The sequence below is a fragment of the Podarcis liolepis genome, assembly GCF_965112155.1.
Source record: "Podarcis liolepis genome assembly, chromosome: 4".
Classification (NCBI taxonomy): domain Eukaryota; kingdom Metazoa; phylum Chordata; class Lepidosauria; order Squamata; family Lacertidae; genus Podarcis; species Podarcis liolepis.
In genome coordinates this window covers 33393511-33454458 of record NC_139558.1, presented here as the reverse complement: position 1 = coordinate 33454458, position 60948 = coordinate 33393511, and the positions used below count along the sequence as shown (strand labels likewise).

The following is a 60948-nucleotide window of genomic DNA, read 5'->3' as shown; positions in this document are numbered from 1 at the left end:
ATTGAAATTAATGAAAATAAAATTCCATTAATTCCAATAGGTCTACTCTGATGAAAACTTAGTTGAATACCACCCACTGGAACATAGGTAAAGGTAAAGGTATCCCTGCCCGTACGGGCCAGTCGTGACCAACTCTGGGGTTGCGTGCTCATCTCGCTTAAGAGGCCGGGAGCCAGCGCTGTCTGAAGACACTTCCGGGTCATGTGGCCAGCGTGACGAAGCTGCTCTGGCGAGCCAGCACCAGCACAGCACACGGAAACGCTGTTTACCTTCCCGCTAGAAAGTGGTACCTATTTATCTACTTGCACTTAAGGGTGCTTTCGAACTGCTAGGTGGGCAGGAGCTGGGACCAAACGGCAGGAGCTCGCCCCGCTGCAGGGATTCGAACCGCCGACCATACGATCGGCAAGTCCTAGGCACTGAGGTTTTACCCACAGTGCCACCCGCGTCCCTCACTGGAACATACTTCTGACTAAATATGCATGCTGCACTTTTAATTATGAGAAATGAATTTATAAATTACATCACATTCTATCTTTCTTTTCTTTTTTTACAGTTCACAGCCTGTTACAGGTTACTGGAAACAAAACTTGCCCCTAGAAGCAATAAAAGGACATGCCTGAAGAAAATGAACACACTCTTATGCAATGGCTGTGAAATTGACAGGCAATAGGGCAAGACGAGAGGAAATCACCATTCCTCTGCTTAACAGCTTCATTGTTATGTATTAGCATAGAAAGGGGTGTAAGGAATGGCAGCAATATGGAGGAGAGAGAAAAAGAAGAATGTGGGGGAACTTATTTCACATGGCTGAGTTGTCTTATAGTGCTGTCTGTCAGTAAAGGCTTGCAAATATTGTATGACTTGCTGACTTCTGCTGCACAGTAGAAAAATGACAAGGAAACTACAGAGGACTATCAGCAGTGCAGAAAAGCTAAAAAAAAAAACCCTGCATTTTGTTTAAAACCAAAGTGAATAGTAAATTTAGGGGCAATGAACAGAGAAAGAGTACCAGGAATATGGGATGAGCATCAGAATAATGCAGCATGGTTGTTCTCATTACTATACATTCCCAGAAAGTGGTGGTCGTTGGTGGTGCAGTCTTGTCCCCTTTCCCCGTGCTTCATGGCTATCTATCTGCCTTATTATTCAAAGGGTCACTTTGTACAATTAAAATTTCATTCACTGCCTTTTTAAACCAAACAAAAAACAACCACAGGGGGAGGGGGGATTATGGATTCATGATGTTACAGGCACCAGCCAATCAGCACTGTGCACAACCAGTTTCTGCTGCAAAACTGAGAAACTGGTTTCTTTTCAGCTCAGTTCTGGAATGAATGTTATATGTCTGAACAAAAGTCCAGAGGGCACTTCCACAGCAACCCTACTTACTGCTCCAATTTTGCCTATCTGTAATTCTCTGAGGGAGAGATAGTCCTCCCTCAGGCCCTTCCAACAACCAAATAATATCATAAGTAGAACTATATGGAGATTTGTGATAAAGAAGTATACAAGTAGCTCATTCACACATGCCACATTCAGCAAGTACTATATAGATGGTTCTATATAGTATCTAGTGTCTTCAAAATGAGTAGAATAAATTTATGTGAAAGTGGATAAATTATATTCACTGGGAGGCTGCTATGATTTCAAAGCAGAAATGGTGCAAGTAGCTTTCTTATTTATATGTATGCATCTGTTTGATCAGTCCACTAAGTTATTCGTTTACAGAAGACCTCCTTGGTGCCAAATACATTGTGAAAGGTATCAATCACAAATGCAGTCAGATATGCACACACTCTGCCATCAAGGAGGTCTGATCATGACTCATAAGAAACCCGTAACCAATACAAAATGAACAACAACAAAAAGGAAGTGAAGAACTGTTTCTAAAAATATCATAAAACATAAGAATTTCCTATTTACATGACAATTGCTTCAGTTAAAAATGCTACAAATGCCATTGATTTGGGTCCATATAAAAATAGCCTTGTTTACATATTTTCATGTGCATATCTCTTCTCTGATGCAATATTCTGAGCTGAATGAAGATGATCAAAGTGCCCCCTTAATTCTTTTTCTCTTCCTGTGGTTTTTCACCCTCGTCACCTGACAGTGTACCACTTCCATACTTCTTCACTTTTGTCTCCACTTTTACAAGTCTCTGCTTGACTTTGGCTTGAGACGCAGTGTACTCTCCGTGGAGTCTAGCAAACCTGGTCTGGAGAATATCTAGGGCAGCTTCCAGCTTTTCTATTTTCTCCTCCAGGTCTTTGGGATCTGCTCCTGCTTTAGCTGCTTCCTCATCAATCAAATTGTCTTTCATCAAAATCTGCCGTCCTTTTTCTTCTAGTGCCTTTTTGGCATCAGGGTACTCAGTGAGAGCTTCCATCAGGTCATCTTTAGATAAGCAGAACAGGTCAGAATAGCCTATACTTCTGATGTTGGCTGTCCTCCTATTGCCAGATTTGCTGCCTTTGATATTTAAGATGCTGATTTCTCCAAAGTAGCTGCCATCACTTAGGACCACAAACTGGGTCACACCATCATCCGCCACGACAGCCAGCTTCCCTTCTTTAATAATATACATGTCCCTTCCGATATCCCCTTTCTTGCAGATATAATCTCCAGGACTGAAGACCGTGGGTCTTAGCTTCAACACCAGCTCAATAAGGAGTCCAGCTTCACAGTCTTGGAAGATGCGTACCTTCCTAAGTGTGTCTAAGTGGACATTGATGGCAATTTCAGCCTTCAGTTTATCAGGGAGGTACTTCAGAACTTCTTTCTCTTCCACCGTTTTCTTGTTGGTCCACAGGTAATCAAACCATTTAATAACCCTGTTTTCCAAGTCTTTGGTGACTTTTCGGAACTGCAAGTACTGTTTGATAGAATCAACCTTCGCCTGGAACTCTGCCCTAGAGGCATTCATGTTAGAGATCATAGAGCCTACGTTACCGACAATGGTAGCAAAGATGAGCACACCAACCAGGAAGTCCATGACCACAAACAGATACTCTACATCTTTCACAGGAGGTGGAGTCTCTCCAATGGTTGTCAATGTCAATGTTGACCAATATAAACTGTAAATGTATTTCCTGGACAGACGTCCATGTTCTGGATGGGATATATTGGGATAGACCCAGGTGTCTGTTCCAAATCCAATCTGCTTGGAAATAGCAAAAAATATGCATGCATTCCAGTGGATAATGATAAGAATGTACAAGACAAGGTTCCCAATTCGAAACATGTTTGGGTAGTTTGTTCTCGTTTCTGTACGGTCAAAAAACTCAAATAGCCTAGCAATTCTCAGCAGCCGATTAAAGCGCAGCTCAGGATAGTTAACCCCAAATTTAAAATAGCCCAGGTCTGTTGGGATAAGAGAGAGCAAGTCCAGCTTGAACTGCGTAGTAGATTGATAATTCAGTCTTAACTTTTTTTCATCGCGAACTAGTAGTCCTTGTTCCAGGAAACCTGAAAAAGCAAAAGGACAGAGAAGGCAAGAGATTGCTTAATCAGAACTGTCTACCCAGGAAAGCTGCTCATGGGTTTTCAAATATATTTATTGTCAATATTTTAACTGTTTTGTGACCATCTATAGCAAAATATTGTTTTGCCATCAATATTTATTGAAATAAATAAAATACAGTTGTACCTCAGCTCCTGAACGCCTTGGGAGTCGAACATTCCATCTCCCGAACAATCGAAAACCGGAAGTGAATGTTCTGGTTTTTGAATGTTCTTTTGGAAGCAGATCGTCCGGCGGGGCTTCCGTGGCTTCCGATTGGCTGCAGGAGCTTCGTGCAGCCAATCAGAAGCCGCGCTTTGGAAGTCAAACATTTCGAAAGTCGAACAGACTTCTGGAACAGATTCTGTTCAACTTCTGAGGTACAACCAGGCATTGCCACATTCATTTTATTTATTAAATTTCTATCCTGCTCTCCTTCCCCAAAGAGCCCAGGGTGGTAAACACAAAAATGGTAAGACATGGCATTACTCATCATATATAGGTAAGGTAAAGGGACCCCTGACCATTAGGTCCAGTCGTGGCCAACTCTGGGGTTGCGGTGCTCATCTCACTTTATTGGCCAAGGGAGCCAGCATACAGCTTCCGGGTCATGTGACCAGTATGACTAAGCTGCTTCTGGAGAACCAGAGCAGCGCACGGAAACGCCGTTTACCTTCCCGCCGGAGCGGTACCTATTTATCTACTTGCACTTTGACGTGCTTTCAAACTGCTAGATTGGCAGGAGCAGGGACCAAGCAACGGGAGCTCACCCTGTCACAGGGATTCGAACCGCCGACCTTCTGATCGGCAAGCCCTAGGCTCTGTGGTTTAACCCACAGCGCCACCTGCGTCCCACTCATCATATAGTGCTCATCTTAACATCAGCGGGCAGAATCCCACATTGCATGAGCAGATTTCTGCTCACCCAACAGAACTTCACCTTTCTCTCCTACCCCCTGCCTTCCTTTGCACCCCCGAAATCTGAAGGGTCCCTCAGCTGTACAGAGCAGGTTTTGAGAGTGCACAGGGGGCTGCAGCAGGATGCTCAAGTCCTTTCTGCTCACACCTAGGCTTCATTTTGGCAGTAAAAGCAAAGCAAGGGTTCTTGATTGGCCCAAGATGACAAAAATAAACAAGAAGCAGATCTGGGAACATAACTGAGCCAAAGCCAGCATGAATCCCACCCCCCTAATTTAACTGAGTCCAGATTCACGCAGACAGACAGAATCTGCTGCCATTCATGGTGTGATTCCGTGGTTGGAAACTGCTCAAACAACTCACCTGTTCTGTACCTGACAAATGTGTCCAGGACATAGATGACATCAGAAGAATAGTCCAAGATCAGCCAAAGTGTAATGTGTTCCAGTTGAAGCTCATCGAAACAGGCTCTAAACAAACAGAAAGGAATGGAAGATTTGCTTAGAGCTAACACCTGATTCAAGGCAGGTTGCACTGGGGCGGAGCAAACCACATGTTCAACTTTACTTTAAAACATCTCCTGCTTTCATCTCCCATTTATCCTCTGAGGTTGTAATTCTCCCTGTGCTTATCTTCCTGATACTGGTAAGGAAAGTGGAGAGCAGAAATCAATTTAGCGGAACTGAACTGAGCAAATAATCCAAGAAAAGCTGTGCAAGGGCGCAGCCTATTCAAAATATAATTCATGATCTGTGAACTGCAGGTCTACTCAGCCCACCAGATGGCGGTGACAGGTTGTTACAAGTGGCAAGAGATTGCTGTAAATGAGATGAGGGTGGTGTGGGGAGGGCGGCAGTTCCTGCTTCAGAAAGAGCTGCGTATAGATGAAAGTATAGAATTGTAGGGCTAATATAAACCACTTTAATAGACTTGCTGATAGACAGGCAGACAGCTGGATCTAATGAGTAAGAGATCGCTAGGCCGGCATTCCAGATTTCAGAGCGAGTTGAAAGTGAATGGCACGCAAAAAAAGAGGGGAAATATTAATAAAACATGAATATATTTAAAATTAGCCTGAAAGGTTATATTAAGCAAAACGAGGTTGTAGCATCTTGCGTTAAATCGAGAGAGAGAAAAGGCGGGAATGAGCTACAGTGACATTCAAAGCAAGCTAGATACAGTAGGCATATGATTTCAAATATAGTCAGCAGATTTGAAAACTGCTACCATTTTGATCTGCGCAACTGTCTCAGAAGAAAGAACGCCGATAAATAAATAAATAAGCACTATAAAAATGATAATGGGGGGGAAACCAAACACCGGGACAAGAGTAGGAAAAGGGAAATCAACCAACGTTGCATTCGGATACAAATATTTGTTGTGTTTTTTAAAAAGATCTAACATGCGCAGGAGTAAAGACAAAGGACCAAAACAGGCAGTGACAACCGAAGTACCCACCAGCGAATAATCCTCACCTACACACTATCAAACACCAGTTATAGAATACAGGTGTTGCAATGATGGTCAACCACCTATAGTACAGATCGCTTGAAGGGTCCATCACAAAGACCTCTTTCTTCTTCCTGAAAAGAAGGGGAAAGTGGGGGGGGTTATTGTTTTGTTGTTTTCATTTTAATGCTTTACTTGTTGTTGTTCTAACTTGTATTTTATCTGTGAACCGCCCTGAGATCTTGCAATGAGGGGGTGGTATATAATTTAATAAATGAAATAATAGCAATAAGAATATGCAGATGTGAGCACATGAAATTCCATTGATCACAGGTGCTTCTTGTGTCCCAGAGAGATCCCGCTTCCAGTATGCTGAAGACTGCAATTTCGTAAAGAAATACATTATAGCCAGCATTCACCCATCTGGTATGGCCCAACATGGCACCCACGTATATATTCATAAATTAGAATCAGCAAGTTTATCTTAGGGTCGCCATATTTCAAGAGGTACAAAATCCGGACACACAAAGTTGTTGAGTTTTTTTCAGGGTAATTGCCTGATAGCACCGCCGCTGAGCCTGAATCGCCCATGCCATATCCTGGACCACCCCTGCCAGAGCCAGAACCAGACCCAGAACCGCCCATGCACAATTTTTTAAAAAAATTAACCCCAAATCCAGGACATATGCTTTAAAATGTAAAATTTCTCCCTGGGTAGGACCCCCAAAAGAGGACATGTCTGAGAATTCTCAGGTGTATAACTGATCCGACCATCAGTCAGTGCTTGTCATCAGCTAAAGTGGTCTCATCCTATGCTTCAATTGAGGATGCTTCATTCACAGCATCTTAAGGCTTGAACTGGACAGGGTATCGAACAGATGGCCCATACAGATGTGAAAGACTTTGCTCACCAAACTATCAGCATTACATTTACAACCTTTCTTTTTTTATAATAATATTTATTAGTTTTCCAACAAATTGAACACAATACATTTACAACCTTGCCAGTAAATGCTGAATAGGGCCGAAGCGAGACATCTTGTTTTTAACCAGCTTTCACTACCTGCACAATCACTACTATCACAGTAAGGCAGCAGGTACTATTACTACAAGTTTACAGCACGCAAAGTACACAACTACCACTATTGTTGCTTTGTTTTCTCACATCAGTAGTGTAGTTGAGATGCAATCTTTGCAACACACTTCATGGAATCAATTATCTACTTTGCCTTTTGAGCGTTCTATTTCTTTCCAACCTTCCTCGACATGGTGTTGCAAGGAAGTTGATTCTCATCGGTGGGCACAAGCTTAGGTAGTGACCCAAAGCGCAAATTCCATGACCATGTCTGAGTAAAGCTGCATAGGATTGATCTGCAAGGCTGCCATGCTAGGCACACTTCCTTCCAAGGCAGTCTTGTTGAAGTCAGTGGGATCCATTTATCTCCAAGAATGCATGCACAGCCTTGGGCTTCATAGAAGCGCAAATAGGTTTAGCGGCTATATCAATGGCACCCCATCTGTTCACGCTAGCAGTACACATGACCTTAGTATTGGAAGCTTCAGCTATCAAACCTGAATGTGCCAAATCCTCCGGCCACTGTGGCCAGTTGTGTGCAAGAAATTCAAAGGGTGGGGTTAGCAGGAGCTTCCTTCCTGTAGTACAACCTTTGCCAACTTGGTACCCTCCCAGCAGGGGAGGATGGAAGTTGTAGCCCAATTCATTTGGAGTACAGCAGCCTACCAAAGACTGCTGCAATTCATGCCTCTCTCACCTGCACAGCTTGTTTTGCTGCCCTAACTGGCCAATGTGCCAAGGAACCAGCAAGTGGGGAGAGGAGGGAAAGTGGGGTCAACACTTTCTTAAACTGCTCTAAGGGGACAACCAGAAAACACAGGCTTTGCCAAGCCTGACTTGCATATCCTTTATATGTTTACATATGTTTACATATTTTTGTGAATTCATCTTACAGCAGTGCTGTTACTTTCTGTTTAAAAAGGTCTGTGGCCATGTGGACGGGGTCAGTCACAGGAGTTTTGCCCTAACACTCAGAGCTGCAAGCCTTTATACAAGAAGGCAACATGGTGTGGAAAATGCACAGGGGACCAGCTCACATCATGCTGCTGTCACCTGTAAATGATGGCTGCACCAAATGTCACCAAATGATGGCTGCAATGTTTCTGCGTAGGTGCCAGTGTTATCCCATGTTTGCGCAACGTTTTGGGAGAGGTGGCCCTAATTCTCAGTAAGTTGCGGAAGGTCCCTGAGTGGCTGCAGCATTCTAGAATGCGCCGCTTGAAAATTCCAGAGCCAAAGCCGATTGTAGGTTTCGACACGACAGTCACTCAAGAGCTAAACGACTCAGGAGCAGTTAGTTGATTATACCATTCAATTCTGTACAGAGCAGGAAGTGTGTTGTAAAGATGCAGTCCTCCTAATTTATACTTACTCTTCTTCCTTCTTTTTATCATCCTTTTTATCATCTTTTTTGTCATCCTTTTTCTCCTCTTTCTTTTCCTCCTTTTTCTCCTCTTTCTTTTCCTCCTTTTTCTCCTCCTTAACATCTTTCTTTTCTTCCTTCTTTCTGCATAACACAGTGTGCAACAGACTTAGCAAAACGTGGTTGGCTCATCAGCAGCTGGAGAGCTAGCAAGCAGGGAGCAGGTTCAGGAAGACTAGAGGAGGCCAGTCTAAAGTTTACCCGAATGGGTACTTGCGTGGTTTAATACAAAATATTGTGCACATCACAATAGTTGGTGAATATCAGGAACACAACACCACACACACACACACACACACACACACACACACACACACACTATGTGGCTGATTTTGAAAGAGCTTAGTACACACTTTATACATTTGCCAGCAATAAATCTTTCACACAACAGCCCAGAATTTATCCATTTGGCCTGGTGTGCTAAGGAATCATTCTGACACCTTTGTTTGGGGTAGGGTAGGGAAATAAAGTCTGATGAAGTATAAGAAATCTATATAGAGAGTTTGTGTCAAGTTGTCCCTCTGCACCATTACCTAGATAGTACGTGGTGCTGTTTCTTTCTTCAGAGAGGCTGTAAGACTCGTATCATTAAACCAAGAATGCCAGCCCAGATGGAATGAATAGTGCCTGAAGATTGTTCCCTGCCCAATCTACTTCTCTGACAATTATGAAGCCATACGTGGGATATTTAACATGCAGTCAAACCAACATTTCATGTTTCGCTAGATAGGCACATGATAGGAGCAAAAGCTCACAGAGTCTTCCTGTAAGTTTGCTAGAGAGGACTCTGTGAGAGTCCCACCTGACAGGGGCAAGGTGTAGTAATATATTCTCCTCCCTGCCTGGGCACATTCTCTTCCTCTCTTCGGTGATATCGGCTAAATCCGAGCTCCATGATCAGACTCCCTTTTAAGCTAGACTTCGTAACTGATATACCATCTGTTATTCTGCAACATGTATTCTGAGCGAGTAAATGTTACTTTTACATTTTACAAGACTATTTTGTATGTGATTGAGGAGAAATACCAGGAAAATCCAGTCTGCCTTAAAGTATCCTGGATTATTCAAACTAAAAGACACAATATTAAACATGAGAGAGATGTTGAGAGAGAGGCTTAGGCCTGGCACAAACATCACAATAAGCCACAGTTTTAAAACAGGCTTACCCATGAAAGTACCTTCCCACTGCCAGGTGGGTTCATTGTCTGCCCTATGCAGCTCAACCAAGACACAGGATTGCTTGTCATGTTGTCCAAACCAAGGCTATTGTTGGTTTCAAACAATGCTTGAGCGGTAAGCCATAAATAAACTATGGTTTGTCCTGGATGTTTTTCTGGCTTGTCTCTTGCGCTTTTGTTTGAAACAAACTGTGGTCTGGGTTCAGATGACATGACAAACAGCACTATGGTTTGTTTGAGCAATGCAGGTGCTATGTGAGAGGGGGGAAAGCTGCTCAGAGACCCATACAGCAGAGGGGAGCCACATTCCTGATTGAACCGTAGTTAAGCAAGTTAGCCTGAGCATGAGTTGCACACTGATACACACAGCTCATGCACTCCCACTTTGTTCCTCCTCTAAGTTGTGTGGTGAAACAAACTACAGAGCAGCTGACTTGGCGTCCATTACATCCAAACCAGTACTGATGGTTTGCTTCTCCCAAACAATCCATGATCAAGAAGCCAAGGGTGAAACCTTGGCTCCAGATCATGGTTTGTTTGTAGAGAAACAAACTACGAGCCCGGGTTTGGATATAATACCAAGCCAAGTGGCTTGTTTCCCCACACAACTAAGAAATGAGTGAAATAGGAGTGTGACACCACACAGCTCACACGTCAGCCAGTTTGCTTAAATGTGGTGTGAGTCCAGAGTTATGTCAAAACACAGCCCACTTAAAAGAACTGATAGATTTTATCAATGAATTTACATTGGAAAAGCTCGACAAAACCAGCCAGGAGGCTACAATTCAAAGTAAGGCTATAAATACAAGGGCATGGGGTCCCCCCCCCTAAATACTATGATGTGTAAATTCCCAACTAGCAGCATCACTAACCAGAAGGAAAGGGATAGATTATCATCTACAAGGAAGAGATTTTCCACAAAAGCATGGCAGCTGACATAGGGTTTAAAAAGGGGGGGGGGACAATTGATCTACAGTTGTGAGGAGCATGTTTTGCAGCAGTGGGGAGGGACTAGGCAAGGCACAGATCATCTACGTACTTACTCTTCATTGGTGTTGTTGGAATAGTTGATGTTAAATCTGGCCAGAGCCCATTGACTACAGTGAGTTAAAATTAACAAGTAAATGCATGGGTGAATAAAAGAGCAACGCAGAAAGCAGCATTTAATACATTGGTCACTGTGTGCAACTATCATTACCTCCATCATTCATTGCACTGTTAGGCCTTCCCAGATTCTGACAAGATTAAGGAGGTCAACTTTGACCGCAGCACTAAGCTCCTTTGCGTAACTATCCAGGGCACCGGTCACCCATGTTCACGTGCAGCTCACACACGTTTGTGGCCATGCCTGGTGCCTGAAGCACTTTAGCCTGGTCTCAGGCGTCCTAATGCTCGACAGTGGAGGATCCAGCTATTTATAGCACCCATTTGGCTGTGTTCCTCAAGCCGTTCCAGTCATCCTCGCAGTAGCAGTGCCAAGACAGGCTTGGCAGAAAACAGGCATATTTACTGCTGCTGCAAACACCACGGCAGAGCAGAGACATGGCTGGAACGCTGCAAATCTGGAACTTCGAAGGAAGGGGAATGCTATCTATTGGAGAGCCCAGGTTCAACGCTTATCATTTGTGGGAGGGAGAGACATCGCGGTAGCATCAGTGATGCACGCTTTTGATTCCCTGCCTGTGATAGATGGAGACTCACAATTCTATACTGAAGTGAACATATGAAGCCTGCAGTTAAGGAGCACCCAGATTGGTCTCTGAAACCTTGTAATCAACAGCATATAGTACTAGATATACAGAACACAGATTACTGGGGTATCACACCTTGGTTGGTAGAGCACAAGACTCTTAATCTCAGGGTTGTGAGTTTGAGCCCCACGCTGGGCAAAAGATTCCTGCATTGCAGGGGTCTTGACTGGACGGCCCTCGTGGTCCCTTCCAACTCTACAGTTCTAAGATTCTATGCCCTCTTTTAATCATCCAGGGGCTGCTACTTAAAATGGTTAAATATCGTCAACACACAGAGCAAACCTTTAGAAATATCTCCTTGACTGAATAAGGTGTAGACATTCTACAAGCTCAGGGACCTGACAAACAGCCAACCCCGAGCACATTCTGGGGTATCTACTGCACCAGGAATGTGACCTTCCAGACGCTGTTGGACTACAACTCCCATCATTCCTCACAATGGACCATACTAGCTGGGGCTGGCAGGAGATGGAAGCCAATAGCATGGGGAGGGTCACAGACTCTGCATTCCTGTGCCACACAATCCAGCATTCTAAGGACTCGCTTCTGATTGGGTAGTCCAAGGGGCGAGAAAAAGTTGAAAACCTAAATAAGCAATATTGGGGGAAAGCTGAGACACCATAGAGGCCCAGGCAAGGTTCCAATGTCAATGGACAAGGCTGCTGGAGAAGGATGGTTGCATGGGTTGGTAGTGCACATTATATGCACCCAGAAAATCTCAGGTTCAATTGCTGTCATCTCCTGGTAGGGTTGGGAAACTCTGAAGAGCTGCTGTCAGTCAGTGAAGACAATACCAACAAGATGAACCAATGGTCTGACTTGGGACAATGCAGCTTCCTGTGCTGTGTCCTGTCCTCATTTTCTCCCCACCAGCTTCCATTCTCTCCTCCCTGAATTCTACCAATGGTCAGATCCCAGCCTCTATGCCCTTCCTTTCTCACTTTCCACGCATTGTTTCCTGCCCAACAGTGTGAGCTTTTTTTGGGTGGGGAGGAGAAATGAATCTTGGGCGTATGGTCATTTTTGCCGAAAAGGCAAAATTTATTCATCTCTGCAAATTTATTTCATCTGCATTGTTATTCTCACTGCAGAAGTTTGGTTTCATTTGGCATCAAACAGGACTGGGGAACCTGTGGTCCTTCAGATATTGGTGAACTGCAAGTCCAATCAGTCACAGCCAGCAGGGTCAAAGGGCAGTGATTGTGGGAGTTGCAGCCAGCAGCATCTGCACAGGTTCCTCAGCCCTGGTGTAAAATATGGAAGATTGAGTAAACAGCTCTGTTTGCCATGCATTGCAGACCATCCATATTTCAAAATGGGCAACCAAGTTCAGTCTGGAAGCCTGGAGCGGAAGTCATAGAAAGGATCCAGCCATAAATCTACATGATCAGGAGTATGACTGAATGGGTACATTCACCGAAAACTATTGATATAGACTTGTAGCCCTTATACATGACAGGTGCAAGTCACATCGCATTAAAGCTAATGGCGAGACTTCCAATTAATTTTTAGGATTGTCTACAGCAGGGCCGAGGAAGCTCTGGTCCTCCAGAGGATGCTGAACTCCAACTCCCATCAGCCCCAGCCAGCATGGCCGGTGGTCAGGGATGATGAGAGTTGGAACCTAAAAACGTTTGGAGGACCAAAGTTTCCCCATGCAGTATTCAGTACCTATCAGTACTGCACTAAACAATGCTTTTTAAAAAAAATCAGAGCCTCGTAGCTCCTTCCCAAAGTCCAGGAAGCTTCTTCCCAGCTTAGGAAAGAAGGCACAATGCTCTGGTAGAGTCCGAGAATCCTCCCTTGCATGGTGAGTACTGACACCCTTTTTCCAAGGAGAAAAGCGCTTGCACTAAGTATCCCTCTGTGAACACAACGCTCCAAGCAAATATCTTCCCACAGAAGCTGTATCCTCTTACTTTTTCAGTCCATCTGCTTCATCGTAGTTCAGCTGGGTGTTGCTGTCTCTACTGGGAATGTCTTTGAGTTCTGGCCCTCGGATTCGCTCAAGAAAGGAATCTGGCCTTTGGTCTTCATGATGCAAGTTCCTCCTGGCCCAGGATCGCAGTGATAAGATGAACCACGATAACCTGAAAGGATGGAGGGAACAGCTAGGCAGTACGAACTGACCAAGAGAAAGTGAACAACTGTATACTTCAGAAGGTTTCCTAAGCTTAGCATTCCCTTGTAATTGTGTGATTGAAGGTCTGTTTGAAACTTTCACAAACTAAACACATGGTGCGTGCAGAACCCATTTATTATTATTATTATTATTATTATTATTATTATTATTATTATTATTCCCCTCCCATCTGGCTGAGTTTCCCCAGCCACTCTGGGAAGCTTGCAGCGTATATTAAAACATAATAAAACATCAAACATTAAAAACTTCCCAAAACAGGGAAGGCCCTCTGCCTGTTTCCCTGTAAGTTCTCTTCTTGCAGTGAGGGAACCAGCAGAAGACCTTCAGAGGAGGACCTCAGTGTCCAGGCTGAGAGATGGGAGTGGAGACACTCTTTCAGGTATACTGGGCCAAGGCCGTTTAGGGCTTTCAAGGTCAGCACCAACACCTCACTCCTTCCATTTTGATGTATTTCCATTTGATGAGGTGGATGTCTACACTTCAATATAAAACATCTTTACATTTCAACATCTGAAGTAAATATTACACAGGGGGATATATGCATAATTTGTCACATCTAACCAGGGCTGTTCAAGTTATTATGGCACTGCAGCCAGAAAATCCTACATGGTTTCTCCTTTTCCTAGGCAACAGATAATAAATAGCATTTGCTACCATTTCATGACACCCCAAAACATCTGCCCAAGGTGGCCTCCCCACTCTGGCTAAAAGTAGGGCTGGTCCCATGATGTAAACGTATGGCGGAACCTTGCGCTACTGAAGTATTCATAGGACGGATTAAGTCCAAAGGAAGCCAATGAAAAGCTTTCACACTCTGTGTTCTCCCCGCTACTAATGCAGAGACTATTTTTGCTAACATGGGTTTCTTCAACAACAATAACAAAACACTCTCCTTCACATAACCTAAAACCGCTTACATGATAAGTAACAATTCTTTGTCAAAGTTGCACGGTGAACATTTTGCTTTCGTCCAAATTATATTCTGGAGAAAGAACCCCCCCCCCCGTGGTGATAAAAGGGAACAGGCCCAGCATTTTTGTGTCAATATTTGCAAAGTTGGATGCTTTCTCATACATCAGACGCACAATCTAACAAAACATTGAAGAGAAGGTAACATTTTGCAAGGACTTAGTGCTGCTCCACACAGCCTCATTTTAGCTGGTGCTGAGACAAGCCCTATGGTGGCTTTGAGACCTTTCAGAAGATTGTGGTTCCCCACCACCTCCCATGAAAACTGTTGAAGTGGGAATTATGCCAAATACAAAATGTGACTTCTGATAGAAAACCGAAAAAGGTTTCACCAAGATTTCGCTCTCAATTTTACATTCTCTCAAAGAACTAAAAAGAACATGCTTCGAATACCACCTTAATCGCCCAATGCAGCACGCCCCCAATACTAATCAGGGGTGCCAACTTGAATAAAATATTGGGAGGAGAAACTAAGCACAGTCAATCATATGATGCAGTGCACACACACCATTTGAATGGCAATGCCCTTCAACTTTGGGGTGGCCTGGACCACTCAAATATTTTATGGGGGGCAATGACCCATTGGCCCTTAGGAGTTGGCTCCTATGATCCTAATAGTTCAGATGGTGATCAATTTATCGTCCATTTCTTCTCTAATAGTTTGATATGAATGAAAATTTGTTTCTTAGGCATTTTTGCTGGCCAGCCCCGCCCTGCCCCTTTGCTTCCAGTGCAAGATCCCATTAACCTCTTGCAAGGTCACTGCCATGCCATCTCCCAAACGTAGCTTACCTAGCCATCGCTCCGCTGCCTGAGAACGAGCTTCTTCGAGATTCAGGCAGGCCGCCCGTCTCCATGGAAATGACTCTGTGCAATTCGGGAGACGTGTCCTCCTCACACAGCGAGCGGGTCCTTGAGAATCAAAGAGTAAAACCCGAAAGAACAACGCATTCAGCCCCCATTTGACGTGCACTTGCTATTCCTCCAGCTCTCCCAATTAGGCAACAACCGTGGAGGAACATGCATTCCTTCCAAAGTCACAAGTGCTATTACTGTCACGGGTGACGTTATGAAAAACGCAGCACATTAATAATCTTCCGCCTCAGTTCCGCATCGCTTGATGTCCACAAGAATTTTGCCAGACGGAACTTACTGACAGATGCATTGTCTTCGCATCTATTAGATTTTCTGCCAGACCCATCCTAGATGGCCAAGGCAGAAAACAATAGGTGAGCTAGGGGTGGGGGGACTGTAGAAATCCTGTCAGAATCAAAGCCCACATGCTAAAAAAAAATCAACAGATACTAAAATCCATTCTGAGACGGGGGAGAGGAGGAAATCCATTATATGGCTCAGAATGCAAACCTGAACCCACTTATCTGGGAGTTAGTCCCATTGAATCCAATACTTCTGATCAGCCATGGTTAGGATTGAACGGTTAAGGCTACAGTTCGACAGTTTACTTAGATGGGGTAGAATGCATCCTATGGATTTAAATGGGGCTTATTTCTGGGTAAACCTGCACAGGACGAGATAAATTAGTGGGCTGGCATTTCTGGGCCCAGGCACAGAGAAGTTGTGGTGGGGTGTGCAGAGAGCAAATGAATACCAGGAGACATCTTCTCATGACCAAGTGGGCAGTGAGTGGGGAAGGGGACTCAGAGTTTTTCTGAGCAGCAGGCAATGGCCTCAAGGGCATTATTGTGCCCATAGGCACCATGTTGGAAACCCTTGTGAACTATATTCCCACAATATTTGGGTTTCAGGTTGTGCTTTATTTGGGAGTCAGGCTATGCTGAATTAACAGAACCGAGTTTACCTGGTAAATCCATTTTCAAGCTTATCATCAGGGTCATCATTGATAGTCTTCAGAGACAGCCTATGGATCGCAGGACAGGAGTGATAGGTATCAACTTTAGCCATTTTGCTTTACATATCAGCCTCCAAACCGTACCTGAAATACACAAAGAAAGCATTGTGAATCCTGCATTACAGAGAAGAGACTTTAAGGTTCTTAAAAAAAAAAAATCAACAGAATAAAAAGACCAAAAGGAGATGGGGAACTTATGCAGAGAAATCGTGGCATTGTTTTGCTCAGAAGTCATTCCCAAAGTTCAAAGGGACTTTGCTCCCTAACATTTAGGACAGCAGTCTCAGCAAACTAGAAGTGACATTAATCATACCATCACATATCCATGCATGTTTCTTTTTATCATTCACCTAGTTATTGGCTGTTCAATAGGCCTATCACACAGAACACAGGCAAACGACCTGGGGTCCTCCAGATGTTGTTGGACGGCATCTCCTGGTGTTGCTGGACCACGGCCCCAGCCAACAATCAGGGATGATGGGAGCTATAATCCACATCTGGGGGTCAACACACTGGCTACCCCTAGAATGTTCAACACAAGTGAATAAAGGTGGCATCAAGGAGGACAGAAAGTAGATCTCTGAGTGATTCGCAAGACATTTTTTCCAACCATTTAATAGTAGCAACAACAAAAATTTGGGTGGCCAGGTGCGAAAGAAGGTAGGGCTCCTAGACTTTTAATAGTTGTATAGAAGAGGGAATTTCATCCGTTGTTAAAGAGGCAAGAGCCCTGGCCACTTTTGCACCTGGCTCCCAAGCAAGAAGACTGAGATTAAGAAAACAGGCAGAAGGCAGAGAACCAGGAGCGAATGTCTCAAATGTAGAGTGCAGATTTTACCCTATAAGTCCATCACTCTTTAGTCCAATTCGAACCAATGAGACTTGTGTCACATGAAGAATTTGTCCCATTTATTTCTATGGGACTGAAGCAAGAGCCTTCGACCTCCACAAATTAATGTGTTTTATTTATTTAAAATGTTATGTTCCACATCTCTGAAGAAAATAAATAATGACTTAGAAGAACACAAAATGAAATTAACGTTACTCAGTAACAACAGAGAAGCAGCCACAAGAAATGAAGGAAAGAGCAATTTTGTCAACCAAATCCCTGTTGGAAAAGGCTTATGCTCCTCCCAGAAACCATCAGAAGAGTATCTTCCCACACCTCTGCAGAAAGAAAATTCCACAAACATGGGTCAATATCGAGAAAACCCTTGTTTTATGGCCATCATCTATCCAAACCCATCACAAAGATGGCAACAGTGATCCAGAAGTGGAGAGGCAGTCAGGAAGGTATGAAGGTCCCAAGCCATGCATGGCTTCAGAGCATTTTTAAAAATACCTTGACTTAGACCAGTGGTGGGGAACCTCCAGCCTTTGGGCCTATCTGGTCCCACTGGACCTTGCAGTATGGTCCACCACCAGGCTGGACATCATATATATGACATCATTGATAGGTTAACCCTTAAAACTGTTGCCCAAAGCAAGAAGAATCAGAAGCATACCCTGGTATTTCCTTTGCAGCCAAAGGCCAACATTTTTCAAAATTAAGCAATGCAGAGCAACAGAAAAAGGCTGTGCATATAAAGAATTGGAAGCACATTTAGAGCAAGCTGCCAATTCCTTCCCTTGACATTCTATAATCAGGTGTCATGATGTTGCTGGGTGATTGGCAGTTTGAGAGGTCCTGGCTACCTGTCAAAGTGGTCTGGGGGACTCGAGGATCCCATCTAGCTGGATCCAGATTTCTACTCCAGTTTACAGACAGAAGCATATTTAAAGACATTATTGCTGGAACAAAACAGGCTGACGATGTACTACCTTCCAAACACCCAGCTCCAAACTTGACTTACGTATTTTGTGATATTGTGATATGTATCTTTGCCGATCTTTGCTGCACTGATACCCTTAAAATAAGGCCGCCGTATAAAGCCAGACATAAGAAGATAAGAGGAGCTCATCGAGTCCATCATCCCATTCTCACGCTGGCCAACCAGATGCCTCAGTGGGAAATCTGCAAGCGGGACCCAAGCACACAAAAAATGTTCTCTCCCCTCCTGCTGCTTCCAGCAACTGATATTCAGAAGCATTGCTGCCTCTAGCTAAGCTTCGTTTGTTGTCTCTGTTTTCATATCTGCATGTTTTCTATAGAAAGGGGTACAACCCTAAGGTCGCCTATCAAATGTAACACATCTGTAGAAAAGACTTTGCAACCTGAAAAAGAGACAATGCACATACTTTCATAAGCCAATAAAATCTTTAATACAAATATTTTATCGTCATCATGGAATCCAGTGCTGAATCAGCAATCCAATGGTCTATAGAATAAGGGCGGGAAACCCATGACCCTCCATATGTTATTGAACTACAACTCCCATCATCCCTTGTATTTACAGCGCTGGCTGAGGCTGATGGAGGATCATAGGTTCTCCTGCTGCATAACGTAAACAACTGAGCTTTATATGACACGCTGAAGCAGAAGCCTATGCATGGTATTGTCTCCACATGACCAGCTGACCAGGAACAGTGCCGGATTTACGTATAAGCTAAACAAGCTATAGCTTAGGGCCCCACTCTCTTGGGAGCCCCCCCAAAAAATTTTAAGGGGGAAAAACTGGATGTACATTTCCAAAATATAAGATAAAATAAAATAACAAATAAAATAAAAACTACATACAGCAACAGTGTTTTGTGTTGTGTAGGCTCTTATGATGATTGTAATACATATTTTGTTATGTGTAAATGGCTTTAGATACCTATTAGGTCCATAAATTACCATATAGCATATATTCAACACAAAAAACAGTGACAATTTGTTGTTGACAAAGGACAGCTGGACATATAAAGTGCCCCATTATCTTCAGTAGCTTAGGGCAGGCTTCCTCAACCTCGGCCCTCCAGATGTTTTTGGCCGACAACTCCCATGATCCCTAGCTAGCAGGACAAATGGTCAGGGATGATGGGAATTGTAGTCTCAAAACATCTGGAGGGCTGAGGTTGAGGAAGCCTGGCTTAGGGCTTCCTGACCAGCGAGCAATGTTTACATTTAAAGCGGCCAGCACAAATATCAATTCTTGTGCAAATTTTCCATTCAAGAAGTTCAACATCTGCATTAGTCTTCCATTGCCTTAAATTATTCAGCTTGAATAAGCTGGATCACTAAATTTTGCTCCACTGAAGTACTGTGCACAGTTTACAATGGAAGGTATGCCATTATTATAAAGACACGCATTTAGGACTGCCTCTAAATACAGAAGAAATGGAGGCAGTGAGGGGAAGAAATGGAGGCAGTGAGAGATTTTACTTTCTTGGGCTCCATGATCACTGCAGATGGTGACAGCAGTCACGAAATTAAAAGACGCCTGCTTCTTGGGAGAAAGGCGATGGCAAACCTAGACAGCATCTTAAAAAGCAGAGACATCACCTTGCCAACAAAGGTTCATATAGTTAAAGCTATGGTTTTCCCAGTAGTGATGTATGGAAGTGAGAGCTGGACCATAAAGAAGGCTGAACGCCGAAGAATTGATGCTTTTGAATTATGGTGCTGGAGGAGACTCTTGAGAGTCCCATGGACTGCAAGAAGATCAAACCTATCCATTCTTAAGGAAATTAACCCTGAGTGCTCACTGGAAGGACAGATCCTGAAGCTGAGGCTCCAATACTTTGGCCACCTCACGAGAAGAGAAGACTCCCTGGAAAAGACCCTGATGTTGGGAAAGATGGAGGGCACAAGGAGAAGGGGACGACAGAGGACGAGATGGTTGGACAGTGTTCTCGAAGCTACAAACATGAGTCTGACCAAACTGCGGGAGGCAGTGGAAGACAGGAGTGCCTGGCGTGCTCTGGTCCATGGGGTCACGAAGAGTCAGACACGACTAAACGACTAAACAATTAAATACAGATGGATCGATCAGTTTCCAGTCTGGATCTGTTTCTCACATATTCAGTCATAAATCAGTCCCATCCGGTGTCTCCACATTTAACTGCAATGATAATAATTTAAAAATCCATATGAACATTTAAATGTTTTATTTCAAAATACCATTTCAATACATATTTTATCTCAACGTATGCCTTTCTAAATGTATTTTATCCTAAAATATGCAATGAATAAAATAAAATTGCACATTCTCTTCCTGAGCAGAGAGCTGTACTGTAAAGTTCTGCAGAAGTGCGTACTCTGAAGGATAATTACTTTCCAATCTGTGTCTTAGAGCAAGAGGTGTGAATTAAATCAGAGTGTTTAAAAATGCTGATTGAATGAAATCCTCTCCCATCTTTAACTGCAGTTAGTCATGTAGGCTAAAGAAAAAGGAAACTATTCAAAGACTCCATGATGGCATCAACAGACAGTGACTCAGCATATCAAGGCAAATCAGCACATCACCCCCCTAATCTCTGCAGATCAATTGCATAAAGCACTTCTATTTTCTGTAACATCCATTGAATTGGGAGAAAGGCTAAGCACAAGCCCAAGTACCTGTAAGGAAATTAGGCAGCATCACTGGCCTTGCTGAAAATGAAAATGACTTGCTTTGTAAAACCTGCTGCTCAACTTTCAGAAAACAACATGCCGTGTCTCATAATACAAATCCCATGTAATTTATAGAATGTCAACATAAGAATGGCTTCAAGAGGCAGTGAAAGGTTTCCCAGCTTTTCGACCAAAGATACCTTGGACTGCAGCTCAGACCACATACCTGAGAAACAGAGCATTCAACTGTCCTTGTTTTCCAGAGACAGTCCTGGATTTACAGAAACCACCCAGGTTTCTGATTTGATACCGGAATGTCCCGCTTTTCCTTAGGATGTCCCCATTTTCATCAGAGAAATGTTGGAAGGTATGGAATTATGTGACCCTCCAACCCAAGGAGATAAGTAACTATGCAACCTTTAGAAGACATCTGAAGGCAGCCTTGTATAAGGACATTTCTAAATGTTTAATGTTTTATTATGTCATTATATATGTTGGAAACCACCCAGAATGGCTGGGGTATATTATTATTATTATTATTATTATTATTACTACTACTATTACTATTATTTAGGACTTCCCTATTTTCATCGGAGAAATGTTGGAGGGTAGGACATACTCCATCACACAGGAGTACAGTGGTACCTTGGGTTACAGACGCTTCAGGTTACAGACTCCGTTAACCCAGAAATAGTACCTTGGGTTAAATACTTTGCTTCAGGATGAGAACAGAAATCGTGCTCCGGCGGCATGGCAGCAGTGGGAGGCCCCATTAGCTAAAGTGGTACCTCAGGTTAAGAACAGTTTCAGGTTAAGAACAGACCTCCAGAACGAATTAAGTTCTTAACCCGAGGTACCACTGCATGTCTCATTGAAGCTTTCTAGTCATTTCCACCCCCAAGCCAAAACATAACCCGTCCTGCAAGTTAACAGCCGCACATTGGCCATGGGCCTGAGGCAACCCATGCCTTTCATTGCTGACCATTGATATTGTTTATTGAGTGAGGAAGCTGAGTTGAATGCTTCCTAGCTTTGCATTCAACTGAGAGTCCTGTGTAAGCCAGAGGAAGCTGTCTTACAGCTCACAAGCCACTCACCAATTTATCCTGGCCTTGTTTATCCACAGCCCTAGGGAAGATACTTACTGAAAGGAGTAGAGTGCTTTTTTTGGCACCCGAGGTCGCAGTCATTTATTTCACCACAGAATAAATAAACAGATGCCCCTTGCAGCTGAGATCCTGATCTGCATGCTGATCACTTAGGAATGTGGGATGGTTTTTACATCTGGCGCACTATTATCTATACCCACTGACAGCAGCTCTCCAGGGTTTTAGGGACAGGACATACTCAAGGAGGGACCCGGGTGGCGCTGTGGGTTAAACCGCAGAGCCTAGGACTTGCTGATCAGAAGGTCAGTGGTTCAAATCCCCACGACAGGGTGAGCGCCCATTGCTCGGTCCCGGCTCCTGCCAACCTAGCAGTTCAAAAGCATGTCAAAGTGCAAGTAGATAAATAGGTACCGCTCCGGCGGGAACGTAAACGGAATTTCCGTACGCTGCTCTGGTTCTCCAGAAGCGGCTTAGTCATGCTGGCCACATGACCTGGAAGCTGCACACCAGCTCCCTCGGCCAATAAAGCGAGAGGAGCACCGCAACCCCAGAGTTGGCCACGACTAGACCTAATGGTCAGGGGTCCCTTTACCTTTTATACTCAAGGAGGGTATGAAATAGGGCTGATAAGGGGTGTGGCATCAGGAAAGGGGGTGTGGCTGAGGAGAGCCCCAAAGGGCAGATATAGAGGTTGCACCTGCGTCCAAGACCTGAGGTTCCCCACTCTTGCCACAGTAGTTTTTAGTCAACAAAGTGGTTTACAGTCATTAACTTTTATCCTTACCCTCCAACATTTCTCCAATGAAAATAGGGACGTCCTACCCAGTGCTGTTTTTATATAAAGAGGTGCCAGAAATCACCATGAATGCCTCCCTTGTTCTCTTATAATGGCAATGGCGCCCACCCAAGAGGTGCTGGAACTGAGTTCCGGCAAGTTCCAGCTGAAAAAAGCCCTGGGCCCACCATACCCTCCAACGTTTCTCCAATGAAAATAACGACATCCTAAGGAAAAGCGGGACATTCCGAGATCAAATCAGAAACTGGGATGGCTTCTGTAAATCCGGGACTGTCCCTGGAAAATAGGGACACATGGAGGGTTTGTTGTTTCTACTCTGTGAAGCACTTATTAATCAGTATATATCAGGGCTTTTCTCAGTCTCACCAAAGGCAATATGTCACTGGAGTGTCTGGATTACACAGAGAATAGGAGCCATTTCAGACTGTCGCTATTTTGGGTGGGATTCAATCGCCAATTCAGGTTGCACAATAATAGCTGGTTGGGAGGTCTTGCACCACAAACTCACCCAGTCCCCCAAAATGGGGAGGTGGTGCAAGAAGAAGCATGATGGAGAAATGTGCTGGGTTGCACTTCCCTGTAAACAAATCAGAATGAATGCTCATTAAGTAGCCAGCATCATCTAACCTGCCTACAAACAAAATAGGATGAAAGCTCAATAAATAGGTTGTGTGGAAGGGCCTTAGGCTGGGGTTCAGGTCTGACAAGCCAAGAATCAGGTCCAAATGAATAGAGCAGGATAGAATAGTTAACCAGAAGAAGCCACTGACAATGCAAGTCCCAGACAGACAGGAAGTCAAATTCTGGAAAAGCACGTCAAAGATAATAAGTGGAGCGGAAATGTAAGAAAGGAATCCAGAGCTGAAGGAACTGCCTGCCACTTCTTCCTACTTCCTTTGGGTCACACATTGCTTGTGAACGGGAACCAAAGGATCCTCTCAGCACAATAAAAGTGGAGCGAGAGCAGGACCAAGGGGAAGGAATGAGAAAAAGACCAAGAAAGAGCAGTTGCCAGACTGTGGAGACAATGGCCTGGTTTGCAGATACAGTGGTACCTCGGGTTACAAACGCTTCATGTTACAGATGCTTCAGGTTACAGACTCCGCTAACCCAGAAATAGTACCTCGGGTTAAGAACTTTGCTTCAGAATGAGAACAGAAATCGCGCGGTGGCGGCACAGCGGCAGCAATAGGCCACATTAGCTAAAGTGGTGCTTCAGGTTAAGAACAGTTTCAGGTTAAGAACGGACCTCCAGAATGAATTAAGTTCTTAACCCAAGGTACCACTGTAATGCTCAACCACAGGGGCAGAGAACTTCTGGCCTGTGGGCCACATTTGGCCCACCTAACTCCATTTGGCTCTTTAAGCTGTTTTCCATGCACACCAGTCCCCACAACTGATATTATATGTGATTGCAAGAATACAACAGGTGGGGAAGAGGAGTGCAGGAAGGGCAGTGAGTGTTGGCGCTAACAGTGCCGGGCGAAGTAGCTCATTGCTACCATTATCATCATGAATGGATGAAGAACTGTCTACACCTGGTAAAATTACCTTTTCCAAACAACCCTCCTAAGAATCAGGAGGTGGTTAATATTTGCATTGGTTCAAATTGTATTTCCAAAGGTGTAATAAAAGCAAAAGCAAAATAACCCACTCAACCAACTCCCCACCACCACCTACGATATTTAACAGTGCTCTGCTTTATTAATACCTTGAATAGAAGATTGGATAATCTCCATTTATTTTAATTTGGACTCTTTCTGTCAAAAGGTGTTGATTTTGACTGCAAGTCTTAAATACTAGTGTGCTCATTTTGTGTGAGCCTATGTGGTTTTATGTATTGTAATTCACAGAAATTACGATCCATAATATTGAGAAATGCGGAGGTATAATGAATAGTATTATTTTCTTTCATCATAGCATCACTGCATCATAACCTTTAAATGGATAAGTGGGGTCATATTTACCCCACCACTGGTCCATTTTTCTATGTCACCATGGCAACCACTTCTGCACTATTGTGTATGATAGAATCTAACACAGAGTTGCTACATTTGGTACTAAAGTACCACAGTTGGTACACTTTTGATTACTAAAGTATGGAAATATTACTACTAGTCTTTACCACTTCTTCTACTACTAAATGAACGTGCAAGTCTTTTTGCAGCTCACTTGCCTGGCATTGAATTAGTACTGGAAAATCTCCTAGAGCTAAATTTGACAGCCAAAACAAGAAACGAAGTCCACAGAGTTTTCATTATGCTTGACATCTTTTGCCAGTGTGTTAATGTCATCTGTGTGGTACAAAATATTAGCTGGCATAGATATTTGCAACAAGGCCATCCAAGCTAGAAAGGCAACACTGGATGTTGAAGTAGCCACTGTAGAAGCTCTCCTCACAGAGCTGACAAAACTTCAAAACAGCAGGAAACACATGTGGAATGAAGCCGAATTGGTGGCACCAAACAACCTAAATATAGTAATAAAACTCCTGTAAATGTGATGGAGTTTGGTGCAAGAAGGCAAGGCTGCAGGATGACAACACCTGATGCTAACTTGAAAGAAATGAAATGCTACAGGTGGCACTCCAGAAGGAGTCTACTTCAGAAAATGCATTTTATTACATTTGCTGTTAAGCAGTTAGCAGCGAAAAAAGTTGATTTCTTGTGGAAATATATCACCATGTCCGAAAGGGATGTGGAGAGAAAAGCTTTTGCTTTATTAGAGCAATATCCTGCGGACCTTAATGGTGATGATTTTGGAAAAGAAATGCGACATTTATCCTCAATACATAAATCAAATATTGTAAATTCAGTTAAAGCTTTTAGATCTGTTGAACTTGTTAGCCGAGTACAAACTTGGTGGCCTGTTTCCAAAATGTTTGTGTTTTGCTTAAGAATGCTATTAACCATGTCAGCAACAGCGGCTTCTGGAGAGAGGTCATTTAGCAAACTTAAGCTAATTAAGAATTATTTAAGCTCTACAATGCCTCAGGAATGTCTTGCGGATTAGGGCAGGCTAAATATTGAATCAAAGATTGCCAGAACAATTAATTTTCATGCTGTGATTTGAAAATTTTTATTTTAAAAAGGGCCAGAAAAGCTCTTTTTAAAAAAGTAAATAGTAATTTAATCTACCTTTTTTTAATACTATTGTCTTCTGGTGATCTAATGTGCATTGCTATATGGAAGTGATGCTTCCATGTGAATTCTTCTCCTTATTTGTATTGTAGCATAAACAAAGATGTTCAAATCAAACGTCCTTTCTGATCTCTGATCCTCTTTTAATTTATTTATATTTATTCATTTATATTTATCATGGAGGGAGTATCAGAGCATATGACCTCAAATGAAGAAAATTAACAGAGTGCTCCACTACACACCTCTTTCGTCTTCCATACCCTTTTTGACCTTACAAGCTACAGCTCATGGAATAAAACCATAGAGGATAAAAACAGAATGGCTAATGGAAAAGGGAAGGAACCCCTTTTCCATTAGCAGAGGTGGGATTAGGGCAGCAAGACTGGTTCTGTCCCACTGGGTTCTGACCCTAGGAGGCGCCATGGGACATTGTAACTATGACATAATGAATTCAGCAGAAGACGAGACACGGGGGCACCAAATTTTAAATCAAAGGCACCCCACTTCGGATAAAGATTGCAACTCAGTTTAGGGTTACCAGAAGTCCCCAGTTCCCGGGACAGTCCCCGGATTTGCAAATCTGTCCCCGGGAAACATGGCAGCAGCAGTCTCAGCAGCCCGGAGCCAGCCTGGTAACGCAGTTGGCTCTGGCTGGCTTCAGGAGCTGCTTGCTGCTTGCTGCCACCGTCACTGCTGAAGGGAAAACAGGGACGTCCGGCTGTACAGATCTCCTGCCCCCTTCCCCCTCTGTTTTGACAGATCAGGGGAGGCTCGAGAGTCGCAAGTGGGTGGCCATTGCCCAGGAGGGGTGCAAGGCACGCAGTTTCTCTGCCAGGCAAGGTGCAAAGCCATTCTTTCGTACCCTGTGAAACATAAATGCACACAGTTTTTTAAAAACTGGGCAACGGCCGGCTGGCCACGACTCCCAAGCCTCCCCCAATCAGTCAAAACAAAGAGGGATGGGGGAAGGAGATCGGGGGAAGCTTGGGAGTCATGGGTGGGCGGCGCGCCATTGCTGTTTTTTAAAAACTCTGCGCATTTATGTTTCACAGGGTGCGAAAGAAGGGCTTTGAACCTGTATACAATATGCATGTGTGCTTGGGCCCAGGGTCTTTTGCCTCACCATCCCCACTACTGACTCCCTGTTGCTATTCAGCTTTAAAAAAAAAAAGTGTCCCCAGATTCATTGAAAAAATCTGGTAACCATAATTAATGTTTTAGAAGAGCCACTATAACTTCTATTTCATATCTTCATTCACGCAGTCAAATCCTATACATTTCTGCTGAGAAATAAGTCCTTTGGTGCTCAGTATGAATTACCCTGAGACAGCAAAGGTTGGTCCATTGGGGCAAATGGGGTTCTGCCCCACCTATCTCATTCTGCTCTCCGTCAGCCCCCAGCTGCCCCCTTTCCTACTTACAACTAGTCCAGTGTGTGGCACTGGTTGTCACCCTTCTGTTCCTCCTCAAGGGCATTTTTAGAAATCTCTCAAGGTTTTCACCTGGCAAATCCAACCCCTCCCCAATTTTCAGTACCTCTAAGTTGCCAAGAATCCTTTAGGTTCCAAAGCAAAGATATTAAACCATCTGATTTGACGTCTGCTGATGCTGAGTGAACTAAGGGAGGACGTAGCTCCTCTGAAGCAGTTCCACATTATGGCAGGGTTCGAAGCAAACTTCTCGACATTAGTTTTCGTGCCACACTGAATCTCCCTGCTGGAGGGCAGAACTGGTTGCCTTCCAACACTGAATTCTTGTCCTGCCACAGGTGGGGGGGGGGTCAGTTCCTGGGAGTGATCATCATGAAGGACAATGTAACTTTGCCCTGTTTGCATTTAAATTGGCTGCGTCTCATCACAGCTGTTGAAATCGAAATTGAAATTGAATTGAAATACTTTATTGTCACTTGTGCAGCTTGTATACAGTTAGATTACACGAGCACCCCCCACTCAGCTCTCTTAGTCTTAATTCCCCTCGTTTACTGACGCACACCCACCAAACCCGAAAGTCAGTTGCCCTTTTGTTATCTTTTCATTCAGCAGCCTAACAGCCCATGGATAGAAGCTGTTCTTTACCCTGTTGGTGCGACTAATCATGCTTCTATATCTTCTGCCTGAGGGCAGGAGATCAAGAAAGTGCCGGCCAAGATCATCCCTGAGAATCATCCCTGAGAATTTTCCTCACTCTCCTGAGGCAACGTTCTTCTGCTATTTCATCCATCAGATTCACCGGACAGCCCATAATATCTTGTGCTGTATTCACCACCCTCTGTAGGCACTTCCTATCAGATGATGTCAAACCAGCGTACCACACCGTGATGCAGTATGAAAGGACACTTTTTATTGTAGGAGATCATCAAATGTTGATTGACATCGTTCTTCCGCAATACTCTGAGGAGATGGAGTCTCTGTTGGGCTTTCTTAACCACCTGGGTTGTATTTATTTTCCAAGTAAGGTCTTCACTGAGACAAATGATGGTTTTGCCCAAATTCCTGTGTTTGTTTCAGAGACTCCCCATCTTCATCTCTGACCACTGGTTCATCAAATGGCAGTGGATCCTTAATGGACTCATGGATAAAGGGAACCACAGCAGAATGAGCAGCTCTGTGTTGTACGGGCCTGGAGGAAAGGGCAGTCTGAGAATCCGCAGGCAGGACCTGAGCACTAGAGCACCCTCCTTCTGCCCCTCTGCCCCTCCTGTGGTTTCCAGCAGCTGCTGTTCAGAAGCATTACTGCCTCTGACCATGGAGACAGAACATAGCTATCATGGCTAGGAAGCATTGATAATTTTATCCTTCATGAAGATGGCAGATAAAGGGCTTTTTAGGATAAAGGAACTTATTTAGAGATGCCTTCCCTCCCCCCATTGTGAAGGTTTCCCTTTGGGCCCAACACAGGGATCTTTAGTACAATTGGTTCACATTGCTCAAGCTAGTGTATTTGCAGGCAGACCACTAAACGAAGTGAACTCCAATAGGTACACACTGTTAATTGGTTAAGTTATATGTGGTACTGAAGGCTTGAAAGAGGGAGGGAGACCTTGAGGGCCAGCTAGGTGAGTTAGGCTGGGAACACATCTGGGTGAAAATGTGCCTGCTTTATCCAGCCCGTCCTTGATCTATATATCCCAAGGGCAGCTCCTGGTTGAAGAGGCTCTGGCCAAAGCGCATTCTGGTGGACCTTCCCTCAGCTCTGATGGTGAGCCCTCACAGGCTTACACTGCAGCTGTGGCATGTGCCTGAGGGTCACCGCTTTAATCTCACATGATGCCTTAGAGCAGAAGTGCAGAACTTCTGGCCTTCCTCTAGACACTGTTGGACCACAACTCCCATCTTCTCTGACCATTAGCAAGGCTGGTTGGGGCTGATGGGAGCTGGAGTCTTAACAGCATCCCAAGGGCTACAGGTTCCTCGCCCCTGTCTTAGAGCACTGGACCAAAAAATGAATAAAGGCAGTGAAAGGTTCGTAGTGAACCCTGTCAGAGTGATGCAGCTCCAACAGCTGTCCACAGATGCCAGGTGTTGATGCCAGCATGTTCTGAATGCATGCGAAACCTGCTTCAATAGAACGATTATTGCGCACAAGCCAGAAAAAGGCAAGTGTCACAATTCCATTGAAATCCCCCCTCACAGGATAAAATGGAAAGGTTTGAGAATCAGAGGAAGAACATCTCATCCATACATGCTACTGCGGAGAACCCATGTGGGGTGCCTTGACCCCATTATGTCAATATCCTTCTCCAGCCCATGCCTATTCGACTAAAATCTCAATCTCTTTCATTTCAGAAGAACTTTCTCTTCCAATATTATCGTGTCTTATCAGCTTCAGACGTCAAGATACACCTCCCTCCAATAGGTACACTTTAGCACATGGGAAACCACAGGAAAAGAGAGAGAGATGAGGAAATGAGGAAAAACTAAGCGTGTGTGTGTGTGTGTGTGGTGCTGTCCAATTAATTGGAAGCACCCTTTTATTTAATTGAAAAGGTTTTTTATTTTTTAAAAAATAACCCACTGGAAAAGTGCAAAACAATTGTGCCTGCTCAAAAATAAGCCCAACTGTTATCAAAGGGACTTGCTGTCGATAAGGTGCTATGGGGCTGCAGTCTAAATGTTGCGATCCTCATATATAGGAAAGGATGATCTTCCTCAGGTGGATTGGACTCACAATCTCTCTGGAAAAACTAGGACAGGATAGGACAGGGCAAACACTTCTACCAATAAGAAATGATAGATTGTGGGTTTTCAGTCACAGCAGATGTGTCTGGCCGCGAGCAATTTCTAGAAATAATGAGCTCCCTTTTTGCAGCCTGTTTACTACAAGGTTGTCATAGTTCCCATGTCTCATGGATCACACCGAGAATCCCAGGATCACACAGAGAAAAAAAGCATTTTTCCCACTGGCTTGTGAAGAGGAATAGGGAAATCATGAGGAGCTTTTTTCTGTGCAGCAGAACTTAAAAGTCAGCAAGTTAGCATGTGTTTGTGCTAACCTTCTGCATCAGCCATTTCCCAGAGAAAGTTAGGGTTCCTTGGAATCTTATCAAAAGCTTAAAGATAGCCTGCTGATCATCTTTTAGTTTTACTATAGAGAAGCAAAATGTGTGGGCTTTTCTCCTTAAGAGTGTGGCCTCTTCCACACTACAGAAGGAGGAGTGTGCCATTTGCACAACTGTGAAATATTATCCGGCACACTGTTGGCAAGGTGTTATGAATCAGTAGAATGCTGCCATGCTGATGCGAGGAAACTCCTATACATTTCTATTCAGAAGTAAGTTCCATGGAGTTCAGCGGTGTTTACTCCCAGAAGAGTAGATACAGGATTGCAGCCTTAAATGTGAAAACTCCCTTGGCAGTTTTGTCTATCATGGGAACATAGGCAAAGGTAAAGGGACCCCTGACCATTAGGTCCAGTCGTGGTTTACTCTGGGGTTGCAGCACTCATCTCGCTTTATTGGCCGAGGGACCCGGCATACAGCTTCCAGGTCATGTGGCCAGCATGACTAAGCCGCTTCTGGTGAACCAGAGCAGCGCACGGAAACGCCGTTTACCTTCCCACCAGAGTGGTACCTATTTATCTACATGCACTTTGACATGCTTTTGAACTGCTATGTTGGCAGGAGCAGGGTCCAAGCAACGGGAGCTCACCCCGTCGCGGGGATTTGAACAGCCGACCTCCTGATCGGCAAGTCCTAGGCTCTGTGGTTTAACCCACAGTGCCACATATTTTGCTTTAAATGGCAGACCACAAGGACCTAAGTGATATTCATTTCTCACTGGCACTAGTACAAATTCAGTTCCACAGTTACCAACACTGTTGAGAATGATACAAGATGTATGTGACTTTGATTTAACCTAGTTTTAATTCCAGGGTGTATGCTAATTCCTATGGAGCAATGATAAAGAAGAGAGTGATTTCAAGCACACTTGGGCTGTCTTTTCTTCACACTGAATATCCACAACTAGCCATCAGAATCTGAAGTAAGGGCATTGAGTTCAGATGGCATGGGTTATGTCCACTAAATTATACTCAGGTATCCACCAAAATCAATGGACTTAATGTTCGTCACAACAAATTCAAGTCCACTGGTTTCAACATTTCTGCTCTGAAAAGATTTAGTCACTTACAACCCTATGTTATGAGTTTGGGAAGCTCTCGTTACAGAAATTAGATATTGGAAAGGCTGGAATAGATCTGTGAGCTTTCTAAGTTCATATGCTTCTTGCATGCATGGAAGAACCATTTTTTCCCCTGCCTGGATACAAAGTGTTGAATGTGAACCAGAGATGTGACTCGTTTTCCATCAGTAGAGACCACTATTTCCCATCAGCAACGTGATGGCAATCTTGAACCCAAGCCTGTATTTGTTGCCAACTACTCCCAAACTGTGGCTGAGAGCCTACGCTGGAAAAAAAATGTGCACAAAGAGTATGGGAACTGTCCCTGAATCTCCAAGCATCAGTAACACTAAGGAAATAACACCATAAAGCATCTCAACGTCAGACAAAAATGAAGAGAGTTGTCTTTTTTCACATATTGACAAAGTGGCTCAAATTAGCAACATCGGCTGGAGACAGATCATAGGATATGAAAGAATTGAAGATTACCTGGGACTATGGTTGGCCATTGCGTGGGGAAGCAGAGTGGGGAAGCTTTGGTCAGAGGCAGATTTAGGGCAGCGCGACTGGTTCTGCCACACTGGGCGCTGAGCCTAGGGGCACTGCAGGGCATCGGAACCATGACATAGTGAATTGAGCAGAACGGAAGGTGAGAGGTGGAGGTGCCCAATTTTGGCCTTACACAGGGCACTGCTGGAATTTGAGAGGCCAAAGTCTGCCCCTGCTTTGGTCCCCCAGGTGTCGCTTGACTACAACTCCCATCATTCCTGACCCCTGGCTATGCTGATGGGAGCTGAGGGTCTAAAAATATCTGGAAGACCACAAGTTCCCCAACTCTGGTGTGCCCTTTCATTTCTTTTATGCAGCTATCCTCTCTCTAGTCAAAGAGAGAGCATTGCAAAAGAGTAGGGTTTTTTATTACACGTACAAAAACTATTATTGGGCACTTTTGGAAGCCTGTTCTAAGCACACTTGTGCATTTTTGTTGCCTCCCACTGTCTAGTCAGGAAGAGGGAAGGCTCTGCTTTTGGAATAAAGGCATGCCCGTCCCTTAAATCTTTAGTTGTATTTCCTAAACCTTAAGTGTGTAATGTGAGAATTCCCAAAGGGTGACAAAGGCACATCAGCCAGAGACATTCATTCTCAGTCTTCTCTGGCATTCTGCATACTGTGGAGTCAGGCTGGTCATGACAACCCACCTTCAACCCAACTTCACTCCAGGTCAAGCCCAAGGGGATGGGGAGAGGGAGGAAGCAAGAAGGAAAATCTGCCCACCTCCTACTCAGTTCAAAGCAGGCTGGCTTTCAGCTCCCACCTCAGAGCTCCGTTGGCAGCAACCAACTCTGTTCCCCCCAAAACAGGATGGGTACCACAACTGCTGATGTGGGCAGTATCTTCAGTGAATGGCAATGAAGTGAATTGGTGGAACTGCTATTGCCACTATGCATGTCAGAAAGACAGGTGAAAAGTGTCTTTCCTCAACCAAACATGGTCAATATGACAATTGTGATACCTAGGATGGAGTCCAGAGCCATTTCTCTGTCTCCTCATCTCACAACCCTCACCCAAGCCACCGCCATCTTCCTAAGACATGGGCATCAATGATGGGTGAGAGTAATGCCCTCTCAAGGCTGCCACAGACACTTTCCACAGCCTCACTCCTAGTTCAAAAACAACGGACCTTTAGATATATACATACTGAAAGGTTTGGCCTGTCGACAGGTGGGACAGCTGTAGAAAGGGCCAGTATATTGCTGGCAAGACTGCCTGGGACAATGCTTTGCTTCTCTTCCATTATGTCCCTGCTGCTTTTTTGTTCCACAGAACTCAATGGAAACCATGGCGAATGGGATTAGCCCTTATTTTGCGATCTCTGCTCCTTCGTTGGAATAGCATTGCCTTGGCTTTAATTTCTTATACAGTGGTACCTCGGGTTAAGTACTTAATTCATTCCAGAGGGCCGTTCTTAACCTAAAACTGTTCTTAACCTGAAGCACCACTTTAGCTAATGGGGCCTCCCGCTGCCGCCACACCACCAGTGCATGATTTCTGTTCTCATCCTGAACAGAGGTACTATTTCTGGGTTAGCGGAGTCTGTAACATGAAGCGTATGTAACCTGAGGTACCACTGTACAATGACAGAATGTAACAAAACAGAACTCACGGACATGGGCATTGGCCATGCTGGCTGGGACTGACATAAGTCCAGCAACATCTGGAAGACCACAAGTTCCCCATCTCTGCATTACATTCTGCATTCAGGGGGGAAATGAAATCCCCATTCCTGAAAAACCATCATTTTACTTTTCCCATGCACTTCTAAAATAGCTATCTGTGAGGTAGTGGGCGAAAACATTGCAGGAAGACATGCATTTTGGGGGAAGTCAACATGGACAGCTACAGAAGAAAACACACACACACTCCAAGCAGTTTTGCAAACTCCACAATATTCTTTGTGCCACACTTGTTTCTTAAGAAGACTAAATTCTCCTGCCATTCATTTTACATGCCTTAATGCCGGTAGAGCAATCTGACCAGCAATCCTCAATAGTTCCCCATTTGACCCAGATAGTCTTCTCATCTTGTCTTCCCCTTCCCAGGAAATAATTTGGGGGTTTTTTGGAGGTTTTTTTCTTGGTTAAGTTTCAATTAGAGTCAATCGGGCATTTTAAAAGCCCAATTGTCGTGCATTGGGAGGATTTTGGTTGCGGAGTGGGGGCCCAGCTAAAGAAGGAAGGGTTAACCCTTCCAACTCCATTCACTGCAACCTTCCCATCAGAACTGCGTCTGCCTGAATTCTGTTCTCAGCAAAACTTTACAGTGAATCTTTATGCGAAAGGGAACCAGTGTCAACCAAAAGTAACAGGAGAGAGGCATCCTCAGGAAAAAAAATCCCTTTCAGCGGCACATGGACAATTAGCAAGAGAATCTGTTTAGCCTGGAATGTTCTCCAAAGCAAATGGGAGGCTAGAAGCAAGCCCCATTCCAGGCTAAGCTCTGAGAGAAGGGAGGGGTGGCGATGGAGCGACCCGCTTCCCGGAGCAACATAGGAGGCCGAGGAAGAGCGGGGCTCTGCATGACAAGCCCAGTGCCTGGCGCATTAAGATTACAGAGAGAGACTAAGAGTAAGACCGGCTAAAAGGAAAAGCAGCTCTAGGCTTTTGCTATCCTGTTAAGGTCTTTACAGGGATCAAAATGTCAGGCAATTGGCTTGTTCCGCGCACATTTCTGGCCACCTTCAAGGTATGGGCTTAGATGCTCTCCTTGCCTGGAAAAGGACTCGGTATAGTTGGAGAGACTTGCCCCCAATGTTTACTTTCTAAAATTTTAAAAAAGCACCACGGAGTCACAGAAGCCCTTCTACGCTATGCCAGCCTTTTGCACGTGTTCAACGGCACCGTTTTCTTCCAGATGTCTCAAATCTGACCTCTAGCACTGAAAATAAATAAGATTCAGGGGCGTTCTATATCCTTCTCTGTTTGTGTAATAATAGTTATGCTATGAACTAGATGATGCTCCTCTCTTTGAGATCAAAAAAAGCACAGGAGCATCTTTGATGCCCCCAGTCTACTGCCCTGTCGCTCTTGGGATTTCCGACACACACACACACACACCGCTTTTTGCAATACAGCGGAGCCCCTCAATTTAACGCCTTCCACCAGCAAGCAGGGAAGTCCCGTTTCCCTTACGCTCATGCACCCTCGCGGCTACTTTGCAGAAAAGTTACCAAGTTTCCTACCTGCTCTTTCTTGGTGTGCGCAGACTGCGGGGACATGGCCTCTTCGAAACGAGGAAGGAAGAGGAGAAACAAAACCAAAGTGGGGAAACCGCGAGATTAATAATAATAATAATATTAAAAATATCCAAGGGCAGCTTTCAAGCTCTCCTTAAGGTCAGATCCATCCCGAGGGGCGCTTTCCCACGCTGGTCCTATGAAGGCAGCTCCGAGTCCTTTTCTGCGACGGGAGTCTTTTTTAAACAGGAACGCTTCACTTCGCTTCTCTGGAAACTCAGAGCCTTGCTGGCGCCCGTTTCCCGGAACAGTGGCGATTCTGACCGGCTTCCCTCTTTATCTCTGGTCACTGGGCGCAGGGGTTGGGTCCGCGCGCTGTTTCAGTACCAGCAGCGTTGGACAGCTCCAAGCGGGAGGCAGGGAACCGACGCGTTGCGCGTGCGTTTTGCTTTAGTGTGGCGGCGGTAGCGGCGGCGGGCGCAACAGCCTCGTCAGTCTGCGCTCTCCTTCCTGCCACCAAGCGCGCCTTCCTCCCTCTCTCCCTTTGCGCCTTAATCTGCCCCAACAGGGCAGCACGCCGGCCAACGAGCCCGCCCAGACCTTCAGCGCTCATTGAGTCCGAGGGCGCCTTCCTCCTTCAGACAGCAAAACTCCATCTCTCCCCAAGCTTTTGGAGGGCGGAGAGGAAGCTTTCGGTGATATTTGGGTAAGGGGGGAATTCACAGCGTCTGTTTTCAACCAATGGCTTCATTAAACCAGCTTCTGAATTTTTGCCCCTGCAAAAAAATCTACCTAGTCTGTTCCCACCAACAGTTTACTGCTGGCCGCTTTGAAGAATACTCTCAATAGTCCTGGTCATGATGCTATCATGATGCTAGCTTTGCAAACTTGTTTTGTTCGGGGCTTTTTGCTTGCACAGTGTTCATGCATTTTTAGGGGTACACTTTAAAACTGCTGCTCCCGACCTGGTGACCTCCAGCTGTTTCACATTCCCTGAAGGGGTTCTAGGAGTGAGAGACATTGTAGCCACCATTTCTTGGAACACAATAAAAAAGGCGAGTTTCAAAAAGGGAGGGACATGTGTTTAAGATTTTTTTAGTTATGCCATTCTTTTCAGTGCTCCCAGGAACAATTGTTTTACTTCTTGTACCAAGTTAGACCTATAAAGACTCCTACTGGGCCTCTAAAGATTCTCTGTCATGGATGCTTTAGCTGAGATTCCTGCATTGCAGGGGGTTGGACTAGATGACCCTTGGGGTCCCTTCCAATTCTACGATTCTATGATTCTAGTATACTCATGCTGGTCTTTCATTGGGGAAGGATTATCATGGTGAGGGTACTTAAGAACTTTCCTCTGGCCCATGCATCACCCTGTAACTACCATGTGGCAACTGAAGTAGGCGACTTCTTTTTCAGAGTGAAAGAAGAGAAGAAGGAAAATTCTCTACCAGATATGGTTTTAATATTGCCACTAACATTGTTATATTTATTGGAAGGCAAAAGTACATCTAGTTTAGCATCCTGTTCTCACAGTAGTTCAACCAGATGCTAACAGGAATCCCAGCAGCAAAACCTGATCACAAGAGTGCTCTCCTCCCTTATACTTCCCAGCAACTGGCATTCAGATACTCCTTTGGTTATCATTCGTAGCAGAGTAAGATAAACACGGTTTTAACAGTGAGTCCGTAAGTGACTGTGGAGGCCAATTCTGGATCCACACGTCCTTCCACAGTGGGGACATAAGTTTCCGGGTGGAAGTTGATCACGGTGTGGATTTGCCAAGCGTGCCTTCCTCTTAGCATGTTTCTCCCTTTCGTCCTGGGTTTAAGTGTCTTCAAAGCCCATGACACCTTTGGTAAAGGCTGTTCTCCAATTGGAGCGCTTGCAGGCAACGGGGGGGGGGGGACCGCTCGGGATCTGGGGACTCCGCCTGTCCACGCAATTCTTGGTGCTTATACTACATTTTTTTAAATTTGCCTTGAGACAGTCTTTAAACCTCACTGCCTCCCACAGTGGAGATGAAATGTAGCCATCAGAGATGGTAGCCTTATCCTCCACGAATCTGTCTAATCCTCTTTTAAAACCATCCAAGTTGGCGGATGTAACTATATCTTGTGTGAGCAAATTTCTTGGTTTTCCTTGTGCTGTGTGAATAAGTACTTTATTTTTTATTTTTTTCCTGGTCTGAATCTTCCAACACTCAGCTACGCTGGAATTGCAGCCTCACCTTTCAGGGGGTTTACTTACTATTTGAGGGTACCTTTACTTCTCTCCACAGGTACACAAACTCTAGTGATTGCAGGCTAGGCAATAACCCATTAGTGGCATCAGTTCCTCCCTCTTCAAATTAAAAAGGAGGGGGAGCTAGAAAGGCATTAGAGGTAAAGACACCGTACTGGTAAGATATTTCTGGCCAGGAGGACAGCAGTTGTTGTTCTAAATCCCAGCATGATCTGTGTCATGCCTTTAGTGTTCATTCTCCTGCAGCTGGGGCACAGAACTGCTGCTGGATATTTACAGGTATTTAAAAGGGTATCATACCCTTAAAGATATACCTGCAAAGGGTATAATATGGGGTGTGGGTGGCGCTGTGGGTTAAACCACAGAGCCTAGGGCTTGCTGATCAGAAGGTCGGCAGTTCGAATCCCCACAATGGGGTGAGCTCCCGTTGCTCAGTCCCTGCCCCTGCCAACCTAGCAGTTCAAAAGCACGTCAAAGTGCAAGTAGATAAATAGGTACCTCTCCAGCGGAAAGGTAAACGGTGTTTCCATGCGCTGCTCTGGTTCGCCAGAAGCGGCTTAGTCATGCTGGCCACATGACCCAGAAGCTGTATGCCGGCTCCCTCGGCCAATAAAGCTAGATGAGCGTCACAACCCCAGAGTCGTCCGCAACTGGACCTAATGGTCAGGGGTCCCTTTACCTTTTAAAAGGGTATAATATTGTGCTGCCATGGAGGATGCAATCTGCAGTAGCAATGCGCGTGACAAACCAGGGATGTTCCTGGAGTTCAGCAATCGGATGCAGAATTTACCAGCCATCTCTTCCTTTTACACCATTGTTTTTAAAGGCAAGATGGAATACGAGTATTTCCAGATCTTTCCTGTGCTCCACGCTTAAGCCATCAAGAAGTGTCCGTCTTTCTGTGAATTAAGCCATATCCATCTCGGTTTTGTGCGGCTTTCAGTTTGCTTTTCTAAACAGCTACCCATATCCCAACTTAGCACTTTAGCCTCGAGTCAGCTTCCAACACAAAACCAAGAAAATACCATGAGATCCAGCCATCTTAACTTCCTTTCCTGACCAATAAAAACAAGTGCGAAGAATCAAGGATATTTAGTTCCCAGGACCGCTAGAAAGCCAGTCTTGCCATACAAATTGACTGGCAAAGTCAGCACAATCTAGCAGCTAAAGTAATGGGTTTGATTCATAGAACTGGAAGGGACCACCAGGGTCATCTAGTCCAACCCCAGCAATACAGGAACCTTTTGTCCAATGTGAGGCTTCAACCCCTGACCCTCATATTAAAAGCCTCACGCTCTCCCAGTTGAGCTATCCCTCTCACATGTTCTGGAAGATCCAAGTACAGATTCTTCTGGCTTCACTGTTGACGCATTGGGCAAACACTAACATTTATGGTAACACTCACCTGCTTAGATGTTGGTGGGTTCCAATTCCCATCAGTCCCGGCCAGCATGGCCAATGGGCAGTGAATATGGGAGTTGTAGTCCTCCAAAATCTGCTGATCAGAGATACTCCATCCCTGTCTCAGATGTATCTAAGACGTGAACCCTCAACAGCATAACAGAAAGACTGATTCTGTCATTGCCCTCATCTTCAGTTAGAGTTGCTTCAATTCGACATGTATACAGTTCAGTATTTAGCCCACAGCTGTTTCTTAGCCTGTAATCAATCACAAACTTAGGAAATGCACTTTTGGGGATCATGTATGGTTGTGGCTTCCTGCAGTATGTTTCTGCTGTGTACTTTGTGCAAAAATACCTCCCACGTAAAATCATAGAATTGTAGAATTGGAAGGGACCCCGAGTGTAATCTAGCCCAACCCCCTGCAATGCAGGAATCTCAGGTAAAGCATCCAAGACAGGTGTCCACCCAACCTGTGCTTAAAAACCTCCAAGGAAGGAGAGTCCACAACCTCCCGAAGGAGTCCATTCCACTGTCAAACAGCTCTTACTGTCAGAAAGTTCTTCCTGATGTTTAGTCGGAATCTCCTTTCCTGTAACTTGAAGCCATTGGTTCGTGTCCTACCCTCCAGAGCAGGAGAAGACAAGCTTGTCCCTCTCTTCCATGTGGCAGCCCTTGAGATATTTGAAGATGGCTATCATATCTCCTCTCAGTCTTCTCTTTTCCAAGCTGAACATACCCACTTCCTTCAGCCGCTCCTCATAAGGCTTGGTTTCCAGACACCATATACAACCACCTCACATATCATAGAGTAGAATTGTGCCCAGGTTTAAATAAATAAATAAATATGTCAAATCTTTCCCTTCTACTGCCAGGTGCAAAGCATTCCTCAGAGTTGTCTGCTCCGTACTTTCTGTATAGGTTGCAGATGAAAATATGTATGAGATCCACCAGTACTTTGGACATTATAATATGAAGAAATTGCAGTGTTACTGAGGAAGTAGAAATCAAAGGGAAAGTAGCCTTAAGGCTCAGCGATGTTTAGCTAGTAGACCTTAGCCAGACACTCTGTGCCTGATTCGTTGACCCCGCTCCAATCTGTGATGGTCACCTCTTGAAAATCAAATCTGGAAGGGCTATTTCTGTTTCCAATAGATGATTCATGCCTTTATATTCAAACTCATTCTAATTAATGCTCAAGACTGAATAAAATTACCATAGCATATGAGTGTCTGAAAAATGATATTATATAGTTTGATAGCCAATTTAACATTTGCTCCATATTATAAAGTGATGCGGCATTCTGGCATCTGACAAACCACCACTACCAGGTTTTTAAAACAATTTCTGAAAAATTGAATTAAACAGTATTTCTTTTATTTAAAAAATGCAAAAGCAGGCCACTTTTCCTACTGAAGTGTCTAGAGAAAGGGACTCTCCTGATTGCAATACTATCTTCTCCACTAATGCAGAGAATATTTGAAATGTTTTTACATTAGCTATCATTTCTTTGTTGCACTCCTGGTTCTCAACTCAATAGCTCCAAGACTCAGTTTCTCTAAGTCTGTTAGTTTTAGAAAATGCCCTTCCAATCCTTTCCCCAGCCCAGTCCACTAGATTAATGATACAGAACTGATATTGAATCTGTTTTCTTAGGTAAATCAAAGCCATAATTGGTGATAATTCCTTATCCCCTAAATTGTTTTGCTTTTTAATTACATAAAATGTATATACCTCTTGGTTGTAGAAAGGCAAAACAAAACAAAACTTCTCAACATGGCTTGGGTAGATTTTCTGGCTGGCTGACTGAAATTTTTAACACATAGCCGTCAATCCTGAATGCTTTTACTAGGCAGTAAGCCCCACAGAACAGAATGGGACTTGATTTTCAGTAAATATATATTGGATTGCACAGCAAACTGTGTACTTTGACCATCTAAATTAAATTTGATTGGATTTACCAAGTTACACTTGGGACTACGTAAATCTGCCCTCTGTTTGTCAATACTACCAGAACCTTGAAAGATAATATCCATGAAACAATCAATAAAACTCAATGATTCGATTCCTTCTGAAGCCATGAAGGGCATCCCTGTCCGAGTCAAAATAGACCGTAACAGTTTTAACTGTATTAAGTGAGAAATTCAATTTTCCATTAGAAGGCGCTATAAGGCACTTTCTTGACTGCATAGATCAAGGAGGTTGGTCATAGCTAGAGATGAGAAAAGGGCAAATGATCACAAGCTGAATAAATGATTTATTCTGTCCCTAGATTTTTTTGAATAGCTTTTGTATCAAGCTGCTATTACAGTAAGAATGCCCTGGATACCATGAGTATCCAAAGTAAGGGTCTTCTTGATGACATACATAAACACAACCCCCACAGTCTTGGTTAATCCTTGTCCACCTAGGGATGGTGGATAAATTAAATTCAGTTCAATTTTAAAGGTGAACTTATGCTAGACAAAGGTGTCAGGGGCAGGTCAGTAATAACTCACATGGCCTCAGCAAAGTCAACTCTTTATTCAAAGAAACAAACAGCTAAGGAGACCTAGTGAGCCCAGCTACGCCTCCCAGTAGATCTTGCCCCAATGAGGCAGTTGTGAAGACTCAAGGTCCCCACCTTCCCACAGTTTCCTAAGCCACCTCCCTAGAGAGCCAGTGTGGTGTAGTGGTTAAGAGCAGTAGACTTGTAATCTGGTGAACTGGGTTCGCGTCTCCGCTCCTCCACATGCAGCTGCTGGGTGACCTTGGGCTAGTTACACTTCTTTGAAGTCTCTCAGCCCCACTCACCTCGCAGATTTTTTGTTGTGGGGGAGGAAGGGAAAGGAGAATATTAGCCGCTTTGAGACTCCTTTGGGTAGAGATAAAGTGGGATAGCAAATCCAAACTCCTCCTCCTCCTTCTCCTCCTCCTCCTCTTCTTCTCCTCCTCCTCCTCCTCCAGGTCCTTCCCAAGCAATCTGGTCTGTCTTTGCTCTTCCCTCTTTATACCTCTTTGTCTTCAGGGAGACCACAGGGGAGTGGAACTGGGCACCCCAGGAGGGGGAGACTCACTGGCTTCTTCAGCCTCTCTACCTCTTTGTGCCCCTTCTCTCCAGCCTCCACTTCTGCCTCTGAGTCTGGACTGCTCTCCACCACAGCCCCTTCCTGCTCACTAAGCCCTGTTACCGCTTCAGCTTCTCCTTCTCCTCCCAGTCTGCTCCCTCTTCTCCCTCTGTCCACTCATCACTGTCCCACCACCAACCCCCTAACTCTGAGCCTTCTTCCCTTGGGGGCTTCCCAGCTGGTGCCCCTGACGTACTCCTTTGCATCCAGACAGTCCATGACACCAGCTCTTTCTCACATGACTGGATGTCTCCTTGTACCGTGGAGTGGCGTAGCGTGGGGGGTGCAGGGGGGGCCGGCCGCACTGGGCGCAACATATGGGGGTTAGGGTTAGGGGGCGCAAATCCACGGGTTAGGGGGCGCAAATTACTTGCCTTGCCCCGGGTGCTGACAACCCACGCTACGCCACTGGTACCGTGCACCAAATTGCAGCCGGCAAGATCTACCAGGACATGTTGCTGTGCTCACTAGAGTTTGCGGCATTTCCTGGAATAAAGAGTTAGCTTCACTGACTGCATGTGATTTATTGCCAACTTTCTCCTGACTCCCGCTCCTGTCTACTGAATGAACAACTGCAACCGCAAAAGGTGCAAACCATTTCATATACAGTTTGTGGAAGGACCTCTAAGCGGCTATGCACCGTTGCTCTACAAAGCTGTTAATGTTTAATGAATAGACTTACACTGAAGGTAAATTTTGTTCCATGCTTATAATAAAGCGTGGGCCATTGATATAAATGCAAGGCGGCAGCAGAGGAAATAGGCATAAAAATATGTTGATTGCAATGGCTTGAGTTAACTATCTAACTTAGACCAATCCTCCCTCCATAATGTAGGAGGACAGGGCACCTACTTGATAAATGGGTGCATAGTTAAAGATAAAAAGAAAGTAGCTTGTAGGCTGATGAATGCAGCTAAGCAGATTAACACAAATAAATTACTTGAATAGATCATCAGATCCAATACATCTGAGCTGATGTAGTTGGATTCAGTTTAAGCATATAATTACACAGCACAGCCCCAAGTGATTATAAAACAGATTGTTATAACTTGTAGGGGCTGGAGGAATAGTGACAAATGTTCCTTGCCGCAGAATAAATATGCTAGTATTCTGTTGTATCGATTACCTTTCAAGGGAAGTACGCCACCCATGAAATTCTGGGAGAAATGCTCTATGGGCAGAGAAACATTTGACTTTGTTATTAATAACAAAAAGCACTCTCCAGTGATTCATGGTTCCTTTCCTATATTTCTTACTCAATAATGTATTCACATATTGGTTTGAGAACCTTTATTTGCAACCCAGAATTCCATGTAATTCTCAGGCCCTTCCAGGTAAGCTGCAGCGATGCTGCTGGCAGGTGGTGTGTGTGTGTGTGTGTGTGTGTGTGTGTGTGTGTGTGTGTGTTCCACACACGCAGTCTTTGAATGAGCAGGAAGGAATCAAAGCTGCACATTGTATGCAGTCCCTGGATCAGCCCATCATAATAGTCCCTGGATGAAGATGAGTGACTTTTCATTGGCTACTTCCCTGGTATAGCACTACTGGCCAGTTTTTGGTGGATCTTTCTGCTGCTGCTGCAATTCTAATTTCTTGGGGAGCACAGAATGGTTCATCCTCATTTTGGTGAGGTATTCTCTGCTATGAGGTGTCTCTCCTATCTTTTAATTCCAAATGTTATTCTTTGAAATTTTAGTTATAGCAACAGCAGTCGCTGGAAACTGCTTAGCAAAAAGAAAAAAAGACATTTTGCAACTGCACTCTGATAAGTTTCTACAGTGGTACCTCGGGTTACATATGCTTCAGGTTAAATACGCTTCAGGTTACAGACTCCACTAACCCAGAAATATTACCTCGGGTTAAGAACTTTGCTTCAGGATGAGAACAGAAATCATGCTCTGGCGGTGCAGCAGCAGCAGGAGGCCCCATTAGCTAAAGTGGTGCTTCAGGTTAAGAACAGTTTCAGGTTAAGAACTGACCTCCAGAATGAATTAAGTACTTAACCCAAGGTACCACTGTATATGCTCCCTATTTTTTGCATTTATTTTAGCATTTACCATCGTGTACACACCTCACCAGACTCCTTGGCTGCAGACTTAAGTCTCTTGACTCAAGGCTCAAACCTGTCTCTCACAAACAAAAACACAGAGCTGCTCACCTGCACTTGAATTAGCTTTCACATTCCAGCAAATGCTTCCTTGCTGATCTTTAGGGCTGCCTTGTTCATTAAGGGGGGTGGAGCAAGACTGAGGCAAGTTTGCAGGGGGTAGAAATTCCATAAATACTAGACCACTTGGAAGATACTACCTGGAAGGTCCCACAGCATCCTAGGAAAATGCCTGGTCTAAGTATTTTTCTCTTTCTAGCCCAATATTCTCTACTTTGGGCTCTCCAGGGTCTCAGGCAGAGAACTTTCACATCAGTTGCTTCCTGATCCTGAAGACCTTGGGCATATGCTCTGCCACTGACCAAAGGTCCTCTCTCCGAAAAGTTCTTAACTTAACAGGAGACCCCAATAAATGGCTTCTATCTCCATTGCATCTTTTATAATTGCTCCAGTTGCAGAAGGCAAGTGATGTAACCATGCTCAGCAAACATTAATTAGACACCACTGGCAGAGCAATGCTGCAGAAGAGCCTTGTGCAACTGGAGCAATTATAAACGATGCAACAGAGATGGAACATCTCCCAAAACCACAAAAGGTGGTCTCCTATAGACTGAATGGAGCTACTAAGCATTGGAAAAGAATCACAACAGTGTAACAATTTGGTAGAGAAAATTGGATAGAACGGTGGATCTAATTGAAACAGCAGGACCTTAATACCTGAACTGGCTTTCAGCCAGGGCACTGAGGTTAATCCCACCACATCATGAGTGTCATGGGATCGTTAATGACTGCAGGGCTGTCAAGAAGTTGGCATTACCTACGCGTCCAAGAGACAGCTGCTGCCCCACCAGCCATATCTGCTAATGCCATACTAGAACATGTTGCACTGAGAAGAGTGCCTGCTACTGGCTACTTCAGATGCATCTTGGTTCCACATTCTTACGAGGTCTTCGCTGCGAGATCACAGTCACCCGGTGCTATACCAGCTGCACTGGCTCCCGGTGGAGTACAGGATCAGGTTTAAGGTGCTGGTTTTAACCTTTAAAGCCCTATATGGCCTAGGACCCTCGTACCTACGGGACCGCCTCTCCTGGTATGCCCCACAGAGAAACTTACGGTCTTCAAATAAAAACATCTTGAAGGTCCCAGGCCACAGAGAAGTTAGGCTGGCCTCAACTAGAGCCAGGGCTTTTTCGGCTGTGGCTCCGATCTGGTGGAACACTCTGTCACAAGAGACCAGGGCCCTGTGGGACTTGACATCTTTCCACAGGGCCTGCAAGACAGAGCTGTTCCACCAGGCTTTTGGCCAGGGCACAGCCTGACTCCCTCCCTCGGCAATCTTCACGGAGCTCTGGCCCAATGGTTGCCAGTGGCTTGAATTAATTAATTTTATAATGAATGATTTTAGAATGTTGTTTATGTTGTACTTTTGTACTGTTTTATTCTTGTTAGCCGCCCTGAGCCCGGCTTCGGCTGGGGAGGGCGGGATATAAATAAAATTTATTATTATTCTGATGATGCGCAACTTTAATTATTAATTATCAGCATTATTATTAATGCCAAAATAGGCTTCGAAGCAGTTTACAGCAAGCAGAAATCCATCCCAGTTGGTGGGCAGAGTTCCAAGGAAGCGAAGATGTGGCTGCCATTTTTACACTGGGTCTGTATTTTGGACGTTCTGTGTTCCTTGCCCTCTCCCAGCAGCAGTGGCTGGTGCCCATTAGGAACTGTAGGAGAGAAGGCAGGGAGACTAGCAATAGGTGTAGCCAAAGCCATTGATAGGAAAAGCCACCTCCTTGCCCTTTGTATGCAATATGGCAGGCAGATGAGGCTGCTTGGGCATTTGCTCTAATGGACCAGCCTCCACTGCCTCCCAGGCTGTGCATCTTTCTATAGGATATAGCAGCTGTTCTGCTGATATAGCAGATGAAATAAGAATAAAAATGGAGTCCCCTCAAGGGGTTCAGCTTCTTAGGGAAGGCTGGACCTTCAGAAAGGCTCAAACCGGTCGGGAAATAAACAGAGAGCAGACCAGGATGCACGAAAGCAAATCGGCTATAAGCCTGATCTTTATTGACTAGAGGACTGTTGGCAACAGGATTCCCACTCGCATGGCAGGCAACAGAGAGAGAACCCCGAACAAAAGAACCTCTGGACATTTATACATTTCGGTTACAATACAGGTCAATAGAACAGACATTGCCATACGTTTGCGGAGAGATTACAGCAGATAAGCAGGGTATCGGAAAGGAGGGGGAAGGTTGTGATAACGTATGTCATTGTTGTGCTTAGGTGTACATAAAGGGTTTGGGGCTGGTTCCTGTTCTTGATTGTTCCGCTAATGATGGTGTTTTTCCTTTATCTACAGGCACCATGGAACTGCCCCGAGAGGGCTAAGTGAAGAAGTCATCTGACAGGATTTCCTCAAGGAATATATTTGACAGGATTTGGAGGGGGGGACTGCGTTTGCATGTATATCAGTGACTTGACTCATGAGCCTTTATTTATCCTAATAAAACCCTTTTGTCTGAGACAGATGAGTTTATGTAAATATTTGAAGGGAAACAGCATTGCAACATGTAGCCAAACTTGCTTTAAAGATATATGACTTAAGGAAACATTGAGGATATAGAGATACAGAAGGATACATTTTACATACATTTTATGAGAGGCATGGATTGTATATTTATTAGGGATACATACGTAGATATACAGAAGTCATTTACCGTATGTATAATTTTAAGGTAAAGGCTACTGGTTTTCCCAGTTGTGATGTATGGAAGTGAGAGCTGGACCATCAAGAAGGCTGATCGCCGAAGAATTGATGCTTTTGAATTATGGTGCCGGAGGAGACTCTTGAGTCCCATGGACTGCAAGAAGATCAAACCTATCCATTCTTAAGGAAATCAGCCCTGAGTGCTCACTGGAAGGACAGATCCTGAAGCGGAGGCTCCAATACTTTGGCCACCTCATGAGAAGAGAAGACTCCCTGGAAAAGACCCTGATGTTGGGGACAAGATGGTTGGACAGTGTTCTCAAAGCTACCAGCATGAGTTTGACCAAACTGCGGGAGGCAGTGGAAGACAGGAGTGCCTGGCGTGCTCTGGTCCATGGGGTCACGAAGAGTCGGACATGACTAAATGACTAAACAACAACAACAAGGTAAAGGCACATATAGTGGGAAAAGTAGGAGAGCCTCAGAGGCATGAGGGGATCATAACTTTTACACACATACCCCTTTGACCAAGTGAGTGATGTTTATTCTTATAACTCAGCAAATTGTCTTCCCCTTGGCATAGCCAGTGTTTAGGATTGCTTTGCCAAGTGCATGCAATTAATTCCTCAAAGACATTTGCCACAGCAGTAACATGCAGGACAAAGAACTGCAATTTGCCACGGAAGGAGCACACCATGAGGAGCTCTGTGTGACATTAAGGAAAGTTAATTGAGAGGCACACTTTGCACTTAGTTCTCGCTCTGGGAAGAAATGAAAAGCTATAATTGCTGAACTCCTCAAGCCCTTTGTGAAGGACTATAGAATTAGGCATCAGGTGGCTTCCAGATAAGACCGGCTGGGACAAACAGAAAGTATCGTGAAAAGATTAAAACAAAATGTAATAGCAAACATGGTTTGTGTGGACAGAAAGGGAAATGACTCCTAATTAAATGAATCATTTCTTTGGAAATGCCATAACACAGAAAAAACTATTCACAGTCCTCCAGAAATTAAGCCTATTGACATGAATAGCAGCAGTTGCACAATAACACAACTCTCCCATTCATTTCAACAATGAGAGAAATATCTCAATGGCTCATCCCTCCCTCCCTGTGAACTCCATGGGACTTGCTTCAGAGTGATGGCATGTGGATTAGCCTCTCACCTGTGTCTTTGAGTGGTTCACCTAAGGATGCAGTGAAGAGAGTCAATATGCCTCTCATGCGGAAGAGCAGCTGAAATTTCAGCCCATTATTATTTTTTTGCCTGCACTGTGCCAGGCAAAATGTAACCAGACATTATTCAATCAAGGTGTGCGAATGAACAAGAGAACTTATTTTCAGATTATAAAAATGGTAAACCATGCCAATTTGTAGACTTCTGATAAGGGGTGTTGTAGACCCCACCTCAAAGGGGCCAGAAACTAAGGGCAGAGTAGAGCAGAGTGAGGGGGTTAAATTCAGTTTGCATTTAAAGGCAAACCTACCAAAATCACACATTGATTTTGGAACCCTACATGAATGCAAGCACAGCCATCCTGTGAAATTTAACTAGGCAGGCCATTTGTCTGATACAGGAGGACCTTTCTTCATTTTAAACTGGATCTCTCCAAAATTCCAACCAATTTTGACAACCCAGTCACAACTAAAATTATAGAAGATCTAACAGATGTGGCAACCCAGTCCTAATCATTTAGGGTGGGTTGCACCCCCATTTAGGTCAGAGGTGGGGAATCTATGGTCCTCCAGATGCTGTTGGACTACAGTTCCCATCAGCCCTAGTCAGCATGGTCAATGATCAGGGATGATGGGAGTTGGGAGTCCAAAAATATAGAGAGGGCCACCCCATCATATATATACATATGCTATATAGCAATACAGCTGAGGAGCCCCATTGAAGCCAATAGGCCAACCCAATTAGCTGGGCCAAACCTGCACAGATTCAAAGTCCAGTGCTTCTCTTTAGCACTGCCACATTTTAGACAATGCAATGGTAGTTTGGAGACTTCCTTTGTCTCTTCCAACTTTGGGCGTCAATTTTATTCCTGTTTTCCTCACTTTGATTCAGGCAGTGCATGCCCTGCTTAAGCCTCACCCTCCCTCTCTCCCTCCCTCCCTCTCCTGTTTTAAGATTAGCAGCCTGCCATGAGATTGCTACTAATCTGTCTGATGCCTTTTGGAATGTCAAATGAGAGGTGGCAGTACAGCTTCCACTAAAGACTACACAGAGAGAGACTACACAGTCTCTAGCGCTGTCTGTATTTTACACAGACAATTACCATCTATGGGAAACAGGCCTTTTGACAGTCAAAAAATCTGAAACCTGCATAGCGAAGCTTGGAAGCAGTAACTGTGATACTGAGAACAGGGAAATCAGAGCACAAAACTTGACCCAGATTATCTCATGGAGATCAGTTAATCCCTACTGTATTTCTTCACGGCACACAGAAAGGAGACCAGCAGCATCACTAAAACATTTCGAGATTAAAGTTGGTACTTACCTGTACATTATGATGAAACTGAGTCGTCCATGCCTGGCTTGGACAACACTCTTGAGTTCACGATGGACACAAACATGAAACTTGTTAGGTCTCAGGTACTTAACAATTTTACATTTCAAACTGGTCAAAGCTGCTCTGGATCTGGTTGTTTTCCCAGAGTGGAGCACAGTGTTACACAGGGAGTGGCTGTCACCAAAAACCCTGTGCTGTGTTCTTCCCGACATATGACAATATATAACTTTGTGTCAAGGGCATAATGTTTTTTCGGAGGTTGCGTGCCACCCCCAATCTCTGCTGAGCACTAGCAAGATTCCTGGGGGTTCCAGTAACTCACCAAGGGTTGTGTTTCTGTCGGGAAAATTGAGGAACAGGCGAGGCTAGTGTCGTTAAGAAATAGGTTTTACTTTACACCTAAAGTCTTCAATGGAGACGGTGCAGGACATTATACCCTAACGGTGTCTCTCACCGTCCCTGGCAGAGCTTTAGCAGGTTCAAAGCCGCAATCATGGCTCTCACTCTCTTGCTGCAGCCTCCTCCAGTTGGAGTCAAGATGGTTCTGCCTACTACCTCCTTCTTGTTCCCAGAACACCTTAAAGCTTTCAAAAGAGACACATTTTCCTGCGACACAATGTCCCCCTCAATCGCCCCCTTCCATATCTCTTTTCTTTGTCCACTTCTTGGAGGGGGCGGGGAGGAAGGATAGCTTTTTTGTATTGCCAATGGCCTTCAGTGTCCTAGTACCTTGGTTCCCCATTGTTTCTCAACAGCTCTGCACTCAGGCTATCCCAGCCAGGCTGGTTTGCATAAGCTAACCTAGGAATTTCTTCTCTGGCACAGTTCTGCCATTTGTATTTTTTCATCATATCCCAAATATTATCTAAATGCTGCCATTTATTAATTTCCTCAATAGATTCTGGTACCCCAGATGACAGGGACGCGGGTGGAGCTGTGGTCTAAACTACTGAGCCTCTTGGGCTTGCCAATTTGAAGGTTGGCAGTTCAATTCCTGCGACGGTGTGAGCTCCCGTTGCTCTGTCCCAGCTCCTACCAACCTAGCAGTTCAAAAGCATGCCAATGCAAGGAGATAAATAGGTACCGCTGCGGCAGGAAGGTAAACAGTGTTTCTGTGCACTCTGGTTTCCGTCACAGTGTCCTGTTGCGCCAGAAGCAGTTTAGTCATGCTGGCCACATGACCTGGAAAGCTGTCTGTGGACAAGCACCGGCTCCCTCGGCCTGAAAGCGAGATGAGCGCCGCAACCCCATAGTCGCCTTTGACTGGACTTAACCTTCCAGGGGTCCTTTACCTTTACCTACCCCAGATGATCTATGAAAATATCATTGGGACTCTCCCCAATCCTGCCCTGATATAACTGGCATGCTGGTGTTTTAGGAAATACACATGATCTTGCTGTAGTTAGGTTGTGCTGACTGGAGATCAGTATCACCCACAAGGGGCAGATTCTCACTTCAAAGTAATTGCTGAATGTAATTCTGAATGGACAAGATATGCAACAGAACCAGTGCAGTGGTTAGAGTGCTAGAGTAGGTAACCTGGGAGACCAGGGATCAAATTCCCACACAGCCATAAATCTCACTGGGTGACCTGGAGTCAGTCACAGTCTCTCAACCTAACCTTTCTCACAGAGTTGTTAAATAAAAATGAGAGGGGTGAAGAACTGTGTACACCACCTTAAGGTCCTTGGAGGAAAGGGGGAATATAAATGTCAGTATAAACGAACAGGTGTTTCAAACTTAAGCAACAGAGGAAGTGTCACATTCTTCAAGGATGTAATGACCTAGTTCCAATATCTTCCCAGTCTTTTAAGAAGAATGGGGCAACTAGCAGAATCATAATTCTGAAGAGACTGGGGAGGGGGGGATATTAATACTCCATTATTCTAAGATTAAGAACCTGTCCTTTACAACAACCACAACTCTTCCATCATACATCTAGAAACCTAAAGGATGTCTACCTGTGCTAGCCCGATGACGGTCCCTGTTAGCAGGGGCCACCTCAAGCAGAAGTCATCCGCATAACTGTACAAATAGGGCACTGAAAAGGCGATTTTGATCCTTCCTTATTCCTTTCTTCATGCATTCTCTCTGCACCACCACCCTGACTTCAGATTCCTTCAGGGAAGGAGGATACACAAGACAAACACCACCATGGGATGGTTCATCAGAATCCAGGCTCTGACATGACACTGACATGCACCTGGAATCACCCATAAAGTGCATCCTATCTACAACTGCACATCATATTCATAGAATCATAGAGTTGGAAGGGACCCTGAGGATCATCTAGCCCAACCCCTGCAAAGCTGCCCCAAACAGGGATCAAACCTGCAACCGTGGGATGATCAGCACCATACTCTAGCCAACTGTCCTATCCAGGCAGACAACAGGGCACCTGTTCTCCGTACCAAGTTTAGGCACGTGCCAAGGTGGTTCCTTTCGTCTGCCTCCTCGTCGTTTTTTAACCGCACAGCCAGATTTTCAAAGATCTCCTTACAAAGATCTTGTGGTGCTGCACAATTTTAATATTAAAAAAGTTTAATATCAAATTAAATGGTTTATTTGGGGTTGATATAATACGGTTTCATAACTTGGCAACCAGACCCTTCCCCTCCCTGCTCCCCTGTTCGCAACTTGCAGTCTTTATTTACAACTAAATGGCAAGGCTGTTTTTCCTTTGCGTGATGTGGTACTGCTGAAGCCGTCTTGCCAGCTCTTCCACCTTCTCGATGCTCGAAATGCTGGTCTCGCTGCTGCTACTGGTGGCAGCCGTCCTAACAAGTTGAGGGGTGCTCTGCTGGCGCAAAGGAGAACCAGAGCTCCGGAGGGCCTTAGTTATCCTAAACTCTGAAGCATTTGAAGGCAGCCACGGCTTTCTACCTCGTGAAGAATGAGGACGTGGTAAGCCACGATAAGTAGGTGCTGGCAGGGGGGGGGGGAAGGGTGGAAGAAAAGGCGAAAATCGGTGAGATTAAACAAATCAATTCCTCCCCCCCCCCCAGCCTGTTAGAGGAGATGTAAGAGCAACAGAACTCATTACAAACGGCACAGGAAAACATAAAAGACACCTGGACTGTACAGAAGGAATAGATATGAGGGAAGGAGACATTAATGGCTGCAAAGCTGGCTGACCTGCCGTAAGAGACTGATGGAGTACGGAGCTTCGTCACGCAAGCAAAGGTGTGCATGTGTGGAGCTTCATTCTCATTTGTAGTCATGTGAATAGTTGCAATGTGAATTTTAAAAATGACTCACGTAAACACCATTGGTTTAAATAGGGGCTACTTTTTACGTTTTGCTTTATTGCTGGTGATGAGTTCTGTTGCTCTCGTGTTTCCCCCCAATGTATCTGCTTGTTTATTTTAATAAAATAAATTTGGAAAGTTGGATTTTAGTCAAAATATCCTTTTTCTGTTGGAAAAGCTTGTGAAGAAAATGTGAGCGCCATTTAAAACCGCCAGCTTCCCCCAAAATACAGCTTCTCCGAATTGAAGTGGATCAACATTTGGAGGTCACGACATTTGCTGCCTTAATTCAACCATTTTCATTTCATCGCAAGAGATTTTCCTCTGCAACCACCTTATGGAAATAACCATGTTTCTGCAGAAGGCAGGATCTTTCCCCTGTGGTCAGAGGGCAACATGAGTTTGGCAAACCAGACTTTGAAAAACAGATCTTATGTGTGCTTTTTAAAGGAAAACTGGAGGAAAGGAAAGGTATCTGGAATCTGAAAAAAATGAAATCCATAAAAACAGCTGCACATAAAATCTGTTAGAAAGTAACCATGCCAATGGATGCACAAGGAAATCATGTTTTATTAAAGTCACGTTTTAAGATTTACAACATACACCATACACTAATGAAGGTAACAGTGATTTATGCTAACAAAGATTTAAGTATGGAAGAGGTCTAAACTATCCTGAAACAAGGTGGACAATACAATATAAGGAGACAATTCTAACAATAACCGTGCTAGACATTATTTCCTAGACAGGAGATGAGTGCTTATTCAAATAAATGGAAGCTGCACACATTTAATCAAGGTCTACTTTAGATAAGAGTCCATTTGGTCTGTGGACTTAGGATTTAAAATTCTATTTCATTCAACACTTTCACAGAAAATTCAAAACTAGCAGTCAGTGCTTATCTTTAAGAAAGGCACCATCACCATTCAGCATGGAAACTCTGGCTTGCTACTAAAGAAATGAAGACTGTGTAGGCACTATCAATTATTTGATGATCGTCATACATAATGCTAAACCAAATTATGGCTTAGCGTGTGTGTTCTGAGAGAGGAGGCTGAGGCCACTTTGCTTCTCATTCAGTCCTGTTGCTGTCCTGTGGATTCAGACGACATGCTACCACGACTTCGCTCACAGCAGAAGGAAATCAGCCACGCTCTCCTCTCCATGATCCTGCATGTTTGTGCTAAGCCATAGTGTGGCTTAGCATTATGTGCAACCTGAGCCACTGCATGAATGTGGGAGATCAGCTTCGGATAATACGAAGGCATAGTCGCTTTGTCATCCAGCAATGCAGATTATTTAGCACATTGATCAAACAAAACCAGGAGACATCATGCGTTCACTTTTCTTTTTCTTGTTTCGTTTCCAAAGTATTGAGGGAGTTGAAAAGAGTCTGCTACCATAGGACGCATTATCAGAGAACCTATTATAAGGCAATGTTTCCCAAACTTGCTGTTTTTTGCACTACAATACCCATCATTGCTAACTAGCAGGATCAGGAATGATGGGAATTGTAGTCCAAAAACAGCTGGAGACAAGTTTGGGAAACAACGTATAAGGGATTTACATTGCAAGCCTACAAATGTCTACTCAAAAGTAAGCCCCACTAGTTTCACATGACTTACTCCCAGGTAAGCATGTGTGGGATTGGAGCCTTCATATGTAAATTGTACTTGGCTTGAGACAAATTACAGGGCAAAATACTAAAAATGAATTGGCTAGCAGCAGTGCGCACCTGGCTGATCAACTGAATCAATTTTTTAGCCGCTTTGAGGAGGGAACTGGAACTACCGTCACTACAGCATTGGCCACCAGCACATTATCAGAAACTACTACTGATAGACAACCACTTTTATTACAGACCTGTGACGTACAACGTGCCTTTCGGAGCATTAACATCAGGAAGGCAGCTGGACCGGATGGAATCATGGGACGGGCTATTAGGGACTGTGCTGCAGAATTAGCCGGCGTATTTACGGACATTTTCAACCTATCCCTGTTGCAGGGTTATGTCCCTACCTGCCTGAAGACATCGATTATAGTGCCAGTCCCCAAGCAGTCAGTGGTGGTATCTCTCAATGATTATAGACCAATAGCCTTAACATCTGTTGTTATGAAATGTTTTGAGAGATTGGTGCTAGATTACATTAAGGCTAGTCTTCCATCCACTTTAGACCCGTTCCAGTTTGCATACAGAAGAAACAGATCTACTGATGATGCTATTTCCATCGCCGTCCATACTGTATTGAGTCATCTAGAACGACAGGGAACCTACGCAAGGCTGTTGTTTGTGGACTACAGTTCTGCCTTCAATACAATTCTGCCAGACAGGTTATTTCTTAAAATGACCAACTTGGGTATACATCAGAAGATCTGTCTGTGGGTAAGGAATTTCCTGACTGATAGGCCACAGACAGTGAGAATGGGACCTTACTATTCTTCTACTCTAGTATTAAGCACAGGAGCCCCTCAGGGATGCGTGCTAAGTCCCTTTCTCTATTCTCTGTACACATTTGATTGCACCCCACTGTATAAGTCCAACACAATCATCAAATTTGCGGATGATACAACAGTGGTGGGGCTCATCAGTGAGAACGATGAGACTGCTTATAGGAAAGAAGTACAGGGGTTAATTCAATGGTGTAAAGAAAATAATCTTATGCTTAACACCAAAAAAACCAAAGAACTCATAATTGACTTTAGGAGAAAGAAAAGTGTATTGTTACCATTGCACATAAATGGCGAGGAAGTGGAGAGGGTTGGTAGTTTTAAATACCTGGGCGTTTATATCTCGGAGGACCTCTCATGGACTGCAAATATTAATATGGTTGTGAGGAAGGTGCAGGGGAGGTTGTATTTCCTGAGAATGCTCAGGGGACTGAATCTATCCCAGCACCTACTCCTGTCCTATTATCATAGTACCATCGAGAGTGTCCTAACCTATAGTATATTATCGTGGTATGGGAGCAGCTCTGAAACGGATAAAAAAGCTTTACAGCGAACAATTAAAATTGCCCAGAACGTTATTGGGCTCCGACTACCAACCCTGGATGAGATCTTCACGTCTCGCATCTTGAAGAAGTCACATAATATTCTGAGAGATCCCACCCACCCTGCTCACAACTTCTTTGAACTATTGCCTTCGGGCAGAAGATATAGGACAATGAAAACACGAACCACACGCCTTCTGAATAGTTTCTATCCAAGAGCTCTGATTGCACTAAACAATGATCTCAGGGCCAGTTGCAAGGTTTAGTAAGTAGGGAGTGGAAGGAATGAGATAGGTTTTAGGTTATGTTATGTTTTTAATAGGTCATGCTATATTCTGGATTATGTTATGTTTTATAGATTACGTCTAAATAGGATGAGAGTTCGGAGATATGTGCAAATGTATATGTGAACCCGGTCTTTGGGTGGGTGTTTGATTTTCGTTGTTGTGTATACTGTGTATATACGGACAATGACAATAAATTTATCTATCTATCTATCTTGTACTGTATTGATAGTAAACTGTGATTTGCAAGAGATATTCAACATACAATATATATATACCGAATTTGCATATGGGTCAGTACATTCACATTGATATCTGAAGGACATTCTCAGAAAGGGGACAGAAATACACATTCCAGGTTCATCCCTTGATGACTAGCATGTGTAAAAGAGCCGACAAAGATCAAACATCTGCCAAAACTCTCATTCTTCATCGCATCATTGCTTCAGACTTTTCAAACATCAGATAATTTATTGGGCTTTTCCCCATGCTCAGTTGCAAGCTGCACAATGGGACACTGGGTTGCATCCCACGAAATTCTACTCAAGAGTAGACCCACTGAAATTAGTGGATTTAAGTTAGTTGTGTCTATCAATTTGAATGGGTCTTCTCTGAGAAGCAGTAGCACTAGACGCAACCCACTGTGCCATTAATGTGCATGTATGAATCAGACATAGGGGGGTGAGTCTATAGTAACACCACATTACAGCAACATAATAAAAGCACAAAGGAGGAGGGATACAAATGCCTATCTTCTGAGACACGAACCTTCCCGGACTTGGGGAGTTGTGCAACATATTGCTTTTTACTGAGTTAAAAAAATGTTTTAAAGGCAATTCATTGAGAACAACAAATTGCTAGAACCGGTTAAAATGGCTTTATAAGAAATTTTACATAGAAACTGGAGAAATATTAATTTGGATTACTAGAATGGGTTTTTTCAGTTATTTCTTCTCTGTTCTTTTCTTCTTTCTCTTTTTTATACAATTGTGTTTGTTAAGGATAATGAGTATTCAATTTTATATTTTCTTTTTAATCACCATTATTATTATTATTACTAGATATGTTGCTTTTTATTATCTTGTTATAAATGTGTTGGGATTTTTGTGCACAATATGTTGAAAACCTTCAATAAAAATGTTTTTGGTTTGGTTTTTTTAAAGAGAGAACAAGGAAGTTCTTAACGTGGCTCAACAGAACAAAATGGTGGCAGTTTTCCTGGAGACCAATATGGCATATCAAGGGAGGTAGTAGTCACTTGGGTATTTGCCAAGGAATGGAAACCCAAACTCCAAAGCACTGTATCCCTGGAGAAAGTATCATTCCTACAATATGCTGGAAGATCAGGGACAAGTGTCTCTTGTTAGGCTAACTGAGAAGATCTCGATTAGGAACGTGATACAGAAAGCAAGGATTAAAAACAACCCTTGGGCTGTGAAACAACCAAAGTACAGAATCCTAATCGCTAGGCAAAGTTATAGTAAATATGGAGTAAATAGACCTAATGCAAGCTTTCCATTTTGGATATATCTGACTTCACAACATCACTGGACTCCTGCTCTAGTTCACTTGTTGTACCTGCACATCCATCTTTGATATGAGAGGGTGGCGACAAACTACTTTCTCTTATTTTCACTGTCCTTCTGGGGGCAGCCAGCTGCTCATCAGAGGGCCATGCTTTGCAGAGATCCTTCCTGCTCTTTGATCTTCCTTTTCTGTTGTCCTTCTTCTTCCATTCGCCTCCAGCAGAGATGCATTTAGTCTCTGCCTCTTCAGCCGCTCTATGGAAATGCTTCACAACTTTTATGTTTGGTCTAGATTAATTCAAAGCAGCAGATTAGCTAAATGCAGGCAGACAGGATTTCAGCAACCGGTGTGTGTTTTTTCTCCAACTGAGATGACAAGCAGAAACTTGTGAAAGTTCCCAGGCATTATCTGATCCACCCCTGTACCCATTTCCCATTCTTCACATACAGTGGTTACCTCTGGATGCGAACGGGATCCATTCCGCAGCCCCGTTAGCATCCTGAAGCGAATATAAGACGCATCTGCCTGTCGTGTTTCGCGCCTCCACGCATGCGCGTGACGTCATTTTGAGCATCTGCGCATGCGTGAGCGGCGAAACCCGGAAGTAATGGGCTCCGTTACTTCTAGGTCGCCGCGGAGAACAACCCGAAAATATTTAAGCTGAAGCGTATTCATCCCGAGGTATGACTGTGCTCGGTTTGTGCAGACTCTCTATGATCTGGTAACCTCTAGGTTAGATTACTGCAATGCGCTATATGTGCAGCTGCGTCTGAAGATGTTTCAGAAACTTTAGCTGGTGCCGAATTCAGTGGCCAGGTGGCTCACTGGGGCAAGACTGCTTGAGCATATAACACCAGCCCTTCCCCAACTACACTGACTTTCAGTTAGTTTCCAGGCCCAATTCAAAGCACTGGTTTTGACCTTTGAAGCTTTAAATGGCACAGGACCGCAATAGCTCGAAGAATACCTCTCCCCATGTGAACTAACCCGGACCCCACAATCATCATCTGAGTCCCTTCTTTGTGTGCTCCCTCCACAAGAAGTCCAGAGGGCGGCAACACGAGAATGGGCCTTTTCTGCAGTGGCTCCGTTTGTGGAATGCTCTCCCCAGGGAGGCTGACCTGGCCCCTTCATTACTTACCTTTAGGCGGCAGGCAAAAACTTGCCTCTTCACCCAGGCTTTGGCTAATTACACAATCTATGACCTTTTAGCTGTACAGTGGTACCTCGGGTTAAGTACTTAATTCGTTCCAGAGGTCCGTTCTTAACCTGAAACTGTTCTTAACCTGAAGCACCACTTTAGCTAATGGGGCCTCCCGCTGCGCCGTCGGAGCACAATTTCTGTTCTCATCCTGAAGCAAAGTTCTTAACCTGAGGTACTGTTTCTGGGTTAGCGGAGTCTGTAACTTGAAGCGTACGTAACCTGAAGCGTATGTAACCCGAGGTACCACTTTATTTGTTTGTTATTATGGTATGTATTTTTGTGTTTTTATACTGTAAACCGCCCCGTGATCCTTGGGCAAAGAGAGGCATAGAAATGTAATAAATAATTCTAAACCACTTATACTTTTTTACATCTCCATTCATACATCAACACACACACACACACCAGTTCTTGTTACAATGGTGTTGCCCTATTATCTCTCTACACCCCTTCCTACCGCACAGCCCATCTGTCTCTAGGTCATTTAATATCTCTGGGGTATTTTGGCTGGGACTGCTGTTCTTGCTTTGCAGAATCAACATTATTACTGTCATCATTCCAGGATTTGTATCGGTAGCATTGCTTGATATTTACCTCATCTCACACAAACGTGTACATCTATACATATTTATGAAATGGAGGGGAAAATGGGATTCAAGTATACTCACACAAGATAATCCATCATTCGGGTCATATTTATGTAGCAGCAGGAACAGGAATACCTTCTATGGCTGATTTTAATAAGCCCATTTCGTACACAGAATGCCTGCAGCAACAAAATCACCACATTTTAAACTCAGTGGCTTTTATCTTGTCATACCAACCATTCAGATGAAGAAACTTGTACATGGAAGTAAAAAGAGTCAAGTTTCCAAAATGCAATGGTTTATTTATTTATTTTTAAAAAGGGGAGAAATAAATTAGACACAATGGATAAAAGGATAACTTACTAGAATAATTTGAAACACAGCAGAACATATGGAAAAACAGTTATTGGTGCCAAGAGAAGAGTTGATTAATAGGTTGTTTTAAGGATGTAAGTATGAAGTTTCAGAGCAGCAAGAACGACATTAAAATAAAGCGGAACTGAATGAAGAGAGTCCTTATTAATCAGATATATTTCTTATGTTAATTGCTCATTTTTCCTGTCAGCTAGAGTCGACAGGAAGAAAGCGTGCAAGCCAAGCTCTATGGTTCCACCAAAGGAAAAGACGCTATTAGTGTCAAGAATAAAAAGCACTGCAGTTTTCAAGGTCTGTCCGCCTGCAGTCTTACCTTTTTGTTGTTGTATTTCAAAATGGTGTAGACTTTATCATCTAAATCAGATTTTAGTGGGGTTGCTATGACAGTACCAGGTACATAATACTCGTCTCCCAATTGTTTCCTAACTCTTACAAATACATAGTCTCCAACCTGTAGAACCAGAAGAAGAGTTAGGTTGAGTACATCAGTTTTAAATTATAATGGTCCAAAGGTCCTATCTTCTTAACCATTAAGAGACAAGAATGCAATTACAGTGGTACCTCAGTTTTCGAACGTAATGCATTCCGGAAGACCATTCAATTTCCAAAACGTTTGAAAACAGAGGCACAAAGGAATTTAATTGAGGAAATTGAGAAACACTCAGAGGAAGCCGTTCAACTTCCAAGGCGCATTCGAAAATGGAAGCATTTACTTCCGGGTTTTCGGCATTTGAAAACCGAAATGTTCGACTTCTGAGACGTTAAAAAACTGAGGTACAACTGTACAGTCATACCTTGGATCTTGAATGCCCTGGAACCTGGACGTTTTGGCTTCTGAACACCGCAAATGTTCGTTCCAGTTTGCAAATGTTCTTTCGGAACCCTGACGTCCGACAGGGCTTCTGTGGCTTCTGATTGGATACAGGAGCTTCCTGCAGCCAATCAGAAGCCGTGATTTGGTTTTCGAACGTTTTGGAAGTTGAACAGTCTTTCTTAATGGATTCCATTTGACTTCCAAGGTACAACTGTATACCTTGTGAGCTTAGTTTCCACTAAAAAACCCAAAAACAACTCAACCAATGCCTTTCTTCTGCAGCTAAAGTTCTCCTCCCCAAAGCATCCAAGTAGCTTAAACCCAAACTTTACTCACCTGCGAATCAGGAAGTGAAATATTATGGCCATACTATTCCTTGTGTAGCAAAGGAGTAGGGCAAAGCGAATTCTTGTCAACTTAGAAATGTCCTTAAAAATGTGTCAGCATGCATTCATCATGTGCCACAAATTATGATACCACCGCATAGCTGGCATTTACATTTAAAAACAAACAGCTGAATGAAATGTACTCTCACTAATCTCATGTATCATACTGTTTTGGGTCTCCAAGACGTTTTTGCTGCCTGAGTGGCAAAACAGAAAATGGCGCTCTCCCACACTGCCACCACTGCTGTCTCCCACCACCACCACTGCCTCATTCACTGCTGCCGTCTGAGGCGACTGG

General features: G+C 44.1%; 3 protein-coding genes across 4 annotated transcripts in view; 1 reads left to right on the top strand and 2 right to left on the bottom strand.

The window, feature by feature from the left end:
* Window positions 1–470: 470 nt before the first annotated feature.
* On the bottom strand, window positions 471–35761 carry CNGA3 (cyclic nucleotide gated channel subunit alpha 3). Of its 2 annotated transcripts, XM_083501716.1 has the most exons (9): window positions 35158–35761; window positions 16231–16365; window positions 15204–15323; window positions 13219–13389; window positions 10592–10645; window positions 8320–8454; window positions 5899–6006; window positions 4787–4893; window positions 471–3471 (listed from the first exon to the last, which is right to left on the bottom strand). In XM_083501716.1, exons 2-9 carry the CDS (start codon window positions 16332–16334, stop codon window positions 2069–2071), a joined length of 2202 nt encoding a protein of 733 aa, XP_083357842.1. In that variant the 5' UTR covers window positions 16335–16365; window positions 35158–35761; the 3' UTR covers window positions 471–2068. The 2 variants fall into 2 exon arrangements, with proteins under 2 accessions (XP_083357842.1, XP_083357843.1); XM_083501717.1 differs by lacking the exons at window positions 8320–8454; window positions 10592–10645.
* A 16014-nt stretch (window positions 35762–51775) lies between these two features.
* VWA3B (von Willebrand factor A domain containing 3B) overlaps window positions 51776–60948 on the bottom strand; it is a 67112-nt gene continuing 57939 nt past the window's right edge. The window contains 4 exon segments of the mRNA XM_083501629.1: window positions 51776–52160; window positions 57336–57571; window positions 59157–59254; window positions 59764–59901. Of these exon segments, the coding sequence (XP_083357755.1) occupies window positions 51892–52160; window positions 57336–57571; window positions 59157–59254; window positions 59764–59901 (741 nt within the window). The 3' untranslated portion in view covers window positions 51776–51891.
* TMEM131 (transmembrane protein 131) overlaps window positions 58341–60948 on the top strand; it is a 152981-nt gene continuing 150373 nt past the window's right edge. Inside the window, exon 1 of the mRNA XM_083501627.1 lies at window positions 58341–58347. The gene's annotated coding sequence lies outside the window, so the exon portion shown is untranslated. The remainder of the gene's footprint in view (window positions 58348–60948) is intronic.

Coding starts and splice junctions, on each gene's coding strand:
- CNGA3 (XM_083501716.1), bottom strand. CDS start 16,334: ATGGCTAAAGTTGATACCTATCACTCCTGTCCTGCGATCCATAGGCTG. Junction 15,324..16,230: donor CTTGAAAATGGATTTACCAG/GTAAACTCGGTT, acceptor TTGATTCTCAAG/GACCCGCTCGCTGTGTGAGG. Junction 13,390..15,203: donor GGCAGCGGAGCGATGGCTAG/GTAAGCTACGTT, acceptor CCATCCTTTCAG/GTTATCGTGGTTCATCTTAT.